The sequence below is a fragment of the Lissotriton vulgaris genome, unplaced genomic scaffold (genome assembly GCF_964263255.1).
Source record: "Lissotriton vulgaris unplaced genomic scaffold, aLisVul1.2 SCAFFOLD_405, whole genome shotgun sequence".
NCBI lineage: Eukaryota > Metazoa > Chordata > Amphibia > Caudata > Salamandridae > Lissotriton > Lissotriton vulgaris.
The window spans coordinates 1,403,218-1,475,306 of NW_028240680.1; positions in this window are offsets into that span (position 1 = coordinate 1,403,218).

Here is a 72,089-nt window from a genome sequence, read left to right on the forward strand (position 1 = left end):
AGAAACATGTTGAGCTACCAAAATTAGATCAAACTGCTTCTGGCTATTTCATCAACTATGATACCTTTACTTTGTATCCAAGTGAACCTGAAACGACACCAGCCCCTAAAACTTGTCAACAAGTGAAAGACTTCCTAATTTTTCTTAAAAAGACTTACCTGGTGTCACTTTGGATAGGCACTCGGATACTTTTCTTTTTTTTCTGGTTAGGCTCACTGTTTTCTGTTTACTTATTAATGGGTCTTATATTTGCCAAAGCTCTGCATTATCAACAGCGAACTTGCTCCTAAAACCTCATGTTTCATCACATTGTGAACAAAGAGACTTGTCATCAGTGAACATTACAGCGGTTTCCATACCCAATGTTATAGTATGGGACAAGGTTCATTATGATATATTCGGAACAACAGAACTTTAAAAATTACCACATTCAATTAACATTCCCTTGAATGATATCATTACCTCCAGAACATTTTCCGATGATTGGGATTTTGAAACTGTGAATAACATGATGTCTGATTTTCGAACAATCTAACGCATTTTCTAGCAATTAAATTTTAGAAGACACATCAGACTTTAACACAATGCTTTGTTATCAACATTATGGTCATCATTTTCTACACATATCTAGTAACCCTAGAAATGTTTTCTCATATCACCAATAGGAACATTGCCCAACACTGCCGAAAAGTAGTTCGAAAACTTTTGCACAAAAATGTTCATATTTTTCAGGGTTTCATATTTCAGATCCAACCTCATATTACTATAAGGTAGCACCTGCAGCTGCACAAAAAAATATGTTTACTAACATTTACCCAACTGTCTGAACAGAGTTTCCACTTATGGAAAAACACTATAGACCTAAAATCAGTCTGGGGTTCTAGAGAATGGCAAGTCCAGGGAAAATAAGTGCTAAGTAGAGCATGCCTCATTCCCCAGCAGATGATATTTCTAAATAAAACCATGCAACAAAGTTCCTGCCTTTGAATAGTCAAAACAAGGATTTGAACGCACCTCGAATTCCAACACCATCACAGGCCGAGAGTAATTTTACATCATTGAAGGAGGATACATTAGATGACATCTGATCAGACCACAATTGGAAGGGATGGATGGTTTGGCCCACAGACAATAATAGATGTCAGGAAAGATTCAGGGGTACCACCGAAGGGTTCAGTATCCATAGGCCAGACCAACACCATGTACAAAGAGAACATCTGGGGGGGTAACATCATACAGTGTTGGGAAGTTATACCTCAATTGGCTATGAACCTCAACACAAACATAGGTGAAACAACATTTATCCTTACTCACAGAAGATGTGGACCTATGGGATTTTTTACTAGGTCCCGGAAAGCCATGTCAAAAACGTTTCTACTATGCTGTCTATAATGAAATCTGGAAAATCTTACAACGAGAAGCTGCGGAGAGACTCCGAGAAATAGATAGGATATATTTAGAAAAGGTGTTAGCCGTAGTTGTGGTATGACTAAGTTAACATTCAGGATTTATTCACTGGGCAACATTGTATCTTCTTTTATTGATGTATTATAACAAGATTTGTCCATATTACAGCATGGACAGTCACAGTTACGTTCTATTATGTTACTGACCTGGACGCTGCAATCATTGCAATCAGGGTATGTGCCTTGGCATTTTATCAACAGTACGTCATTATTTTCTGCATACAATCTAACAGAAAAACAGATGAAAGAGGCACAGCGGGGTGCAAAGTATACAATGCTGCGTATTGAAAATGGACAGATTACCTTTTACTGTGGCAGAATCCTCATCCACAGAATGGTTGATCCATTGTCAAATAACATTACCGGTCACATCTTTCCAGTTTCAGTACTGCCTAGAACAACAACAGGCAGGCAAGTATGAAAAAATGGGTAGGGAATATATCAAGGAATCTTGGGAATTACCGTGCAGTTCTCAATGCAGGAATGGGGATCGAGACGTGTTTCTAAGCAGTAAAAACTGCGAGAGCACTCTGAGTGGATCTCTCATATGCCAGGATATTATGTTGCATGTGGCCTGCAATGGGTGTAGCAAACTTATCCTGCCACTTGAGGGGTACCCCAGCAGCTGTGATTACTCCGGTATTCAAGCTACTTTTGAATGGGAGTTACTTAAGCTGAACTATCAAGGTTGTTGTGGCATGCTTCCTGGCATCGCATATCTGGTAACCGTGAACTCCAGGGTTACTTGTTGTATGCAAGTATTGTTTCCACTGACACATGCATCAGGGAGCTGCCATTATGGCCTTCACTAAATGTTTCTCTTATACAGTTTGATACTCTATGCAGAATGATACTTTTACAGAAAATCGTGCCCTTAATCTCCTCCTGGGAGACTTTTGATCACCAGATCACAAGGTCCTCGGCCGAGATACAGGCACTCATACGTACAAACTGCCCCTTCTATTTTGCAGAAAGGGTGAATTGTATCTTTAACATGTCTGATACGACGGGTACAGTACACCTATTTAAGATCACAGGTTCCGGACTGTTAAGCACCCTTCAGATGGTCCTCGGAGTTATACCAAATTTATTTACTCTGTATTCTGAAGCATTTTTGGAGGACTTCCGCTGATCCGGTTTCTAATAGCAGGTATCCTGATTGTAATTTTTCTGCTACGCAATAGACGCCCCAGACACCAAGGAGTTGGAAAGAGAACTCCTGGAGCGTAAATACTGTGATTGCATGGTAAAATATCTGGGCACACCTCGCCTACGGGAACCTCTTGGTTCCTGTCATTTAGACCAGTCTGGTTGGACTGTGTCCTACCTGTTCTCCATTGCCTGTTCAGCATAGAAGGATGTGTATTGGATCTCTGTCTGACACTTCCATCACATGTACGTGCGGATTTGATGCTCCTACTGGACCCGATATCGGCCCATGTTCTGCAGTGTCCCCAGCGCATCCCGATGTTGTTGGCAGCATTCTTAGAGCCACCACAGAATTTTTTGCTCCAGTTGGAATTGTTACCGGCTCTTCTACTGACACTCAGGCCTTGGATGGCGCACAGGCTGCCCCAGCATCCGCTGCTGGCAGTGTGGAAGATCATCTGTGCTCAATTGATGTAATGTGCAAGGTGTTCCGGGGTTCGTCATCAGCGGAGGCAGGCAACAGCAATGTTGCAAAAATCAGCCAAGACACAAACATTTTGGCTCATCGTGTGCTGGGACAAATTCGTTTTTTTTAAAAACAGTTTCCAAATTTGAACTCCAAAACAAATTGACACTTTTTATGAACTGCATTGCTTTTGGATGCTTGTAGTTGTTCAGATTATATATACAGACACATTAGAGCTATTGCTGGAGTGACAATTGCTGTTTTAGCACCTTTTTAAGGTTTTTCCCCCAAAATTTGCGGAACCATTGTTTTACTGCATAAGTTTGCGTATCAGTACCTAGACAGGTAGTACGTTAGAATTAGATTATGTCGTCCAGTCCGATGAGGAGTGGATGAAATATTCCATATAGGTACCAAATATAGGCTTGAGTAGCATCCCAACCTTTCACCTATATTTACCTCTTTATTACATACATAATGGGCTGCTAGGACTGACCTTTTCCCTAGTTACGGTATTGCACACAGAACGTGTGTTTTTCCCTGAACACTAGCTTCATACATTATGCATTAGGATCCTTGGATCATTGGAAACTCAGCAGAACTACCATCTCCTGCATAATAACTATGTACAAGTTTCATTCCCGTCGTCATCCTAAGTCTGACAGTAGCACAGCAAGGATAGAACCCCCGGAGATACCATCAGGTATATAAACATCACATCTTGCTGAGATAGAAAGAGGAGATCAGGACTTCCATGCCGACACACTGATGCGAGACGCTCAGGTTCCTGCATGCAGACACTTCAGCTCGCAGTCGTCTGAACATCCCTTGAGGGGTGTCCAACTTGAGACCAAGGGGGGGGTCCCACAGTGTCTCACTTCAGGCATTGGGGGTTGACTTTATCCTAGAGGGAATCTTGGCTTAACACTACATAGCAAAATGGTAGAAATCTACCATCCTTCTACTTTCCTAGTGCTTCTAATGATCTATATCTGTTACTGTCTAATTATTGTTCCAGTACACCTATTTCACACTAGAATAACAACTGTTTAATAAATACTTATTGGAAAACGTCCATACTGATTAATCTGTGTATCTCCCTGAGACTGAGTGAGCATGAGTATCTGAGAGAAAGGTAGTGGTACACTGGTTCCAGGGTCCTGAGGGATCAGGGTTGTTATGTTCGATAGTTGAACAGAACTATTCTCTCCTTGGTAAGAGGAGTTTCTAGAGGCACTGTGAGCTAGCTGGTATATAGACTAACATACCCAGTGGGGGTTCTCAGAATAAGTCAGGCACCAATACTACAGTATATGTTGTGTAAACTTGCAGATCCTATATAGGGTTTATAGGAACTACTCAACAGATTCCCAAGAATTCTCCTTGCATTTAGCCCCAATCACTTACGCATTACCCCTTCCACCATGAATAGCACACATATTCCCATTGCGCCACCTTGTACAGGAAACTCTGACTCTCCCACCGTGACCCGACAAATAACACAGCACCACTACCATCTTGTGATAGATAGCAGGGGACACAGACATACATAGCAATGAATCCTTATCTACCACTCAGTCCCTATTCATATGCTTAATAAGTACTGGCTTAGATACAGCTAACTTTCCTTTCACTCTTCCCTAGGATTACTCATTGGCTACCCTGAAGTCGGCAGTCTCAATCCATAATACCAACAATATACCAAATAACCCTGTGCTTCCTCAGTTCCAGAGCATGTCTCCCCTGCCGCTCAAGCTTATACACCCCTTCAACTCAACCTCCCCTCCGCTAGTCCCATCTGACCAGCATCTCCTGAACACTACCTTCAGGGCCAGCCCTGTTCCATCTTGTCCTCAGACCTATTCCATGATTACTCATCACTACCTCTGTCCCGCTTCCAGACTTGAGGAGATCCCCTGGGAACTTCAAACACTCAAGGCTGACCTACAAAAGCTCATAAACATCACCTCATAGATGGCTAATGACTTGTCGTCTAATAAGGCATTAGGGATGTTCACTCCTACGCAAGCATCTAACCATCACTCTGAGTTGCCTACCCTTCCTTCAGCGAAGAGGAACAATCCTAAGTAGGCATCATTTTACCAAAATTGGAGAATTATTCCTTACCCATACACCCCCTCTAGACCCATTAGATTTAAAAACTATCTGACACTGACATTCTCTGCCTCCTCCTAGCGTACCACTCTACATGAATTGCCAATCTAGACATTCTTGGATTCATACAAACTATTCCACTAACCCCTCATAGAGCTCCCAGACATAACTCTAACACAATACATACTTCTAATCTTATGCAAGTTCACATCACACAGACTACTCCCACTGACTCTAAAACCTGTGTGAAATGCATGCTTCTCAACTGTAGATCAGCTGTGAAACATAACATTGCTCACCTCATCCTAACTCAGGAACTTGACCACCTAATCCTTACCGAAAATTGGCTGAATGAATCATCAGGCCCTGTCCTTGACATCCTATCCCCTCTTAGCCACAACATTATAAGACTATATAGAGTTAATATAACGGGTAGAGGCATCGCTTGTATATATATCACAATAGTCTTACAGCAAAACAGTCTTTCTCCGCAATACTCCACGCTTGTGAATATCTGTGCATAGACATTATCAGCCAACACAGAACCTAATGCAACCTGCACATCTTTTACCATCCGCCAGGAGACAAACTCTCACTTTTTGAACAAACTATGGAAACCATCTAATTTAACTTGGGTCAGCATTGTCCCCAGATCTTTCTTGGAGACTTCAACCTACATTGGACTGACCTGAATGAGCAGGCTGTGAATAGTTATAATAACTTCTTAGCGGACCTCAACCTGATTCAAATGTGTGACAGCCCCACGCACACCTTGGGCTCTACCCTGGGTCTAATCATCTCTAATCCCAACTCCATTCATCTGGAATCGATTGTCCCTTGTGATTCATCGGATCACCACTTTATCACCTTCCATGTTATGACAGTGGACCACAAAAAGATCCCTACCTAAGAAACAGACACAATGGAAACGATTGGTGCAGAATGCAACCTTGAATGAACTCATATCCAATAGCAATATATCCTTGGCTCCTCCTACTTTCATGTCCGACGTCCATGCCCTCACTGAGCATTACAACAATTCCATGTTGAAGGTTTTTGATGCAATTGTCCCCTAACAACTAAAAATAAAGTCCAGCAAAGATTCCAAACCATGGTTCAGTGGTAGCTTAAACTCAGACAGACGCAACCTGGGACTAGCTGAATGATCATGAAGAACCTCCCCATCCACTGAACACCTTAAGCTTTTCAGATTAAGAAGGAGTCTGTACAATAAACACATCAGAAGTGCACAAGCGATCTTCTTCAAGAGGTAATTGGAAAAAGCCAGAAATTGCCCCCAAAAACTGTTTAAATTAATTGAACCTCAATCTAATACCCTTCACATTCTATATCCAATGGTCTCCAGTTCATTTAAAACCTTCAACAATACCTCCATATTCAACATTCTTTTAACCCGGAAATCCTCAAATCACTTCAATGATCTCCTTCCCTCTAATTTCTTTCACAAGCTGAAAGCAAATGTAAACAGCAAAATTATGTCAGGATCCCCTGCAGAGCCGTTCAAACCAGACCAATATAGGAAAGTACTTCCGGCAATCTTATCCTCTTTAGGCCAGGTAATAAATGGGTCCCTTGCCATGGCAACCGTGCCCAGGCCATGGAAACAGGCCAAGGTGATTCTCCTGCTTGAAAAACCCTCTCTTGACCCGGCTAATCCAGAGAACTACCGCCATATTTCCTTGCTCCCTTTGGCGGCAAAGATCACGGAGACATATGTCAACTCCCTCCTGTCAGACTTTATGACCAAGAACAACACGCTGGACCCCTTCTAGAATGGCTTTGCATCCAGGTCACAGCACAGAGTCCGCTCTCCTGGCTGTGACAGAACATCTCCGGTCAGATCTGGATGCTGGTCGAACGTCCGCACTGATTCTATTGGATCTAAGTGCTGCGCTAGACACAGTGTCCCATGCAATACTGCTGCGACGCCTGGAGGAGGTGGGAATTATTGGTCTGGCCCTGGAGTGGCTTGCCTCATCCCTCCATGAGAGTTTGTTCATGGTAATAGCCCCTCCATATGCCTCAGGCGAACACCCCATCAAACAAGGGGTGCCACAGGTTTCCTCCCTTAGCCCTCTGGTATTTAATATTTACGTCCAACCCTTGGCTGCAGTAGCCAAGAGCAGAGGACTGACCAAGGTCTCCTACGCTGACGATACACAGTTGGTGATGGCGCTCTTGAACGACGCCGAGCAAGACGCCCTTAAGTTTCAGAGCGACCTAGCGGCAGTTGCCGAGTGGATTAAAACCAACTGTCTCCAGCTGAATGCCAGCAAGTCAGAGGTATTGCTGGTGGGAAAGGACCATGGTCATAGGAATGAACTCTGGTGGCCCGCTAGCCTTGGTAATGCGCCCCCAAGCAGGTGGTGAAAAATCTGGGGGTATGACTGGACTCATCCCTCAACTTCCGAGTTCAAACCAAAAAAGTGGCAGGGACCTGCTACAGACTACTACAGGGGCTTAGACCCCTATTGGGTTTCTTTGATGCACCCACACGACAGGTCATTATTCAGGCGACTGTAATGCCTAGACTGGATTATGCCTGCTCTCTATATCTGGGGTCCAATAAGGCTGAAATTATGAGACTACAAAGAGCTCAGAACGCAGCAGCAAGAACCCTTCTGGGTTTGCGCAGGTCTTGCCAGGTGTCAGACGCCATTTGTCGTCTTCCCTGGATGCCCGTGGCCAGGCGAATTGAATTGAAGGCTCTATGCATCTCTACCATCCTGGCCAACCTCCTCTTGCCATATGTTCCCTCACGACATCTCAGCTCTTGGGGTCAACACCTGGTGGTGGTCCCCCTGACACTGAGAGTCAGTGCTGGAGGCCGCTCCTTTGCTAGTAGAGCGCCCCTCCTCCGGAACGCACTCCCTGCTCACATTTGTGGCCTCAACAACTACCTAGAATTCGGGAAGGCCAATAAGACTCACCTTTTCCCTGGACCGTAGTCCTATTATCTGTTCCATCCGCATGTGTCAGTTGCTCTACTGTCAGCGCCAGGACGTCCCTTTGCTGGGGCAGCTGCTGCGCTTTATAAGTTGTGGTAACATAACATAACATAACAAAGGGTCCTTGGTCCCGCTCTGGACTAAGATTGTAATGTCTTCCTACTTCAAGGTGAGATCCCAGACTGCTTAAAGTCTGGGCAGGTTATGCCCATTTTTAAAAAACCTACAGCAGATCCAGAGGACCTTAACAACTTTTGGTCACTCACAAATATCCCAACTCTGGCAAAGCTCCTTGGGAAATGTGTACATGTCCAACAATGTAACCACATTGATGAATACCAGCTTCTTGATCAATTCCAATATGGCTTCCGTCAGGGTCACAGCACCGAAAGAGCCCTCACTCACGTAGTTGATAATGCTCTTACAATGCCTGATCGGAACGAATCCTGCTTTCTAAACCTACTTGACCTCTCGTCAGCTTTTGATACTATGAAACATGACAGTCTCCTGGACCTTCTGGAACGTAGGATGGGTTCTCCGTTCAGTGTTAAAATGGTTTGCCTTGTTTCTCCAGAACAGAACAAAGATTTCAAGTCCATCAATCCCTCTCCAATTCAAGTCCTTTCACTCTTGGGTTGCCCACTCTCATCCACACTCTACAATTTATTCATGGAGCCTCTTACTGAAATCCTCAAAGCCTAACATCCATTATCACATGTATGCGGATGACACCCAATTATACATGAAAATCTCTTCACCTGCAGATATCAACGCACGCAACATAACCCTACACAAATCCTAAAATTGGTTACCTCCAACCACCTAAAACTTAACAACATCAAAACAGAATTACTCTTAATCTCCTTTCCCAAGCAAGCCCCCATTATGGAAACATTTTTGAAAAATCTAACTGCGTCCAACTGCACACCACACATCAAAGATGAGATCTCTCTGAATCGTACTGAATAAGAACTTGAACATGCAGGATCACATCAGTGCAACTACCAAGGGCACTGAAGATATTATAGGCCACCTCAGAGCTTCCTAGCCTATATAATCAAGAAGCTCATCAAGTATTTGCAGTTTAAACAGCTAACACATAGTAGCCATGTCCATGAGCTACTGTTGTATGCACTTTTACAACAACTATTAGCCTTTAACAAATTCATATTCAACACTCTGACCACTACAGTTTGGTATATTTGTATCACATTACTATGGGGAGCATGAGTAGTGAAACAACTATTAGAAATAAAAATAATACTCCCCCTATAAATATGTCAGGAATGTCTGCCGAATAATGCATCCATTGTAAAGATCAACGCCATGTAAGCTGAAAGTCCCAGGTGTAAATTTCTGGTGGCCCCGCTCTATCTTCTATTCTTCTGGGGTCAATCCAATCAATAAGGTTAAATTGGGAAAAAGTTATTAACACCTGTTATCAATGTGAAAGACCAGAGAAATGGTAGGTTGCATTATACAGTTGCATTAATTAATTATAGTTATTGGTATACAGCAAGTTAACTACCATGCCCATATATGGTGAATGTATGACGTTACAACGCATACATTTACAATGCATGCCTTTACAACGCAGTTTTTACATAACAACACCCTTTACAACCAATACATTTACATCGCATACCACTACAACGATTTTTTTTAAAACTACACTTACAACGCATTCCATTACATCTCATCATACCTTTACAACACATACCATTACAACGCATACCATTACATTGCATTTAAGGTAAGTGTTGGATAGTGTAGGGGTACCAATTACTATTCTAACTCCAGGGGGTGCAACAGTAGGGTAAGTTTTGGATAGTGTAAGGGTAAAAATTACTATTCTAACTCCGGGGGTGTAACAGTAGGGTAAGTGTTGGATAGTGTAGGAGTAAAAATTACTATTCTAACTCCAGGGGGTGCAACAGTAGGGTAAGTGTTGGATAGTGTAGGGGTACTATGCGTTGTAATAGTATGCATTGTAATGACGTGCGATGTAATGCCTGCGTTGTAGCGACATGCAATGTAGTGTCATGTGCTGTTGTGACATGCAACGTAATTGATGCGTTGTAGTGACATGTGTTGTAAAGGATGTTGCGATGTAATGGCTGCGTTGTAAATGTAGTGCGATGTAATGGTTGCGTTGTAAAGGTTGTTTCCCTATAAAGGCATGAAAACTATTGCCTCTGCCCAGAGGACGTCATGATATTCCTGTGACCTGTAATTTCCAAGTTATTTCTGCTTTGGGATACATTATCACAGACACAATCGAGTGACAGAATGTTGATAAATATCAGTCTTATAAACAGATAGGGTTACACAAGGATCATACAATGCAAGATTAAGAACCCCTCTAGGCTTCAAGTAGCAGAGGAGGACTGTGTCAGACTGCTAAGGAGTGACAGTTAAATTCCACCCTTAGCTTGCCACTCAACACGCAGGTCTGTGTCTTGACCCTGTTCGGACGAACTTTGGAAAAGTTTCCAATGCTGCCCCAAGTCACCCAGGTCATCTCCAGAAGAGGCTAAAAACAAGTTGCGTGGTGCTGCTGACAGCTGGCATGGATTTGTTACTACTCACAGCATGTAAGTAATAGTTAACTAAAAGATTTACTTTTTTTTACGGCACAGGTAGGAAAGTAATACAGGTAGTAGGATCTAATACAGAGTACCTCCTCTCCACGATCACCAATCTGTAGCAAATACATCTTTGCTAGTGATCTCAATATCTTAGTACTGAAACTGACTTATTTAAGGCAGTTTGTTCCTATTCATACATGTATTAACATGTTGGGATCTGTAGTCAATTAATCTAATTGAACCACCATACTTGAAAACAATGATGTTTAATGTAAAGTCTAGCACTATCATAGTTGTGTCCTCATTACCTGCAGTAATAACCCTGCAACCAGAGAAGTGCAGCTTTGGCATGGGCTAAAGGAAAGAGGTAATACCCAAATGTAATAATGCACAGCTCAATATTTATGTTTGTGTTTATGTTTGATTTGCTGTTTCTGTAGCACAACCATATCGTACTGGATACCAAAGGAATGCTATACACAACAAAGGGAGGTTCCAGAGTGTTTAAAAATGTGAGGCATGGGATCAATTCCAAGGTCAGTACCTGGTGACCTACAGTGTGCTGCTGTCTTGCCAACAAATATAACATTACTTCAAAAAGCATACATTCAAAATGATGCTAAATGAATTCAATTGAATGTAATGTAAATAAATGTGAGCCAGCTTCCCTTGAGAAAAATCACCCCAGACTCTGAGAATGGTTGGAAATGCCTTTGTAATATCATGAAGTCAAAATTGGGTACAGTGAGGTCATGTACAAATGGAGAAATAGGTGTGTGACCTTACATAAGCATTTCAGGGGTATATTCGTAGGTATTCTAGGTATTCTAAAAAGGACATACTCTCTGATATTTATGAGTTCCACTGCTTGCTTTTACTAGTCCCATAGAGTCAAAAAAATTGTCACAACATATGGCAACAAAAGGGCACACATAAGCACAGTATAACAATTGGAATGTCACACACAAGCTATATAAACATCTGTGCCAGCTATGCATTGTGTAATAGCTTTTAAACAAATGCTTAGTCACCAATGTTTGGAAAAGTTTATGAATTTGACCGTTGTCATTTAGTACTCACCTTTGCATGATGAATGAATAAAAGAACTTGTAGAGCGTTTGACTCTCCCCCGTATGGGAAATCTCCATGCTACGGGCAGAGGTATACTGGCTAGGAAAGGGGATCATTTGTTAAAAGAGTACTGTTTACTGCAGTTTTCTGAATTTAAGGAAATTTGAGCACTTACGCAAGTTCCAATATCGTGGGGAAGGTAAGAAAATGTTTTGCCACTGGTGTGGAGTTTATTGAACTGCAGGATGACAAGAATGGCTTTCTCCCCAGAGCGGAAAGATCTACTCGTTAGGAAGTGATAAAGTTGTTCCGCAAGATAGGTACGACCTCTGTCATTGTTTTATGGACCAGACAGCAGATTTTTAACCAAATTCTTTTACAGATGGGGAGCCAATGGAGACGTCTCAACAACAGGGGAGAGGCTGTTTTGAAGGGCATATCGAGGGCCGTGGGGGTTCCATTTTCTGAACCACCTGCAACCTATTCATCAAGGCTTTGTTTGCTGCTACTAGAAGGGCATCACAGTACTTGAGATGATTGATTACCGAGGCTTGAATCAGGGTCTTATGTACTGAAAGAAGGAGGAGATGATACACTCTCCGTAAAAGCCTCAGGGTATAGAAGCAAGTGCATGAAGTAGTTGCTACTTGACCTCTCATACATAGAGAGTGGTCCAGTTGGACTTCCAAGTTCTTAGCCATCGTCCTGGGGGTAAGGGCAAGGTCTAGCTCTGGGGGCCACCAGTCAGAGGACCACAGGGTTTGTGAATTGCTGAATAATAAGATTTCAGTATTATCAGCATTAAGGAGGACGTTTTCCATCATCCAGACAGAAATTGTTTGCATACCTTCAGTAAAACGCTTTTTAGTCACGGCTGATCTGTTATCGAATGAAAAAAGAAGTTGGGTATCGTCCACATACGAGAAGGGAGTAAACCCATGGTCTCTAATGATTCTTGCAAGAGGGGCCATGGGCACGTTGAATAAAGTAGGGCTAAGACAAGAGCCCTGTGGCACCACCTTTTTGAGGGGTCTAACACAAGAGCAGAAGGGACCCAAGTTAACTATGTGGGCGTGATGCTCTATAAAGCTTGAGAGCCATTGTAGGGCAGGCCCCTCAACTCCAATTTCATTAAGTGTTTGAAGTAGCTAATGGAGGGGTACTGTATCAAAAGATGCGGATACTGCTTTGTTATTATCCAAGGAAAGTCTAATGAAGTCTGTGAGACCTATAAGAGGCAGCCTTATGTGCTACATAAGCCTCATATTATTATGTCCTTTAAGAAGTTTGCTCATGAGCGAGCGGAAGAAAGATAGGCTGATAATTAGTCAGTTCTGCTGAAGGTATATTGACCTTTTTACAAATTGGATACACTTGAGCTGCTTTCCCCTCACTCAAAGATGAGTTTTATGTAGTGCAGATTGAAGGGGCTAGTTCCTTGGCTAATAAGGCAAACAAACTAGCTGGCATTATGTTGATAGGAGAACCCGATTTAGCTGTTCTTACCATCGCTTCCCCTTTGAAAACCTGCAGAGCCGTAAAGCTAGCTAGACCAGCATTTTTTCCCCTTGGAGCTAAAGAGAGTGAGGTAGAAGTACCCAATGTGTCGAAGTCTCTGAGAAATGTATCATATATTTTGTTAACTTTTTCTTCAGAAAAGTTGGAGATGTTATTGCATACATGTTGAGAAAAAGGAATTGGATTAGGGCAAGCAATAGAGGTTGTAAAAGATTTAAGAATTTTGCAGCGTTCCTTAGCAGAGTTACCAGCTTGGCTTAATTTAGAGGAGATAATGGCTTTCCGAGCTATTTTGATGTTTTATGGTAGAGCTAAAGCGTTTTATAAGTTTATAAGTATGACCTGCGGAATGTGTAGGCCCCGAGTTAATCTTTTTCAAACCCAGGGAAGCCATATCTGCAAGGAAGTAAATAGAGTCAATATTTGCAGTGCTATTACGATGAATGTTAAATTCACGCAAAATAAGAAATTGTTTGGAAGAAATGACATGGGGAGCAATTCTTTCCATCAGTTTTAAAGAAAAATCTCAAGTGGCCCCGGAGGACGGTATACTAAGGCACCTTTTCAACAGTCCTGTGGTGTAATTTTTGATCTTAAAAATACAGATCTGTATGTTATCATCCGAGACAGTGTCAGTAATAGAGATTTTCAGCAATGCTTTGTAAACAATAGCAATACCTCCACCCACTTTGCTATCCGTATTTAGGCTTATAATACAATTCTTTTCCCGGAGAGCTAGAGTGATAGCTCATGTGGAGAAGGGTTTAAACCAAGTTTCCGTTAGGAAACTTAGATCAGGGGAGTCGGAATTCATTAAATCCCATATTTCAGTGCCGTGTTTAGGCAAAGATCTTACATTTATTAGAAAGGCTCTCCCATTGTGAGTGGACCTATATGAAGCCGGTAGTCAAAGGAGAAATTGCTTTGGGCTCATAGTCGTCTGAGGGGGTCTTGAAGAGTATGTTTAACTACCCACGTCTGTCTTTCTTTAAGACTTTGAAAATGACAGTATTTGCATAAGAACGGCCCTTCAGGATTAAGAGAAAGAATAGTTGTGTGACATATAATTCTATGTCAGGACGGAGGCTCCGATTATGCTTTTCTCAATTTCTTTACTGTAGACAGCAGCCAATGAAAACACAGTAAAGTAAAACAAAAAACTACATTTCCCATGAGCACATAGCAACCATAGAGTACATAGAAGGTATAAATATAGTCAGAGGTTCCAACTTCCTCTTTCTTTGCTGCTGCGCAGCCAGTTAAGTGCATTTTATTTATTTACATGCAATTTGCCTTTATTTATTGTATTGTTGTGCGCGCTTTGTTCTTTCACTGCAGTGCTTTTGCTAAATGCTTATGTGAACCTTCCGGTTCGTATGTTTCCAATAATTGCTTCGGCGCTTTCTAATTCTATTTTATTTTGCCGCTTCTCGGCGTCGGTTGCAGGGGCGTGGGCTCACCCCCCGGTGACAGGCTTGCTTGCAGCGCTTGTTCCTTATTGTGGAGGGTGTTCTGTTACACGCGTCTCCCATTGACGACAGGTTGCTTTAGCGCATGCGTAGTTCACCGGCTGTACTTGTGTTGTGGTCGGCGGTGGTACTGCGCATTTGTTCCTTGCCAGGATTCTGACAGGACGTACAGCGCTCGAGTTTTCTCTACGGAGTTCAGTTGAATTGGCTTCTGCCTTGCCCATTTCCCTGTCGTTAGGCCCCTGACGCCCTAGTGTTTCTTACAATTGCCTGGGGTTGTAAAATTTTGCAGAGGCATTGCCTAGAGTGTTTTAGACAAGCCCTCCCTCCACATTTTACTATTAATTTTGACAGGTTTTTCTGTTCTTTGGCTTGTTTTGGGGTCACACTCCCCCTGAAGTGCCTTCGGGTGCCAATATTTTCACCTCCTCTTGGGCATATCACCTCTTCTGAGGCCAGAATGGCGGATTATTATGATGATGAGGAGGCATATTACTACGCTCTGGAGGAGCCTGTAGGCTCAGAGGGTGCTGAATTTGTGGACCACACTTTATATCAGGCTATAGACCCTCTTAAGAGACATTTGGCTGAATATGCTACTCAGCAGGGTTAGATTCCTTCTTCAGGTCGGTCTAAAAAATCGCCTAAGAATCCTCACAAAGTAGACTTTGTCAAGCTGGCAAAAAATGTGACCACCAAGTCTTCAAAGAGACCCGCCACGTCTTTTCAGACACATCAAGTCTCTACTGTCACTGAAGATTCCTCTTCAACTGATTCTTCTTCAGATCCCATAGTTCCTCCTCCCAAAAAGAAGGCTCGCAAGGAGCATTATGTCGATGCATCTTCTACCCCACAAGTGTTGACCTTTGAGCCAGATGACATTATTCATCCTAACTCTTCAGCTTGGCTCCCCTCACAAGAGGTTGCTAACTATGTACAAGCACATATTCGTCGTCCCTTCGAAAAAGAGGTTCGCGCCTGGCTACGCTCTGAATGTCCCCGCCCAGACCTGGCGGACAAGTTAGCTGAGACTCCTGAAGTCGATCCTTCCATGGTCACATATATGCGCAAATATGCTAACGACCCAAAAAAGGGCCTAGACAGGTCGTGGAGGTCCTGTCAGGACAAATTAACTGACCTTTTGGGTCCCTTGACAAAAATTTTGAATTTGGCCTATTCAGCAAAAGATTCTAATTCTCCTATTGATCCTGATGAGCTGGCAGGGTGGTCTCAAAGGGCTATATGCATTTTAGGCAATGCAAATTGCGCCCTGTCCTGTGAGCGCAGTCAGACTGATTTGCATATAGCCAGGTTCTGAACTGGGATGGTGCAGTGAGATAAATAACGGTGATGGATCAAGCCCTGATCTTTGGACTGGGTAAGAGTGGTCTGCTTAATTCAGACACTCTGTTCATCACCACCCCCTTTTCTGAATCGTTTTTGGCCACAATAGGTGTGGCAGGGTATACTCAGACATGAGTCTCTTTCTCACTGCATCATCAGGATTCAAGCAAGCCGGGCCGACGACGGCTGAAATGACAGAAACCGGTCCCCGGTAGCTTGTCTCCTTTCTGGTGAAGAATTGGCTTGGTAGTTTGGTTTGCCCTGTTCCCATCATGCACTGGGATAGGAGCAGACTAATTTGCATATAGCCAGGTTCTGAACTGGGATGGTGCAGTGAGCTAAACAACGGTGATGGATCAAGCCCTGATCTTTGGACTGGGTAAGAGTGGTCTGCTTAATTCAGACACTCTATTCATCACCACCCCCTTTTCTGAATCATTTTGTCCACCATAAGCGTGGAAGGGTATACTCAGATGTGAGTCCCTTGCTCATTGCACCATCAGGATTCAAGCAAGCCGGGCCGACGACGGCTGAAATGCCAGAAACCGGTCCCCGGTAGCTTGTTTCCTTCCCAGTATAAGAATTGGCTTGGTAGTTTGGTTTGCCCTGTTCCCATCATGCACTGGGACAGGAACAGACTAATTTGCATATATCCAGGTTCTGAGCTGGGATGGTGCAGTGAGCTAAAAAACGGTGATGGATCAAGCCCTGATCTTTGGACTGGGTAAGAGTGGTCTGCTTAATTCAGACACTCTATTCATCACCACCCCCTTTTCTGAATCATTTTGTCCACCATAAGCGTGGAAGGGTATACTCAGATGTGAGTCCCTTGCTCATTGCACCATCAGGATTCAAGCAAGCCGGGCCGACGACGGCTGAAATGCCAGAAACCGGTCCCCGGTAGCTTGTTTCCTTCCCAGTATAAGAATTGGCTTGGTAGTTTGGTTTGCCCTGTTCCCATCATGCACTGGGACAGGAACAGACTAATTTGCATACAGCCAGGTTCTGAGCTGGGATGGTGCAGTGAGCTAAAAAGTGGTGATGGATCAAGCCCTGATCTTTGGACTGGGTAAGAGTGGTCTGCTTAATTCAGACACTCTATTCATCACCACCCCCTTTTCTGAATCGTTTTGTCCACCATAAGCGTGGAAGGGTATACTCAGATGTGAGTCCCTTGCTCATTGCACCATCAGGATTCAAGCAAGCCGGGCCGACGGCAGCTGAAATGCCAGAAACCGGTCCCGGTAGCTTGTTTCCTTCCCAGTATAAGAATTGGCTTGGTAGTTTGGTTTGCCTTGTTCCCATCATGCACTGGGACAGGAACAGACTAATTTGCATATAGCCAGGTTCTGAGCTGGGATGGTGCAGTGAGCTAAAAAACGGTGATGGATCAAGCCCTGATCTTTGGACTGGGTAAGAGTGGTCTGCTTAATTCAGACACTCTATTCATCACCACCCCCTTTTCTGAATCATTTTGTCCACCATAAGCGTGGAAGGGTATACTCAGATGTGAGTCCCTTGCTCATTGCACCATCAGGATTCAAGCAAGCCGGGCCGACGACGGCTGAAATGCCAGAAACCGGTCCCCGGTAGCTTGTTTCCTTCCAAGTATAAGAATTGGCTTGGTAGTTTGGTTTGCCCTGTTCCCATCATGCACTGGGACAGGAACAGACTAATTTGCATATAGCCAGGTTCTGAGCCGGGATGGTGCAGTGAGCTAAAAAACAGTGATGGATCAAGCCCTGATCTTTGGACTGGGTAAGAGTGGTCTGCTTAATTCAGACACTCTATTCATCACCACCCCCTTTTCTGAATCATTTTGTCCACCATAAGCGTGGAAGGGTATACTCAGATGTGAGGCCCTTGCTCATTGCACCATCAGGATTCAAGCAAGCCGGGCCGACGACGGCTGAAATGCCAGAAACCGGTCCCCGGTAGCTTGTTTCCTTCCCAGTATAAGAATTGGCTTGGTAGTTTGGTTTGCCCTGTTCCCATCATGCACTGGGACAGGAACAGACTAATTTGCATATAGCCAGGTTCTGAGCTGGGATGGTGCAGTGAGCTAAAAAACGGTGATGGATCAAGCCCTGATCTTTGGACTGGGTAAGAGTGGTCTGCTTAATTCAGACACTCTATTTATCACAACCCCCTTTTCTGAATCATTTTTCCACCATAAGCGTGGAAGGGTATACTCAGATGTGAGTCCCTTGCTCATTGCACCATCAGGATTCAAGCAAGCCGGGCCGACGACAGCTGAAATGCCAGAAACCGGTCCCCGGTAGCTTGTTTCCTTCCCAGTATAAGAATTGGCTTGGTAGTTTGGTTTGCCCTGTTCCCATCATGCACTGGGACAGGAACAGACTAATTTGCATATAGCCAGGTTCTGAGCTGGGATGGTGCAGTGAGCTAAAAAACGGTGATGGATCAAGCCCTGATCTTTGGACTGGGTAAGAGTGGTCTGCTTAATTCAGACACTCTATTCATCACCACCCCCTTTTCTGAATCATTTTGTCCACCATAAGCGTGGAAGGGTATACTCAGATGTGAGTCCCTTGCTCATTGCACCATCAGGATTCAAGCAAGCCGGGCCGACGACGGCTGAAATGCCAGAAAGCGGTCCCCGGTAGCTTGTTTCCTTCCCAGTATAAGAATTGGCTTGGTAGTTTGGTTTGCCCAGTTCCCATCATGCACTGGGACAGGAACAGACTAATTTGCATATAGCCAGGTTCTGAGCTGGGATGGTGCAGTGAGCTAAAAAACGGTGATGGATCAAGCCCTGATCTTTGGACTGGGTAAGAGTGGTCTGCTTAATTCAGACACGCTATTCATCACCACCCCCTTTTCTGAATCATTTTGTCCACCATAAGCGTGGAAGGGTATACTCAGATGTGAGTCCCTTGCTCATTGCACCATCAGGATTCAAGCAAGCTGGGCCGACCACGGCTGAAATGCCAGAAACCGGTCCCCGGTAGATTGTTTCCTTCCCAGTATAAGAATTGGCTTGGTAGTTTGGTTTGCCCTGTTCCCATCATGCACTGGGACAGGAACAGACTAACTTGCATATAGCCAGGTTCTGAGCTGGGATGGTGCAGTGAGCTAAAAAACGGTGATGGATCAAGCCCTGATCTTTGGACTGGGTAGGAGTGGTCTGCTTAATTCAGACACTCTATTCATCACCACCCCCTTTTCTGAATCATTTTGTCCTCCATAAGCGTGGAAGGGTATACTCAGATGTGAGTCCCTTGCTCATTGCACCATCAGGATTCATGCAAGCCGGGCCGACGACGGCTGAAATGCCAAAAACCGGTCCCCGGTAGCTTGTTTCCTTCCCAGTATAAGAATTGGCTTGGTAGTTTGGTTTGCCCTGTTCCCATCATGCACTGGGACAGGATCAGACTAATTTGCATATAGCCAGGTTCTGAGCTGGGATGGTGCAGTGAGCTAAAAAACGGTGATGGATCAAGCCCTGATCTTTGGACTGGGTAAGAGTGGTCTGCTTAATTCAGACACTCTATTCATCACCACCCCCTTTTCTGAATCATTTTGTCCACCATAAGTGTGGAAGGGTATACTCAGATGTGAGTCCCTTGCTCATTGCACCATCAGGATTCAAGCAAGCCGGGCCGACGGTGGCTGAAATGCCAGAAACCGGTCCCCGGTAGCTTGTTTCCTTCCCAGTATAAGAATTGGCTTGGTAGTTTGGTTTGCCCTGTTCCCATCATGCACTGGGACAGGAACAGACTAATTTGCATATAGCCAGGTTCTGAGCTGGGATGGTGCAGTGAGCTAAAAAACGGTTATGGATCAAGCCTTGATCTTTGGACTGGGTAAGAGTGGTCTGCTTAATTCAGACACTCTATTCATCACCACCCCCTGCTCTAACCATTGAGCCACACTTCTCCACCATTGAGCCACACTTCTCCACCCATTGAGCCACACTTCTCCACATGAATATAGTATAGCTTGAATTGTGTAACACAGAAAGGAATCTTTTTTATTTACTACTTGTATTACCCAGTCCTTTCTGTTTTTTTGGGAAACTTTCTCTTTTTGGAGATTACCTCAATTCTAGCCTCCAGGAATGAAGCAGAAAACTCAATAGATACCAGAGAGATAATTTTCAGCGAATGCAGTGATTCTTGGTCCATCTTGGCATCAGCTACACTTTTCCATCCCTGGGACACCTTAAGCCTATCTGCTCCCCTGGAGGTTTTTGGACTTGGCCCTTTTTGCATGGTCAACCCAGAACCTATTGCCATCCGCCTGTATTTTTCTGACCTGTTAGTGATTTTATGACTCTGAGCACTTCATCACTGCTGATTAGTGCTACAGTGCATGTGCTCTCTATTATAAACGTGGTAAGATTGGTCTACACCTGTTAGGCATATTTAATTTACTTATCAGTCCCTTGTACAGTAGTGTCCCATATACCCAGAGCCAGTAAATGAAATGCTACCAGTGGGCTTGCAGCGCTGCTTGCACCACCCACCAAAGTAGCCATTCAAACCTGTCTCAGACCTCTGTCACTGAAGGGCCTGCCCGCGTTGTTTTTACTGCTGCTGTGACGTGGCAGATGAAGTGGTTGCCATGCCTCTAACTCACCTTTTACTATGCATCAGTCACACTTAAGGTAGGCCCTAGCTAGCCCAGTGTACAGGGTGCGTTGTAGGTAAAAGATAGGACATGTGCCTTAACTGTGTGGCATGTCCGGGTAGTGACTAAAACCTATTTGGTTTCTCACTGCTGTGAGGCTGCCCATTCATAGGGATGCATTGGGGATTACCTGATATGTGCTTCAGTGGTAATTCCAGATCTGAGACAAGTAGCGTGATCACGTTTGGTATGTTTGGAATAGTAGTGCTAAATCCTGCTTATAGGTGTTTTAGAAATGCCACTTTTAGAAGTGGGCATTTCTGTGTGCTATGTGTCTTTGTGACTGCTTGATGTGTATTGACTGTCTGGTTCTGACTGACAGGAGAGAAGGGACGTACATCCACTCCAGCCAGTTCCTGGGAGGGGGTGGGGGGATGTGTGTCCTGCCCTGCCGGGGTGACTTAGCGCTAGGCTGAATTGACCTTGGCTGAATTTAGAGTAGCGGGAGGGCATTCCCCTGGTACCTGAATAGGCCTGTTCTGCATTTGGAATGGTGGGACGAGTTGCACCTGAATAGGGCTGTGCCTGCCTTCCACAATGATGGCTACGCCCCCTGTGGAGTGTCTGGGGTCAAGGCTTACACTAACAATGGAGGTTGTTGTGTGCTGTCAATGATATTTTTAAAGTGCCACAAGAACTGGTTTGGACTGGGCTCATAGCCCTGGACCAGGGGAGAACAAAGACATATGGACTATAAATATTGGGGCTGTGACCCCATGTCTGTTGAACTGGAACTGAACTGAAACACTGCTTGGACTGCAGTGTGCCAGGAGGAACCGACCTGCCACCTGCTGGGTGGCTGAAAGGACTTCCACTCTGCTGAGTGACCCTGTGTTCTGGCCGGCTTGTGCCCAGCTCTGCCCTGCGTGATTTTGGACTCAGCGCGTAGTGAGCGCTGGATTTTCACCCTGCAAGTTCTCTGTTTCTTGTCTCCATGGTGGAGAAAGACTGAGCGCATTGTCTTTATTGCCCCCCTAATCAAGCGCGTGCTGAGCGCTCTACTTATGATGCCCTGAAGTGACTGGGGGGGCATTGTGCCCGGAGCACCGCGTTTGAGCGCTACCGGTGAGGAGGGTGACGACGTGGCCATGAGCGATGTATGACTCCAGAGAGAGCCAAGGATTCCCGCTCGCATCCTACAGTGAGGAGAGTCCAGCAAGGAAAATTGTGCTCACCTCTCCCAGCCATCTTGAAAGTTGCTGCTTGAGCAACAGTCGTCTCGTTGCAGACCCTACTACCTTGTTCGGCTCCCACTTGAGGCAGAACTGCATTGGAAGCTGCCGAGGGAGCCAGGAAGAGAAGAGCTCCTTCCCGTGGTGGGAGGGGCCAGAGTCCGCCTGCAGTAGTCTTGTGACGTCGGAAGCCCATTGAGAGCTCCAGATCGAGAGTGCCCGGGCGCAGGGAGGAGTCTGGCGACTCGCCCGGAGTGTGGGTCAGTCTGCATTACGGCACGACCTGCGAGAGGCTGCGTGAAGAACTGAGTCAGCGGCACTGTATGTGCTAGCTATAGCAGCTCCCCCTTGTGGTAGCGCCCAGCTGCATTGACGGACCAGGCAACACAGGCCATACTGAGGGGACCCTATGAGGTAAACCCTTTCCGACATGCACCTACTGGGTGGCATTGATGTGGTTTTGGGCGCTCTGGGTAAAACTTGACGGAGGCCCCCGATTCCTGGAAGAGGATGGAACCTCCTCGACAGTACCGCACTCCTTAATAGAGACACAAGAGGGAGGTGTCCTATTGACAATAAGGAGGTGGTAGTGAATGGTATTCCTTCTGAGTAAATGGTGACAACTGCATTATTAAAGCCTGATGCTCACGTGATTGGGGTTACATTGTCTGGGCTGTGCCCTATGTGTTCAGTCATGGTGATCTGCCTATGCCTAAAGTGGGCATGAAATGCTTAGGATACGTGCACTGTGGCTGATTGGGTTTATGCATAATGTTTTATGCTTAGCACAGATACTACCAGTAGTTTCTGGTCGCCCTAAATGTGATATGTTATGACAGTTGCCCGATTGGCCTAGTGATTTATGTAATCCCTGTGAAGTCTTGACAAGCGCCTGGTGGCACAGTGTAATATATGTGAATGTGTTCGAATGTGTTTTTACAGATAATTCAAAGGCTATTTTAATATAACCTTGTGTGGAGTTTCTTTTGTGGTGTGCCTTGTGTGTCGCTGCTGTGTGAGTGTGTTGCGCAAACGCTTTACACATTGCCTCTGGAATAGGCCTGACTGCTCTGCCACTCTACCAAAATGGTGAGCAGGGGTTATTTTCAGCGTGTAACTCCTTTGCCCTGACTAGAGTCGTGGGTTTTGCCTGGCTTAGGTGCCTACCCTAGTCAACCAGAAACCCCATTTCTAGCAGAGGTCAACTGGGGTAACAGTCACACCATCATGTATTCCCTAAGGTCTCAGATAGCCATGGTATGTACGGTTTAGATGAAAATGTGCTTCTTTAGCATAGTTTGTATGTTAGCAGTGTAAACAAATGCTGGGACCCATGCAATTCACACCAGCTACATTCAGTTCGTAGGTATCTAAAGTGTTCAGAAAAGCCCTGGATTTGGGTGTGTTAGACCTGACATCATTGGCTTGAGTCTCTCCTCCATTTTTTCTGTTTTGCCTCTACTGTTTTTCGATGTTTTGCTGGTATATGCTTTGGGCGCTGTGCCACGGCTGATCCGTGCCACAGCGCAAGTGCTCCCTATGTTAAATTGATGTATCTATTGTATCCATGTTTGGCTTATTTGGTTTACTGTCAGTCCCTAGTCTAGTGCACCAGGAGTGCCGGGGCTTGTAAATACAAATGCCGCTCGTGGGCTTGCAGCACGTGTTGTGCCACCCACAGGAGCGGCCTCGTAAAAGAATGTCTATGGGTCGGTCATTGCGAGACCCACGTGCAGCCTAGTGCTGTCACGCAGGCTGCGCAAGTATACCTACTTGCCAGCCCCTCAAACCTTCCCTTGACTTCATGTTAGTCACCCCTATGGTAGGCCTACGGGCCGGGTGCATTGTAAGTATAAGGTAGGACACGCCTGACCAAGTTGGCATGTCCTAATAGTGAATTACCGCCATCTTCGTTCTTCACTATTGCGAGGTAGCCTGCTCTCAATTAGTTAGAATGGGCCGCCGGGATTATTAATGCTATGATCCGAGCTGGCTCGGGGAGCATGGTGCAATGTCGAGTTTGGTATCCCTGAGCTCGGGGTTTAATTACGCATCCGTTGGTGTGGATGGTTTTTGGACTCTGGGTTCGAAAATAGCACTTTTAGAAAGTGTCTATTTTCTTGTCTAACCATTTCTGGTTTCTGCTGGTCTTGCGTGTGTGTGACAGGAGCTGGGTGGCTCCACAGGTCTGGATGAGTCAGTGTGGGCTGAGTGGGACATTTGCGTTGAGAGTAGGGGGAGAGTAGTTGCTGATAGCCTGCCCTGCCGGATACAATGCTGGCTCCACCTCCTGCCAAGCGGCTGATGGCTCTGTGCCTGCCATGGACGATCCTAGCCCCACCTCCTGCCAGGAGGCCGATAGCTCTGCTCCTGCCAGTGTCAATGCTGGCTCCACCTCCTGCTGGGCGTCTGAGGACCCAGCCCTGCTCAGTGAATAGGCCAGGTGCTTCTGCCTGGCTCCACCCACAACAGACCCAGGATGTTGGGAAATCCCCCTGCATGGACAAAGGGATCAAAGCCGAAAAGGGGTATAAGAGAAGGACCCCTGAACCAAGAATTTAGATCACTTCTGACAAGGAACCCTGTAACCAAGGACAAGAGGCCTGCTGATCTGAGGACTTGCCTACCCCTTCTGCCAGTGTGCTGTTTGCTGGGGGGAATCCTGCAGTGCTTCTTTATTTTTGCCAAGGAACCAGGAGAGAGGAACTGTGTGTGTACTCTCACGCTTGATAAGAAAATCTCCAAGGACTGGAAGAGTGCCAGTCTCCTGCCGAAGTCACAGGGCTAAAGGACTTCATCTGCTTAAAGTGCTATTTGCTGGAATCGTGAATCCAGCACCTCTGAAAGAACCAGCAATCTCGATGCCGACGGACGTCGCCGAATCCAGCTCGACGCAGTGGGTAACGGCCCCAGTGTCCCGCTTCCTCGACGACTGGCCGCCGGGCCCGACCGAAACCAGCAGCAACGCCAGTGAGTGGGAGTACGGCTCTAGCTCCAGAGGACCTCATGTCTGCACCGCTGCTGATCGCATCAACTGTGTGCCCTCTCGACGCCGTGAGCGCTGCTCACTCTGTGCAACCGCATCATCGACGACGCCTGCTGAGGCCTGATCGACACCGAAGACGCGACGCCGGATTGCTCGACGCCGCTGATCATCGTGTGCTTCATTTTCCTAAAGGTACTGTGTTGTTGGGGGTCCGTGTGACTCCGGGCTCGACGTAGCGCTCCTCGCGGTCGACGCCGAACCTTTGGATTAACTTTGCCTCGACGTCGTGTAGCCCCCGTGTGGGTTACCCTGTTGCTAAGAACTGTATTGCCAAGAAGAAGATTGCTTGATACTACAGACTTTTGTGCTAAAGAAGAAACTACCTTTGAACTATCATTTTTCCCTTCCCAGAGTCTTTATTACGATTGTGTACAGTTTTGTCGTTATTTGGTCTTGTGCTAAGCCTTATATAAAAATACTTCTTTTTATAATACTACTGTGTCGTGTCCATTTGTAGTGTATTCACTTTATTACTGTATGTGGTCATATTTGCTTAACACACAGCCTCTGAGATAAGCCTGTCTGCTCTGCCAAGCTACCAAGGGGGTGAGCAGGGGTTATCGAAGGGTGTGATCCCCTTGCCCTGACTAGAAAAGGTGTGTCCCTATTTGTCAGAAGTGTATACCTCTGCCAACTAGAGACAGCCGGTTCTAACAGGGTGCAGGCTGAACCTGGTTCCATAGACTCCAGTATTTCTCCATGAAAAGTGAGAGGTACAAGTTTTGCATTTGTGGGGCATTCTTTCCAGTCTGCCACAACCTTCATAGAAGAGATAATAAATTAGGATTTTTAGGCATATTTGATGTGTTTACATGTTATTACTCCCTATCTGCTTCACAATGGAGTAGAAAGGCTTAGGGTGTCCTGAAGATGGGAATGTGCAGCTGAACCCTTATCAAACTAGGATATTTCAGAAATTAGATGAAGTGGAATCCAGATATTACCACCACATCTTGTACACATATATGAGGACCCTGCAATTATCACGCTACACTATAACCATTACTCTGCACATCCTGGGAACTCTTTTTACTTAATATTGAATGAAATATTTTTCTATGGGTTTCTTGACTGTTTGCCACTTATAATTTGGCATAATGTTTCACAAAGGAATCTGGCTTTCTTTATTCTTCTCCACAAAACTGCGATCTATGATAAGAATGATCACTTGGTGCTGTTTCCTTCTACGCCATTTGACACTGCATGAGATACAATAAATATGAACTACTTTTCATTAGAGAAGATTTGTGATTTCATCAATTCCCACGTGTCAGCTGTGTTAGAAATGGGATTCCTGGTTGACTGTGGTATGCACTCAGGCCAGGCAGGAACCACCACTCTAGTCAGGGTAAGCTAAGTATACACTAAAAGATAACTTGTACTTACCTCTAGTAGTTTAGCACAGATTAGTTAGTCTTATCTAAAGATAAAATGTGTAAAGTATTTGTGCAACACACTCCCACAGTAATGCAATAAATACACCACAAAAAGACTCCACACAGGTTTAGTAAAAGAGATTATTATATTCTGAACAAAACAAGACCAAAAGCATCAAAAATCCTACGTATAGAAGTTGAGATATTGAATTTCAATCGACTATATGCAATACCACGCTTAGAAGGAAGTAACACTAAAAGGATTACAATAGGTCGCGCTGGACCAAGCAAAACTTCGGCTGACCATGTGGAAGTGCAGGCTGGCTACAGGACCGCACAGGGCCAAGTGAATAAAGTACATTTTCTGGTCGCAACAGCAAAATGCATAGATGTCAAGACTCGCAGGTTTAGGATGCGTTTATCTTCTACACGTGGTAAAGATGATGCATCTGTTCCGAAGACGGGTGCTGGAGTCGAGAGACATCCAGCGATTCTGCCATACAGTCAAAGGGATGTGTGAATCTCACCTAGCAGCAGCAGCCGCGATATGCTGTACAATGCATCGATCTCAGGAGTCGTAGTGCTTTTTCTAATGCAATGTGCCAATTCTACCATCGCACCCAGGTAGAGTTACCAGTTCTGCTACGCACAGAAAGGAGATGCTTTCAAATCTGTGTTGCGTGTATCAGGACCACGGCCAGTAAGCCAGGCACAGGAGCAGTGGTCGAGGCTTTGATATTCCTGAGTCTCAAGCAACAGGAGGCAAGCCAACAAGCCCTTACAACATGCTTGAAGAGAAGGTCTCCTAAAGCAAAGTCAGAGAGCAGCAGGGCAACCGGTCAGAAGTCCAATTGAGTCATTTTAGCAGCACATCAGTTCTTCTGGAAGAGCTTCAGTTACAAGTCCATTAGTGCCTGATTTTAGGGGGTCAGAGAGCCAGTACTTATTCCCAAAAGTATTTTTGATGTTATTGTGACCTCAAAGCAGTTCCCTGAAGTACACAAGTATCCCTTTCAACCCAATCCTGTCTGCCAGCCTATCTGTGGAGGGTAAATCAGTGCCTTGTGTCAGGACAGAATAATACCTATTGAAGTGTACGTATCAGCCCCTACCTTACCTCCTGCCCAGGAAGACCCATCGTAATTCAAATGACTGCAGAAGCCCTTAAGTTTGCAGTGCTTGTGGCTGTTCAAGAGGGAATGCACAAAGTGTAGCTGTCACCCACCCCAGACATGTATTGGAGAGAGGCTGTCATACACATAGAGCAGTAAATGAAGAAAAATGTCCACTTTCTAAAAGTAGCATTTCTAGACTAGTAATGTTAAAGGCCAATTCACCGGTAAGGAGAGTTTATCATCATCATTCCAAAGATATAAAACATGAAAAAGCCACTCATATATGATCAGGAAATACAGCTAAAAAGTGTATTAAGGAATTCCGAATACTGACCTATGAGAGGAGAAGGCCTCACAGTAGTGAAAAACAAAATAGGCTGTTTGTCACTATCAGGCATTCAAAACATAAAAGTACATGTCCCATCTTTCACTTGTACCCTGCCCTCAGGGCTACATAGGGCCTACTTTAAGGGTGTTGTATATGTATAACAGGGGAGTTTAAGGCTCTGCAAGTAGTTTTAAATGGCAAGTTGAGGTGGCAGTAAACTGCACACACCGGCACTGCAGTAGCAGGCCTAAAACAGGTCTGAAAGATTACTTCCATGGGTGGAACAATCAGTGCTGTAGCCCACTAGTAGCATATTAGCCTACAGGCCCTGGACATATGGTATACCATTTTACAAGAGACTTACAAGTAAATTAAATATGACAAATCATGACTACACCAATTATACACATGTTTTATGGGAGAAGCACATGCACTTTAGCATTGGTCAGCATCGGTAAAGTGCTCAGAGTTCTAAAGCCAACAATAGGAGATGAGAAGAAGACGAATGAAAAGGCAGAAGGTTGGGGTGACCCTTCAGAAAGGACAATTTTCCCACAGACTGTGTTTGCATTGCTCATATATTCTAAGTAGGAACCCATCACTTACAGTATCACTGAATTTCTATCCGTAACAAGAATGTGTACTTTAATGTTGGTCTATAGCCTGCTGCTCTCAATGCATTCTAGGTCAGCACTACCTCAAGTGCAATTACCTGTTGTTAAAATAACTAGAAAAAGAATTGCAGAGTTACATTTTTTTCCAAGACTGGTTTGCACAGGGGCTTATCTCCAATAGTGAGTAGCATAACTGGATGTCAAACATTCATGTGTTTAATCTTCAACAATATCTTAATCCCTATGAACTGCTAATACAGTGTTGAATATGTACAGTTGAATGTACACAATCTATTTTTTAAGTATCTCAGCAGATGCTTTGAGATTTTTGTTATCCTGGAACTGGTACACCAGCTTAGGGTATGTACCCCTAGGCTGGACAGAGGTGTCAGGGATGAGGCTGCCTTCTCCCCACCCCCTTCCTTGGGGCTCAGCACCCTCCCAACGGGAGGGCTACCCTCAGAAGACAAACCGGTAGGGGTACTTCCAGCAGTCACCCCTACCTCCAGGTCAGGGGGGACACCCTGAACCTGGTCCTCCAACCCAGGATCTGTATCCTGAGGCTGGACCTATGCCTGGCAATTCAGGACTTCCGGGGGAGTACAACAACCCCCCCCAAAAAAAAAAACACTCATCATGAGTTGTGCAAGTCTGCCTATTGCAGGGCTCCAGCCTCCTGTCCACCTGACAAGAGTATGAAGACCCCCCCAGGCCAGAAGAGTGGCCTCACCAGGGTCAGTTCTGTGGTGCTCTGACCTCTGAGCTGTCAACCCCTGACCCACTGGTCCTTCCATGGGGAGTGGGGCCCCCCTCACCCTTTTCTCTTGACTCATGCAGCCTCCCAACTGGAGTAGTGTTGCCAGACACCAAAGCTGGAAGGATGCTGGTTACTGCAGTCTCCTCTAAGGATCACTCCCAAAAGCTTCTTCAGACCCTCTGAAATCCACCAAAAGGTCTTCCTCCAGTGCCAGCTCTCTGTAGTCAGAGAACTTACACTCCCCCGGATGTTGGCACAGCTCTGGAAAACAGGGACTTAAAATATGCTCTCTAACAACGGAATCACACAGCCCCCGCACAAGTGTTGACCAAGCTACTCTCTGCCTCCCCATCCAGTGCCTCACACAAGTAACTCACATCACCCTCCTGAGACGGGCAAGACAGTGTCTGGCTGTTTCTGTCACTCACCCACACTCTTCTGGATTGTCTCCATAATCACATACCAAGGTTTCCACCATGAGGGCACCACTCTCCCTGCAACTCTCATCTAGAGTCAGTAGAGTATCCCTTCCACCACTAAGAATATGAACCCCTGTGCCAGTTCCCCAATCCACCTCAGGGACAATGCGCACCACTGGAGCTACCTCATAAACCTAAACCCCCTGGTGTATGTTAACCCCCTCCTTCAAGTCAGGCGCCACATCTCTGGGTGTGTGTACTTCTCCCTCACACTAGACACTGTATTTTTGCTGCCACCATCTGAGCTGGACTCCACCCTTATTGCTTCCAACTCCATTTCCACTTGCTTTATCTGGAGCCTAATAACCTCTAACTCATGATCCCTGGCCCTCTGCCTGTCCAACAGCTCTTCTGGGGACAAACCTCTATGAGTACCTGTGAGAAGTTGGCCTGATATGTAGTGTTTCCAATTCTGGAACCACTTGGTATCAGTCCAAACAAACCCCAAAGATGTCAGGTTGTAAGTCAACCTTGTTAGACAAGCTATCCTAGTGGTAGCATGGACTAAGCAGCCTTAAAGGCTTAACTTAAGAGGTCGTGTTAAGCGAGCTGTTTTACAACATACAATCCTGTAATCAAATGAAAGGACACCACACAAGTATATATTATAAAAATATATGTATTTATTTCTAAATTACTCCCCAGTACTCTTTATGAGGAAAGAGGCACAAGCGTTAAATCAAAAGCACAGTATAACATACAAAGTTGCACAATTATGGATGAGGGCGGGTGGCCACTCAAACCATATACTAAAAAAGTGGTATAAGAGATACCAATCGAACAGTGGTTAGGCCTAGGGCCTAGAGATTCGCTGGGAGCAGTCAGGACTTGCAATGCTGAAGTCGGGAGTAGCCCACAGGAGACGGGTGCAGCACGGAAAGTGCGGCTTGCACCAATGCAATGTCAATGGTGCGTAAAAGTTACACAAAGTGAGTTAAAAGATACTTCCGCTGAACCTAGAGGAACAAAACTTTAGACACAGACCCTAGAGGTGTGTACCAGTGTGGGAACACCGGCGATGCAATGTTACCTCACCCACAGGCCGTGGGTGCACAGGGTCGAAGTGGCGTCGGGTTTTGACACGCAGGCTCCTGGTGCTTGAAGCTGTTGCAGCTGCAGGCGATGTGAAGCAGAAGTGTCCGGTGCAATCCAAGGGTGGATCGAAGTAGAAAAGTACCTGAAAGCAGAGGGGACAGAGTCTGGGTCACTCAGCAGTGACCAGGGTGGAACCAGGACGGAACCAGGCAATGTCGGGCGCAATCAGGTGGTTGTCGATAGGCTTCTCTCCGCTGTCACGTGGGCTCTGGGGCATCTGCGATGTCCAGGAGCAGGTCACGATCTGTCTCACGTAGGCTCTCGCCGTCAGCACCGTCGGCTTCAAGATTGCAGCAAACAGCACTTGGCAAAAGCAATCCACGCGGAACCGGGAGATTGCTTATCACTCAAACCAGGAGGGTCAGAGTGGGGGCTCCTTTTTACAGGAGCTGGTGCAGATCTGGAGCAACCAGAAAAGCGAGTCGTATTTCAGATTTCGTCGGCACAGGGGCCACAAGCCAGCGGGCAAGTGACCGGGCCAACGCGTCGAGCCAACACAAGCAGAAGGGCCCCACGCAGCACTCGTCGAGTGTGGAGGGGGTAGCTTTGGTGCAAGTGGAGCTCGGGGTTGGGGCTTCTCAAACCCCGGTGTACAGCTTCGAGGGTCACTCGTGGGCTGCACGGTCAGCGTCTCGTGGCCTTTTCAAGATGGCGTGCCCCACGCTTCCGGTCGCCTCCACTGGTCTCAGCTCTGCAGGGACTGTGGATCGGGCAGGGAGAAGGCAGGCAAGCTTGATCTCGTCGATCTCTGTTGCTCGAGTTCCGGCGGGAACTGCAACAAAGCAAGGGTCGAGGGCTGGATGGTGCCTGTTTGCACAGGGTGGTCACTCCTTGACCACAAGGGAGATTCTTCAGTCTTCTGCGTTGAGTAGAAAGTCGAAGGGTCCAGAATTCGTTTCTCATGTTTCTTCAGGATGATCTGAGTTGCATTGGCACTGCTCCCACTCTTATTCGAATCTGGTGGGCTGGACATCCTGCTAGGTCCCCTCCTATGGGTGGGACCCAGGAAGGGGGTGGTTACACCCCTTTCCTTTGATCCAGGCCGCGCTGGGACAGGGGCTGTGAGGCCCCAGAACCGGTTTGGCCGGATTATGCAAGGGGCAGCCTTGTGCTCCCCAGGCAGTGTCTGGTTTCTTTGAAACCTCCCTACTACAATCCACTATCTCCTGTCTGGGGTGGTTTAACACCGCCCTGCGACAGGAAACCCTTTGTCCAGGCCACCATTTGCTGAGTTTCGGTCAGCAGCAGGAGGCCAGACCCGTGTCTGTGGCAGGGGCATCCATTTTGTGGATCTGAGGCTCATTTTAAATCAACCGCGTTTCAGCAAAAGTAACATGTCGTCCCCTCTAGAGGGGTGGAATGCTACCCCCGTCGCCAGGGCTGGCGAGGGGGTAGTATTCCAAATCGTATGACACCTTACACGACATGTTTTGATAAAGCCAAACCAAAGTTGACATATAACCGCGAGGATTATAATGCACTTAATAGTATATGGTTTGGCATTATCCCGGAACAGCTAAAGGAATTGGTCCCGACAGCTGCAGACAGGCTCAGCTCATGCTAGAGCACCATCTCACATTAAACCACGCACTCTGCCTTCAGGATTGTTAAGGCCTGCCATAGGAGTGGCTCACAGGTTTATATGTGTCCAGATAGGTTTAGATATAGGCATACTATATCTAAGCAAGGGGTGATTACACCACCTTGCCCCAGCTGAGTGATCAGCCAGTTGTGTCAATTTTAGATAGCCAGCCAGGGGTGGCAAAAGATATGCTGCAGCCCCTGGTAGGCCTTGGATGCACCTATGCCCTGGGCACCTATAGTGCTCTGTACAGGGGCTGATAAGGTGACCCAAGCCAATCTAGTTATGCACCTAGGGTACATGGAATCCATTTTACAGAGAGAGCAGATAGCCTGGGGCCCTGATTAGCAGGGAACCAGGCCAACTAAGTCGAAAAACCAGCTAAACACAAGGCAAAAAAATCTGGGGTAACCATAGTCAGGTAGCCACCTTCCTACACAACCCCCCCCCCCCCCAAACGAAAGGAGATAAGGCTATCCTTGTCCAGGTAAGCCTTTATTGCCTGAGTGGCCATATAAGGAAGTACCTGCACTAGCATGGGTACCCCCTGTCTCATGGTCCACTAAGCAGTCCCTCACCCTAGGGGTATTAGAGGGTCTCCACCATAGGGAATCACTACCTTGGGTGTGTTTATGCAAAGTTAAAGGCTGGTTTGGATATGGAGTATTGAAGTGAGGCTCCACTAATTTTGGGCTCAACTTCCTCCAATTATCTTCCACCATGTGTGCCTTTCTTTCTTCAACTGAGTTGCACTGAGCTCTCAGGGTCAACCTCTGGCTACCTAAAGCTGGAGGCTGGGTCCCTCTGTTTGGCTTGCTGGAGGGACAGTTCAGGTTTGGGCCCTTTGGGTCCCAGGTTTGGCTGTGCCCAACAGAATCCATCTGTGGGAGGTCCCTAACTACTTTTAAGGGGGCTCCCTCGGGAGTTTTTAAAGTTTTCACCTTACTAGGGCTACTAGTTTTGGTGCCCCTAATCTGTTGATGGGGGTGCTTTATTTGACAGGGGGCCCTCTGGGTCTCACTGTCCTTCTTGTCCTCTGCAGCCCTGGGCTGACTAAGGCAAGGTAGAGAGGGGCAGGTTACCTGCTCCAGACTGGATCCCACCTGAGAAGGGTCCACTGCCATCAGAGGCTCTGTCAGGCCAGGCCTAACAACCTCTGGGGCAGTTCCTTCATCAGGGGTAAGATCAGTTCCCTGAGGAGGCCGATCCTGTCCTACTGTCTGGTGAGGGGGAGATTTCTCTTCCTCCTCCATGCTCTCAGTTTGGGTGGAGTGATCCATCATTTCAGGCTTCACAACACACATATCTGTTTGAGTTTGGGCTGTGGCCATCACAGCCCCACCAACCTTTTCAGGAGGAGACTCAGTTTGGGTTTCTGCTGTTATCATAACAGCTTTGCTATTCTGTTTTGGAAGAGCTTCTGTTAAAGATGGGGCAGAGAGTTGCTCAGCCCTACCAACCTTTTCAGGAAGGACATCTTGGATTGGGGCGGTAGCTAGTACAGCCCCACTAACCTTTCCATTGGAGTTTACCATTCTGGAATGGATTTCTTGTTCAACCTCAGCCCAGGCTGAGATTTCTAAATCATTACCCAGTAGGCAGTCTACAGGCAAGTTTGGTGGCACTGCCACTCTCTTTGGGCCAGCGACACCTCCCCAGCTGAGACTTACTACTGCCATGGGATGATTTGTTTGGATACCATCAATGTTTGTTACCTGGTATGTGGCACCTGGTAAAAGTTGCTTAGAGGGGACTACACAGTCAGCCACCATGGTGATGCTAGCCCCTGTGTCTCTAAAAGCTTCAACTTTCAAACCATTGATGATGGGTTCTTGTCTATATTTGCTCAAGGTATTTGGGCAAACAGAGAAGTTGGCAAACCCCATGCCAGTCTCATAAACAAGATCATTTGGGGATGGGGACCTGGATAGGCCCGGGTCCCCTTGGGCTCCAAAAGTAAACCCACCCAGATTCCTGGGTGTGCTCCCACTTCCTGGGGGATTACTGCTGACAGTAACAGGAGGTGTTGGAGCTGGCTTTGGAGGTATGTTTTCTTTATTGCCATTCTTGGGACAACAGCTGTCTGTTTTGTAATGCCCAACCTGTTTACAGGCATGACAATAAGGCTTTTTCTCAGTTGATGAAGTGTCTTGGGACCCACCCCCCTTCTTGGAGTTTTGGGGCCCTGGGGAAGTGTTTTCTTTACTTTTATCCCCACCCTTATCTTGAGGCTTGGTAGACTCCTTCTTCTGGTTATTGTCCTGATTCTTAGGCCTAATCCTGGTTCTGACCCACTTATCTGCCCTCTTTCCCAATTCTTGGGGAGAGGTCAAATCTGAGTCCACCAGGTGCTGGTGTAAGAGCTGGTTCTGACAATTACTTAGGATCTGCTCCCTCATAATCAAATTATACAATCCTGTGAAGTCATGTACTTTGCTGCCATTTAGCCAACCCTCCAGAGCCTTAGTTGCACAATCAACAAAATCAGTCCAGTCCTGAGTCTGTGTCTTCTGGGTATCTCTGAACTTTAACCTGTACTGTTCAGTGGTTAAGCCAAACCCATCTATTAGAACACTCTTCAGGACTTTGTAATTGCTGGCATCCTCATGTCTGACAGTGAGGAGCCTATCTCTCCCTTTCTCTGAAAAGGAGTACCATAAGATTGCTGCCCACTGTTCCTCAGGAACCTGCTGTACCATGCAGGCTCTCTCAAGAGCAGTCATCCATTTGTGGATGTCATCCCCTTCCTTGTAGGGGGGCACAATCTTTGTCAGGTTTCTACTATCATAGGACCTGGGTTTCTCTTTAGGAACTTTGCTGCCACCAGTGGCATCTAAGCCACACAATTTTCTTTCTCTTGCTAAAGCAAGTTTAGCTTGAGCCAAGGCTACCTCTTCCCTTTCTATTTGGAGTTGGACAGCCCTCATTCTGGCCCTATGCTCTTTTCTCTGGGAGGGAGTCATCCCTCTTTGAGATTCTCTTGAGGCACTAGAAAGATGAGAGTCCCCTGATTGAGATCTCACCCTCCTGTTACCTGGGAGAATTTGGTTATGAGATCTGGAGTGGTGCTGGCCCTCTCCATTCTCATGTAGGTCTAGGTTGGCCTGGTTAAGCCTGGCAACCTGTACCTGGTTTCCCCTCTGATCCTGATCTTCAGGCTCCTCTAAATCTGAGCCTTCCTCTTCCTCTTCCTCCTCTTCTTCTTCATCTGGAAGATCCTCATTCTCAGGGGAGTTTATCCCTTCACCTGATTCTAAGGGAGCCTGACTCACCTTATCTAAGTCATCCTTTTCTAGGATAGCTATTAGGGAAGGAATGGTAGGGCCTCTGCCCTTTTTTAGCCCCCTGGCTGTGCACAAGGCACTCAGGTCTTTGTGGCTAAGGTTGTCATATCTGGATGTTGTCCCTATAGGATCAACTATTACAGGAGCAGAGCCTGAGGCTCTACCTATTTCAGACATGACTGCTAGTGAGGTGTAAGTGATGCACTTACCTACACTGAGTGTTTTCCTACTGTACCTTGCTAGTGAGTTGTAGTCAGGGTGTGCTAATCCCTTTTAATCAACAACTACTAAGTTCAGTAGAACTTAATATGCTAAGCTTTTGATTTATATGTACCTAAGGTACTTGATGTGATCTTTCAATTTGATGTAAAGATTGCAATGGTAAAACAAACAGCAAGCTCAAATCCGCACCGCTGCACACCAATGTGAGAAGTTGGCCTGATATGTAGTGTTTCCAATTCTGGAACCACTTGGTATCAGTCCAAACAAACCCCAAAGTTGTCAGGTTGTAAGTCAACCTTGTTAGACAAGCTATCCTAGTGGTAGCATGGACTAAGCAGCCTTAAAGGCTTAACTTAAGAGGTCGTGTTAAGCGAGCTGTTTTACCACATACAATCCTGTAATCAAATGAAAGGACACCACACAAGTATATATTATAAAAATATATGTATTTATTTCTAAATTACTCCCCAGTACTCTTTATGAGGAAAGGGGCACAAGCGTTAAATCAAAAGCACAGTATAACATACAAAGTTGCACAATTATGGATGAGGGCGGGTGGCCACTCAAACCATATACTAAAAAAGTGGTATAAGAGATACCAATCGAACAGTGGTTAGGCCTAGGGCCTAGAGATTCGCTGGGAGCAGTCAGGACTAGAAATGCTGAAGTCGGGAGTAGCCCACAGGAGACGGGTGCAGCACGGAAAGTGCGGCTTGCACCAATGCAATGTCAATGGTGCGTAAAAGTTACACAAAGTGAGTTAAAAGATACTTCCGCTGAACCTAGAGGAACAAAACTTTAGACACAGACCCTAGAGGTGTGTACCAGTTTGGGAACACCGGCCTTGCAATGTTACCTCACCCACAGGCCGTGGGTGCACAGGGTCGAAGTGGCGTCGGGTTTTGACACGCTGGCTCTTGGTGCTTGAAGCTGTTGCAGCTGCAGGCGATGTGAAGCAGAAGTGTCCGGTGCGATCCAAGGGTGGATCGAAGTAGAAAAGTACCTGAAAGCAGAGGGGACAGAGTCTGGGTCACTCAGCAGTGACCAGGGTGGAACCAGGACGGAACCAGGCAATGTCGGGCGCAATCAGGTGGTTGTCGATAGGCTTCTCTCCACTGTCACGTGGGCTCTGGGGCATCTGCGACATCCAGGAGCAGGTCACGATCTGTCCCACGTAGGCTCTCGCCGTCAGCACCGTCGGCTTCAAGATTGCAGCAAACAGCACTTGGCAAAAGCAATCCACGCGGAACCGGGAGATTGCTTATCACTCAAACCAGGAGGGTCAGAGTGGGGGCTCCTTTTTACAGGAGCTGGTGCAGATCTAGAGCAACCAGAAAAGCGAGTCGTATTTCAGATTTCGTCGGCACAGGGGCCACAAGCCAGCGGGCAAGTGACCGGGCCAACGCGTCGAGCCAACACAAGCAGAAGGGCCCCACGCAGCACTCGTCGAGTGTGGAGGGGGTAGCTTTGGTGCAAGTGGAGCTCGGGGTTAAGGGTTCTCAAACCCCGGTGTACAGCTTCGAGGGTCACTCGTGGGCTGCACGGTCAGCGTCTCGTGGCCTTTTCAAGATGGCGTGCCCCACGCTTCCGGTCGCCTCCACTGGTCTCAGCTCTGCAGGGACTGTGGATCGGGCAGGGAGAAGGCAGGCAAGCTTGATCTCGTCGATCTCTGTCGCTCGAGTTCCGGCGGGAACTGCAACAAAGCAAGGGTCGAGGGCTGGATGGTGCCTGTTTGCACAGGGTGGTCACTCCTTGACCACAAGGGAGATTCTTCAGTCTTCTGCATTGAGTAGAAAGTCGAAGGGTCCAGAATTCGTTTCTTATGTTTCATCAGGATGATCTGAGTTGCATTGGCACTGCTCCCACTCTTATTCGAATCTGGTGGGCTGGACATCCTGCTAGGTCCCCTCCTATGGGTGGGACCCAGGAAGGGGGTGGTTACACCCCTTTCCTTTGATCCAGGCCGTGCTGGGACAGGGGCTGGGAGGCCCCAGAACCGGTTTGGCCGGATTATGCAAGGGGCAGCCTTGTGCTCCCCAGGCAGTGTCTGGTTTCTTTGAAACCTCCCTACTACAATCCACTATTTCCTTTCTGGGGTGGTTTAACACCGCCCTGCGACAGGAAACCCCTTGTCCAATGCCACCATTTGCTGAGTTTCGGTCAGCAGCAGGAGGCCAGACCCGTGTCTGTGGCAGGGGCATCCATTTTGTGGATCTGAGGCTCATTTTAAATCAACCGCGTTTCAGCAAAAGTAACATGTCGTCCCCTCTAGAGGGGTGGAATGCTACCCCCGTCGCCAGGACTGGCGAGGGGGTAGTATTCCAAATCGTATGACACCTTACACGACATGTTTTGATAAAGCCAAACCAAAGTTGACATATAACCGCGAGGATTATAATGCACTTAATAGTATATGGTTTGGCATTATCCCGGAACAGCTAAAGGAATTGGTCCCGACAGCTGCAGACAGGCTCAGCTCATGCTAGAGCACCATCTCACATTAAACCACGCACTCTGCCTTCAGGATTGTTAAGGCCTGCCATAGGAGTGGCTCACAGGTTTATATGTGTCCAGATAGGTTTAGATATAGGCATACTATATCTAAGCAAGGGGTGATTACACCACCTTGCCCCAGCTGAGTGATCAGCCAGTTGTGTCAATTTTAGATAGCCAGCCAGGGGTGGCAAAAGATATGCTGCAGCCCCTGGTAGGCCTTGGATGCACCTATGCCCTGGGCACCTATAGTGCTCTGTACAGGGGCTGATAAGGTGACCCAAGCCAATCTAGTTATGCACCTAGGGTACATGGAATCCATTTTACAGAGAGAACAGATAGCCTGGGGCCCTGATTAGCAGGGAACCAGGCCAACTAAGTCGAAAAACCAGCTAAACACAAGGCAAAAAAATCTGGGGTAACCATAGTCAGGTAGCCACCTTCCTACAGTACCCCTTTTGCCTGCTCTAGAGGACATCTTGCCCCAAGGTTGTGACAAGATGGTTACGAGTTAGCAATAGCCCCCAAGAGCAAAAAAGCAAAAGAAAAAAAAAAGTATGTGGTTGCGTAGGGGTCTGCACTAAACTAGTGATGTACATAAATCATTGTGGTTCAAGTACAAATACAACTTCAATCCCATCGCTGCCACCAGTGTTAAAAATGGGGGTCCATAGTTGGTAGAGGTAGGTACTTTTGTCCAAATAGGGACCCTTGCTTCTAGTCAGGCTAAGGGGGATACTCTCTTTAGATAACCTCTGCTCACCCCCTGGGTAGCTTGGCACGAGCAGACAGATTTATCCCAAAGGCAATGTGTAAACTGTTTGTACTCAAAACACACAGTAATACAGTGAAAACACCACAAATGGACAAAACACCAGTTTAGGAGAAATACAATGTCTTTACCTAAACTCAACAAGACCAAAACAACAAAAATCCATCATACAAGTATTAAGAAAATGACTTTTAAAGGCTTCAAACAACTTGGTCCATAGAAAACTATGAATGCGTGATTTCTCACAAAGCACCTGTAGTTGTGACAAAATTCACAAGGCCAAAATGATGCAGAGATGGGAAGCATCGAGGAGGTGAAGTGACAGTTCTGCTGCATGCAGGAGAAGCGATGCATGTGCCGGTCTGGAGGGGGAAGTGTATGCGTCAACTCCAAGATGATTCTGGTCCACGGATGGTGCATTGGGAAAAGTGGCCGCATTGGTACAATGCGTGGAAATCCGGGATGCATCAGCGGTAGATGCGACGGCAGCGAGCGGCCCTGCCTTGGTTTCTTTAGCCGCGATCCCTCAATGTGTCAGTACTTGCAGCTGCGACAGGCGCTGCATCGGTTTTGGCAGTCGCGCCTTGATGCGTGGCAATTCTTCTCGCACTGCGGTGCAGCATTGGGATAACTGCCACATGAAGAGCGATGCTAGGAAATCTCCTCCCACTAATCTAAATTCACCCAGGGTCTATTCAGCCCTGTTCTGAGTCATCCAGGAAGGGTCAGGCACACCTCAACCCCCCAGTGGCTGCCTAGAGTGAATGCACATCCCCAGCCCTTGTCACTCCAAAGCCAGGCGGCCAATACACAAACAGGCAGAAGCACACAGAATGGTTAAACAAGAAAAGGCCTACTTTCTAAAAGTGGTATTTTCAGACACATAATTAAAAAAAACATCTTTACTAAAAGATGTGTTATTGAATTCTGAGTTCAGAGAGCCTAAACTTTACTTCTCTATCTTGTCACAATGGGAAGTTATGCTTGTAAGATGTTACAAATCATTCCCCATTCTATCCTATGGGCAATAGTGAAAAACGAAATTGGTAGTATTTCACTATCAAGACATGTCACACACACCAGTACATGTCCTACCTTTCACGTAGACTGCACACTGCCCATGGGGGTACCTTGAGCTTACCATAGGGGTGCCTTAAATGCAAGAAAAGTGAAAGTTAGGTCCTGGCAAGTGGGTGCACTTGCCAATTCGACAAGGCAGTTACAACTGTGCACAGACACTGCAGTGGCAGGTCTGAGATACCTTTTCAGGGCTACTCATGTGGGTGGCACAATCAGTGCTGCAGGCCTACTAGTAGCATTTGATTTACAGACCCTGGCACTCTTGGTGCACTTTACTAGGGGATTACTGGTTAAATCAAATATGCCAATCATGGAAACACAAATCCCTAAATGCAATTTACAGAGAGAGAATATGCTCTATAGCACTGAATAGCAGTGGTAAAGTGTTCAGAGTCCTAAAGCCAACAACAACAGCTCAGGAAAAAATAGGAGGAAGAAGCAAAAAGTTTGGGGATAACCCTGCAAAAAGGGACGAGTCCAACAATACTTATTTATCTATAGTACACATCGAGCCCATTTCCACATGGCATAGGATTGAATATGTTAGGGTAGAGCATATGCATGGTAAAGAGTAGACAAAGTACACAGAGTAAGAAAAGCAGAATATTTGCTGAGCAAAAGTAAACACTTAGGGGCTGATTCACAAAGGTAAACTTTTTTAATAACTCAGAGTTAATAGTAAGTATGTGACTGCAGGGATAAGGCAGTGGGGACGAGGGAACTCCGCAAGTTAAAAGATAGGCCTGGCCTATCTTTTTATTTATTCCTACTTTGTGAATAGCCAAAAAGCTAGTGAACTTACACAAAAGTGTACGTTTACCTTTGTTGATCAGTCCCAATATGTTGCATTACTCCTATTCTTGCTCATTTGTGCAGCGTCTAAGTTTCATAACTGGGCATCGTCTTAAACACAGATCTGACCTCCATTTGCTTGATCAGTTGCAATGATAGAAGTAGTAAATATTCACTAGACCTGATCCATCCTCTTAATTGTGAAGTTCACCTTCCCAACTGTGGAGTCTTTACAGTCGTAAGCTTAAGTATGTTTCCCTTTGTGAATCAACCCCATTGAGCCTGAAACTAGTACAGCACAGAATAGACATAGAGCATTGTTAAGAAGTCATTCATTTGTGTTTTCGCATTGAATTAAAAATAATATAAAAGAGAACCTCAACTAGTAGAGGACTCATAAAGTACAGTGCACATTAGAACAGAGGATACATTAAGCAGAGTGCAAGTACAATGTGGAGAAGTAAAACAAACACAGACTACACTGATTCAATTAGTACAATAGATGAGATGAAATGAGGAAATGACGCCAGTTTGTTGAGAGCAGGTGTGATAAAAAATGGATGGGTTGAAGAGGAAAAGAGCTATGGAATGGGGAGTTGTGTTATCAGCAGTGGCTAGATAGGATGAAGGGACAGTGAGTGAGATAAACATGGGAAATAATTTGAGTTGAAAGAGGGACTGGATTATATAACTAGGAGGGAGGGAATGAGATACAGGGGGGGTGAAAATGTGGAAGGAAAAGAAAGAAAAATGCAAAAGCAATGGGAGGGAGAGCAGCTGAGAAAATGTGAGCAGGAGTGTTAGAACGTCGGTACCTTACACACAATCCTCCGGGATTTTTCATTTGTGGTATTTAGTTTTACCATGAGTAAGACTCGTCACCTCTGTTCATTCACAGTGAATTAATAGTAAATTGACTGAGAGTGCAGACCACCAATGTCTACATGTTAAGATTAGGCTGCTGCTGGAAGAGGCATGTGAACACACGCATGTGCAGGGTTCGCTTGTGAAACTACAGTCATACCAGTATGTGTGCACAGGGAGCAGTTGAAGAATGGACCTTTCATAGATTTGTGCTTACTCAAGGTCTGTGGTGCTTAAACTGTATTAGACATGATGGGGGGAATCTGCACTAAACTACAGTTTTGCCCCACTTTGGCCTATAGAGTACAACAAGTTATCAATCTCGGAGTAAAAATGAATCACAAGTGTAGATACACAGTCCCTAGTATCATATCTACACCTGTATGCACTTTAAGAATAGTCATATTTCCCTGGCTTGGCTGATAATTAGATTCCAGGCCTTTGTTACCTCTACTGGGCCAAGTTAATTACTCAGCTATCTACTAGTAGAATCAAATGGCTCTCCACACATTAGACCCATTAACAGTGCTTGATTTAGTTCCTTTAAAAGGAAGGGTTGGAAAGGAGATGTGCCCATGTTAATTAGTTTATCACACTGCACCTGGGCTGAGACAGTCCAGGCCCACAAAAACAAAGGAGGAGTACAAGAACTCTGGAGCCAAACATAGGAGGGGCTCACCCTTTACGTTTTGGTTGGCAGCTGTGTCAGCTAGCAGTGGGGATGAGGTGTCTAATGGAAGGTATTTCCACAGACAGCTTGAAGTCATCATATTGGAATGTGCCAGAATGCTGATTAGTAGATTTGGGACAGGGGTGAAGGGTGATGATGTGACACCATAGGATTGGCCAGGGGTGCCTGGAGTCTAGAGCTTTTCATCCTCACATTTAAAATAACCCTGCAGAAAAGAGGGTCAGATGAAAAGACACTGGACCAGAGAAGAGCTATGGTGAAAGAATGCCCAGATGAAAGGAGAAACCGCCTATGGCACTGCAAGGATGGACTGAAAAACTTTATCTCCAGCAGACTTCAGGATGTGGGTGGTTTTCTTCGGGCCAGAGGCCCTTATGCTCCCTGAGGAACAGTTGGGGGAGCACACCTGCTGGGGTACCTTGGGTTGTTCTGCTGGGACTTCTGTAGACTGGCCCTTAACTCCACTGACACACAGGTACCCTGAAAGTAGCAAGGAGGATGTGGGACCTGGAGAATGTGCCAGAGAAGGTGTTTCGCTTGTTGGCTGCTGAGAAGCTTTGCAGTTTGCCCCAAAAACAAGAGAAGAGCACCAGGAGCTAGGCAGGTGACAAGTATAGTTCAAGGAGCCAGAAATAAGTGTCCTTTAAAAGCTAGGAGGACCAATGGCAAATTATCATGATGATTAGGGCTTTCAACCAGGAGCAAAATGAGTTCAAGAAAAAACAAATGTGTCCTATAGGGCCTGAAATACAGTCTGATCCCCATAGTCTGAGGGACAGTGCAGAGAAGAAAGCACATGTCGCTTTACCGTATCTTGATAAGTAATCCCCTGGGGAGGGCCCAGACCTTGGGTTTGGCACAACTTTAGAACTTACATTTTGATCATGTGGGGTTGTGCATGGAGCCTTGTGAGGAATTGGTTAGTTGGTTGACGGGGGGTGTTAGCTCTGGTCAAGTAGCAGCCACAATTCCTGTCAGGGTGAACCACAAAAGTTCATAAATAGACCTTTGCTTAACCCTGGGTAGTTTGCCACAAAAAGCAGTCAGACTTAACTTTAGGCAATGTGCAACGTATTTATACAGCACTCAAACAATAGTGAAGTGAAAACACAAGACTGAGTATATTTTAATAACTTATTTGACACTAAAATGACAAATATCTAATTAGTAGTATCATAGTTATGTATTAGTTTTTGTTTCTGTTGTGAAAACAAGCACCTAAAATTTCAAAGGGCCAAACGCAGACATCTAGTCACAAGAGTGGATTGGGCCCAGTTGGTTCTTACTTTTAAACTTAGATGAAATTCTGAAAAGTTAAAGTTCAGGTGAGCAAAGCTGCAGGCGGTGTCCGAGGAGAGGGCATCATCATCAGGGAACCACTAGACAATGTTGTGGTAATGATTTCTAAGTTCATACATAGTCACTTTTTTGTAAGGTTTAACTCTCTAGCGGGATGAGACAGGAAGCTGTTTCCACCGAGAGTTCCGGGAGGCTGGGAACCCCTTTGGTGAAAGTTCACTAAATACTTTAAGTCCCAAGTTTTGGATTATGGCTATCTGAGCACCTTTACAGCCACCACCAATTATCCACAACTAGAGGAGCACCACTTGGAGGCTTAGGACTCACTCAAGTTGGGCCCAGGTCTGGGATCAAGATGGTGGGAGGCTGTTATGACTCTGTTGCTCTGAACAGGAGGCCAGCAAACTACCCCTTGGACTTATTCTTGTAGTCCTGGGTTTATGTTAAGAAGCAGGGCTCAAGCAGCGGGGCAGGCCCGTGGGGTTAAAGGCTCTAGGCAGCACAATAGTGCTTCCAGGTGTAGCAAAGCAGTCTTGTGTAGTAAACAACAAGCTACAGCAGAAGGTAGTCCTCTGAGATTCCACAAAGTGAACTGAATAGTGGGTTTGAGAGTCTTAATTTTAACCTTTTGCTTTCTTTGAAGCAGAAGAAGTTTTAAGAGAATCCCCTTTGAAGTCCTTGAAGTTTCCTGCCTTCCGTGCAAGAGAGGATGTGCCCAGCTCCGGCCCTCTATCCTGACAGCAGGTGCCCCATTCAGGCACACCTAATCCCTCTATTGTGTGAGTGTCTGAGTGTAATTTACAAAGTGTAGCTGTCAACTATACCCAGTTATGTGACGCAAGACAGGCTGCAGGCACCCGATGGAAAGGGCAGGAAAATGGCAACTTTATAAAAGTGCTGTTTCAAAATTGTAATTTAAAATCCAACTTTACAATTAAAGAGGATTTTTAATTACAGTTTCAAGATACCAGACATGAATGGCTTATGAGTTCCCAAATCAGAACTTAGCAATTATTAAATGTAACCCAATGTTATTCTATCGGACAGGTAGGCCTCATAGTAGTGAAAAACGACTTTAGGGGTTTTTCACTACCAGGACATGTAAAATGTAACAATGCACCCTGACCTTTGGACTATCTAGGCCTACATTAGGGATGACTTATAGTTTGGCAAGCAGGTTATATTGGCAAGTTAAATTAGCAGTTTAGAACTGCATTTGGGCTGCCGTGGCGGGCCTGGAACATGTATTTTTTTTTTGTCCTCATTTTCCACCAAGGTTTCAAAGATGACAGGTACCAATGGACTAAAATGCTGTCTCAGTATATTACTGTTAGGGCTTACACAATCTTCCTGTACCAACACCCATTCAGCATATGAAAGGCCATTCAGGTCCCATACATTGAATCCGATTTTAACGTGGAAAGTGCTGCCGCCATAGCTAGGGAACAAACCCTGAGCCAAGGACGTACTTAAGTTGCAGACCACAGCAGCCTAATCATTGAACCGGGGGAAAAAAAAACCCGGATAATTAATTCCATTTAAGCATGTGCCAAAAAGCTCTTTTATTATGGTTCCCAGATCTGACCAAGTCAAGTTTGGATACTTGTAGAACCGACGCTCCCCAATCTGAAAGTGTAGGTGGATGGTGATCTTTCCACTTTTTGCAGATTTCTCTTCTAGCCAATGTAATTGAGTAAAAGAGAAGATTTTTCGCCGGACTCCGCACTTCATCTATTACACCCATAATTGCTAGAGGGAGATCGATCGAGATTTGCAGGCCCAGGGATGATGTAAGTACTTTACTAATTGTGTCCCAGAAAGCACTAATAAAGGGGCATTCAAAGAACATATGGGCATCATTGGCATTTACTAAGCCGCATCTGGCACATGCAACCAAGGAACCTTGGACAAATTTTGACAACCTATATGGAGAATAGTATGCTCTGTGAAGTGTGAATAAATGATTCATGCGCAACCATGCGGGCTTCACAATATCCCACAGAACCTTGAATGAGATGGACCATAAATCTACCAGATTGCCACAGGCTAAGGAAGGGCCCCACAGCAACTCGGGTAGCTGAAATTCCCCTTCAGACTCCTCTAGTATCAAAGTATACCACAGCGATACTTCTTTCTTGCCTGGTGGTTTGTCCAAAAGTAAAGTTTCCAGTTGGTTGCCACCCCCAACTGGAGCTCCACTTCGACCTAAAGCCTGCATGGAATAGGACTGTGCCCAACTGGCTATCTGGATGTACTTAAATTTAGAGAGATTAGATCCTATTTTATCTTTTAAAATTTCCCAAGGTAATAAATTACCCCCCACAAAGATGCCTCCCCATGTCTCAAGCCCACCATCTCGCAAGGGGGCAGCTAGACTGTCTTCCAGCCAACCAGGATTCCCAGGCTATCCCCATAATGGAGCTCTACTAGAAAAATATCCAAGCTTTGTTAGATTTCTCACCTTACACCATACTCTTGCCATTCCTTGTAGAACCTTCAATTTGATTTTTTTTTTAAACTTTGGGTCTCTAAACTTAAATAGAAAACCTGACTGTGCTGCTGCTTCCCCCTAAGCATGGCTAAAAACGTGTAGCCAACCCCTTGACCTGTCGGCATCTTTAACAACATTCGGGCATGGCACAGTTGGAACGCCCACTCATATATTTGCAGATCAGGGGCTGCCAACCCACCCTTTTTCCTCCAGTGCCTAAGCTTTTTCCAGGCAATCCTTGGGATATGTTTTGCCCAAATGAAAGATGTTATGCCTCCCTGTAATTTAGAAATACCTACAGAATCGTGGAACATGTTTTAAAGGGCTACGTAAGTGTGTGGTACAAAAGGTGCTGCAGGCCCACTAGTAGCATTTAATTTACATGCCCTAGGTATATGATATACCACTCGGCAAGGGACATATAAGTATACTAAATATGCCACTCGGGTGTAAGCCTTTTTTACCATGTTTAGAGGAGAGAGCATCAGCACTTTAGCACTGGTTAGCAGTGGTAAAGTGCACAGCGTCCTAAGTTCAACAAAAACAATTTCAGCAAAAACAGTGAAGGATAAAGGCAAAAGCTTTGGGGGTGACCCTGCAGAGAGGGCCCGGTCCAACTGGCCCCCTCCCGGAACTGCTCCGGGCCACGGGTATGTCATCTCCAGGGCCTGCTGCAAGACAATACTTTTCCAGGGTCAGAGCTGAAATGTTGCCTAAAGATTTACCTGCCAACTGTGCAAGTGTCCCGTAGGGCAGGACGTGCCAGCAATCTACCTCCTTGCCACAAAGGTTGGCTCCCTCTTCAGCAGGAGCACTGAAAAGTGTTGCTGGCTTCTGAGCTGCACCCAAGGAAGGGTGCCGAGTCTAGTTTAGTGCCCTGTTTTCAAAGTACTGCTGCATTGGTGAATTATAATACATGACTGATTTATTAATGTGGTAACAGCCTGACAAAGCCAGCAGCCATACCCTATTGATAATGACAGCCCCTTTTATTGTGATATTGCATCTATCAATATCACACTGTATAACACAATACTGTGTTTATATAATTCATAAACTACTAGGGATTTACTGTGATATGGGAGTATATAGATATCTCCATCTACTGTATAGTTCATATTTTGTGAGTATGTGGGTGTAATAAAAGTGTTTTTTTTTTAAAATAAGCATTGTCTGGCTAACAATATGAATGTTAACTAGCGAGTTGGGGTAAATAGCCCAACCCACCACCCTGAGCAGGCATTGGATTGCTCTGCTTCGCTACCCTGAGAGAGTCAAGTGCAGCAATGGGCTACTGTAAAGAGACAATTGTTGACCTATGACTTATGAAGGACTGTCAGCATTCGCAACTAGTAAACGCAATTTATTACAAGGAGTATGCTAGAGAAGGGGACATCAACATGCTTAAAAAGCAGAGGAATAGTGGGACAGTGGGACCGAAAGAAAGGATTAATGGAGTAAGACTGTGGAGGATGATTACGGATAAGGGAAGAAGCTGCATTAATGGAAAGACACAGAAAATGGATTTCAGACGAAAGGAGAGATAGCGATGAGCATGGATTAGGAAATTTTGTTCAGGTGTAGAGGGAGAAGGGCAGAGAAGGGTTGGAAGGGTACCTACAAAGAGGAGTTTTCAAGTGAAGTCAGAAAATAGAATGCATGGCTGAGTACAAGACTGTGGAGCGAGGACAAATGGGACTGGTGATGTAACAAGTGAAGGGAATATCTGACTCACCTCAGAAAAAGTATTAGGACAGAAAGGGAAGCTGTAGGAGACACTGGATGGGATATAGCTGTTATAGACAGCTGTAAGAAATTGGTTCATTAGTTGAAAGGGGTAGAAGTCCTGCTCAAACAATAAACACCAACCTTGTTAGGGTGACCCACAAAAAGTCACCAAATTTACCTTTGTCTACGCTCGGCTAACCGCAACCACATACTCACTCTTCAAGTCAATCATAACTGGTGTGATATAGCTGTTATAGACAGCTGTAAGAAATTGGTTCATTAGTTGAAAGGGGTAGAAGTCCTGCTCAAACAATAAACACCAACCTTGTCAGGGTGACCCACAAAAAGTCACCAAATTTACCTTTGGTCTACGCTCGGCTAACCGCAACCACATACTCACTCTTCAAGTCAATCATACACAGTCATACTAAGAAGAAAAGAATGACATACCTTCTATTAAACACAATATTGAAAGTGCAGCTCCTTAAACCACGCATCTTGCTCACCACTTCCAGGAAGCTGGATAATGTTTATCAATGCACACCCGCTCTAAAATCTGATCTAAACTGCTCTTGAGGTACCTGTGAGTACAAAGCGTGCTACTCACAGTGACAACATTCGTACATGTCTACACACGTGTCAATACGTACATCCCCGGCGCATATACAAATGTATGTGGTTCAGGGCTAAAGGCAGAAGCCAATAAAGTGTCCTCTAAACCAGCCTACCAAGCCTCTATCCTAGTGGAAAATCCTCCAGTATGCCAGTTTCCCTGTCCAACACAATCCCTATTCAGAAATATTTTTTCAGTGGAAGCTCCTTATTGGGGGTTTCATGGCACAGCCCTGTCACATGAGAGGCCCCACATTCTGCCTCTTGCATCTACGGGCACTGCACAATATTTAATTTAGCAATGTTCATGAAAACAAAACTTTAGTGTTTTCCTGAACACTGTCAATGCCCAAGTCAGCCCTCTCAACCTCGATTCCATTCCTTAAACACAAGAGGAGAAGGTGGAGGCTGCAGAACGAACCAGCTATAATGCGCTGTTAAAACAGAGCACTGTAGTTGGGTGTCTTGATTTCACATGTTTGAGGGGCATTATTCAAATAGGATCCCTTCACGCAGGCCCAATCTATTTTACTTTTCAGACATACTGTGCATGCTTCACACAGTACAGTATATCTGTTAAAATGTGGATGTCAGAGCACACGTCAGTGCATTCCTGGGGCCAGTGAGAAGGCACAAATAGAAGGAAGTGGAGGTTCCCCAGCACTGACCCAGTTTCTTATAGGTTTGTGCTTCCAGTCCTATCAAGATGCTTGGAGAGGGATTGAGGTGGGTCTTCCCCGTTTCAAACCAGGCCTTGCTGCTTTTTCAGGCTCCTCATTGGGCTTTATGGATTGTTGGCTCCATTATTCAGCACTGCTGCTGCCATGAAGCCTCCAAGTTGCCAGCAAAGGTGGCAAGGTTAGTAAAAAACACATGTGGTTTGTCTTGGCATGTGTGTTTGAGAGTGTCAATGAGAGTGAAAGTGAGTGCCAGAGATTGAGGGAAGGCGTGTGTTAGAAGGAGTGAGTGATTGGTGATTGTCAAAAGTAGGGGAAGTGAATCAAGGGTAAAGCTATCAATGGTACCGCAGGTGGGTACACCAGGGCCCAGACTTCCTGAGTGTGTAAGGATGACTGTGTGTAGCTCTTGTTTGGATGTGAGAGTGAGAACCAGTGAATATGGGTGTGTATGTGGGTGAGTAACAGTGAGTGAGAGTAAGTATGAGTAAGAACCAGTTAATGAGAGGATGTTAGAGTGAGCGAGTGAGAAGAGAGTGAGTTTGAGATGGAGTGAGAACGAGTGAAAGTCTGTTGTGTAAATGTGTGTTAGTTTGCATGTTTTATGACTGTAAGTGTGCCAGGCCCCATGGCATACTCAATAGAATTCTGGGCTTATGGTGGCACCCAAAGTAGCACGTTGCCTCTAGCAAGTAATTCTTGGCATAACATATGGGGAACTTTCAAGGCAAACTGTGAACATATGGGGTGCATTGCTGACAGCTATTATGCCTCACCACTTTTAAAGATCCCTAGCCCTTACTGATTATGGTGGTTATGAATGCTGTGATGCTGAACACAGAACTTCCAAAAGAAGGGAGCAGTTATGTGTTGAGATGAAGGTCTTTCAAGAGGTGAGTGGGCATCATTTTGCAGGCTCATGACCAGTGGCATCATTCTAAATGATTGGCCTCCCTGCAGAATATGGTGACAGGCCCCTGAGACTTCACATAGGCCTTTATAATAATAATAAACTTTATTCGGATTTTTTAAAGATCCATAAAAGCAGTACAGGTAAAAATAAATCTGCAGTGCGATATGATTACAGATTACTTAAAAACAGCAAAAAGGAGTTTCGGTAATTTATACAGTACTATTATATTTAAAGGTTTTTCCTGTGTCCGTATATACATTTCAGAAAGTTAAGAACATGGTAACATGTGGCTTCAGTATCCAAAAGCTGCAAGCTCAACATGGCTACTCGGCATTGTCTAAGACCCCAAGATTTTAAAAGAGTTAGTAACCAAAGTTTGCGGTGTTCCTGATAAAATTTGCAGAACAGAACAGTATGAAGGGTGGTTTGTCTTGATTTCCCATCGCATGGACACGGAAGTGGATTTAGGTCCCAAACGTTTGGCGTTGGAAAGGCTACCAGTTTGTGAAATATGTTCAGTCTGAATCTTATCAGGAGAAATCGGTCAAAGGTACCAATGTCGAGGTTTAAATAGGGCTGCATTAAAAGAGTAGATTGAACCATTATTGCGTGCTGCACCGACTGCTTCCCAGCTTCTATTTGTAGTCTCAGATTACCCAGATGTTCCAGAGCTCGTCTTTTTAAGTTATTTTTTGAGAGTTCTCCAATTTTTTCGGGGTTTGAATAATATTTTTCTATTCCAAGGTCAAAGAGGAAGGTCCGGATATAGGCCAGCCATTTAATTTTTAAAACGTAGTCCAGAGACATTGCATCCGTCAGTATTGTTTTTGTAATGTCGTTTTTATCTGACGCCCAGATACGTCGCCAAAGGAGGAGTGGTTGAATTTTCGCAAGATCTTCGATATATGGTGCCCCCAATTCTAAGTGGCAGGCGTAAGTCGAAGAACTTTTGGGGGCGGATAAGAGGAATCTGAAAAACTTGTTTTCTGCAATTTGCAGAGAGGTGACATCCGTATGGCCCCATAGTCCTGCTCCATATAAAGCTGTAGATTGACATTTGGCTTTGTATATGGTCATCAATTCCCTGGGCGGACGTTTTCCTAATTTTTGTGTAAACGACACCAATGCGGCTAATGCTCTTTTAAAACAATGTTTTCTGGCTTCTACTGCTGGTTTCCAGGAGAGTTTATTATCTATCATGACTCCCAGATAGCAGTATTCATTTGTAGAATCTATTTTTTGGCTGTCAAGGTAGATAGAATTTTGCTGTTTCCTCCCAACCCCAGCCTTCATTACGAAAGTCTTTTTTACGTTTATATGAAGGTCAAGGGTTCTCATGAACTGCGAATATCTATTAAGGGACCTTTGGAGTTCACGGGGGGTTTGTGCAAGGAGGACGGCGTCGTCCGCGTAGAGCAGAGCGGGGATCGGGCGATGTTTGGCCAGTGGAAGATCACGGGCACCCTTCAGGAGCTCGACCTCCAAGTTGTTGGTGTAGAGGGAGAAAAGGAAGGGTGCCAGGACACATCCTTGTCTGACCCCACGCTCTACTCTAAAGGACGCCGTCAGTTCCCCTTTTGTGCCGTAGCGGACTCTTGCGGATGGGTTGGAATAGAGTTCCCTTAAAAAATTCAGGAGTGATGGATCTACCCCCATCTGTGCTAAAAGGGACCACAATTTTGTATGGGAGACACAGTCGAAAGCCGCGGACAAGTCTACGTAGGTCATGTAAAGTTTTGCTTTCTTTGCATGCACATATTTTCCAAAGATTATCGATAGATTTAGGGCTTGTTCCACAGTACCTAGTCCTTTTCTAAATCCAAATTGAAGGTCGGATAGGATGCCTCTCTCTTCCGCCCAGTCCTGAAGTCTTTCTAAAATCACTCTTCCTGCTATTTTCCCCAGTGAGTCCAGCAAAGAAATTGGGCGATAGCAGGCAGGGTCCATGCGGTTACCTTTTTTAAATATCGGCACCATGATGGACCTTGTCCATGACTCCAGAATTCCTATTTTTGCCGTTGCGGTGCAGACCCTTGTTAAAATCGGTGCCCAAAGTTCTGTTTGGTGTTTAAAAAAGTCTGCCGGGACTCCGTCCGGCCCTGGAGCTTTTCCTTTTTTGGTTGAGTTCAATGCCACAAGAATCTCAGAGATTTCGAAATTTATGTCTATAGGGTATGGTAGGAATGTTTTTTCCTCCTCTTCCGTCTCTTGATCAGAGGTTGGTTTTTGGAAGATGCTGGTAAAGTGTGATACCCATGTTGCAGCGTCTATAGCAGCTTCGATTTTTGGGCACGTATCGTCTGCCAAGAAAGGAGTTCTTATAATTCTCCAGAAGGCTTGAGGGTTTTTTTCTTGGGCACTGGTGTGGAGTTCATGCCACAGCGCTTGCTTGAGTTCCTCTTTCTTATTTTTCCTTGTCTTGTGATATTCACTTCTGAGGGTGGCTATTGTACGGGGGTCCCTTTCATTTTTGTTTAAGGCTAGCTTCAATTTTGTATGAGCCTTGGTACACTCTTGGTTGAACCAGCCTTTGGGCCGGGATGGACCGGATTTTTGTTTTGCTGTGAGTAAAACCTTTAGTTTGTCCATAATTTGGGCAAAGTTATTTAGAAGCTCCACGTCCTTAGTTGATATGTCCAAACAAGTTTTGATTTGGGGATAGACTGATTTTATTAGCTCTTTGGTGAGTTCCACTGGATTTATCCTTCCCCATTTTATTGAATACCCGTTTACTTTATCCATATTGATGTTTTCCTGGGTCAATGCATTGGCTATTGTTACTGGAGAACATTGTTGATAGTTTAGTGAGACTTCCAAGGTTAATATTGCATGGTCACTTTGAGGATTCGGTTTGACTTCAAAATTTTTTATTCTTAGTTGTAAGGATGTTGATATTATTATGAAGTCTACCGTGGTTTTATAGCCTCTTCCTATATAAGTAGGTGCTAGTGAATTATCCCCATGGTCCAAAGTGTTTACTATCTGAAGGTCCAGGTCGGATAGGAGATCATTCATTTGTCTGCCCATTTTGTTATGCGAGAAATGGGTGAGTGAGAGGCCGTCTTCTGTCACCATGCCAGGACATTTTCTTTTTGGTTGGGTACAGGCGTGAAGGTTGAAATCGCCTGCCCATATTATTGCTGCCGGGCCTCTTTCTCCTTGTTTCATTCTAAAAGTAGTTAATTTTTCGTGGAGGTGGGCCAGGACTTCCTCAAAGTCCAGTTCATCCAGGTTGTTATAAAAATTAATGATAACCATTGACTCTTTTTTCTGGAGGAAAAGACCAAGGATCTGCAAATTAGAGGCCAGTTCTATAACCTTTATTTTAGCGTTTTGGATAGTGTTGGCTACATAGATGCACAGACCTCCCTTTGGTCTACCTATGTGTCCCGACTGCGCGAGAGAGGAGTACGTTTTGTACCCCTGCAGGTGATGTTCTTGTAATGACCATGTCTCCTGTATGCATATTATTTGGTGATTATGCATGTGGTGCATAATTGTCCCGTCCTCTATTTTTGTCCTTAGTCCAGCGATGTTCCAAGAGATCAGGCTCAGGATTGTTGGACTATCCCTTGAGCTTTTTACTCTTTTTGGTTCGTTAAGGATCTCTGGGGCTGGAGGGATCTCTGGTTCTAGAGGGACTAATGGGGAGACCGTGGGTTCCGATAGGTCTGTGTGGATTTGGGAGTGTTCTTGTGGTTGTGGTAGTCAGTCAGCGCACTCCAAGGCGCTATACCTGTTTGCTAAGTGAAGGCCGTTCCAGCTATCCCAACGTGTGGGGTCACTGTACTTTCTCCAGTGATCCTGTCCACTCCATTCGTCCCTATCTCTGCCTTGATGATTAAGGCCTAGTGGGTTGAATGGGGGAAACCGTCCTTGCCGCGGCTGCTGCCATAGGTGAGTGTTGTGTTGCGTGGATTGCTGGGGTTGCCACCACTGTTGGGTGGTATGATGTGGGTATTGAGGAGGATGAGCAGGTGGTTGGGTAGCAGGGTGTATAGGTTGAGGAAATTGGGAGGGTGGTTGCCACTGGAAAACTGATTGTTGTGGAACTTGTGGGAATCGTGGCATGTGTGGGGGCTGCTGGTATTGATACATATTGTATTCAGAGGAATTTATAGGCCCAGTGTTTAATGGGAATGCGGGGCAGGGGAAATTTTGCCTTGAGGATGGGGGTAGGAAATAGGACAAGGGAAGGGGATTTATTTGGGTGGCGGGTCCTCTGTTGGGTGAGTTACAGATATAATTTGATGCCCCTATCTCCCTAAATTTGATGCTGATGACGTCCCCCGCTATTGCCTTCGTGCTTCTGCCAACCCAATCTCCTCTGCGTGCGGAGAAGATGTCACCCCTGATGTGAGCGGGTAAGGGTTTATGGAGTTGGAGCCACTGGGCACATTTGTTCCTCAGCTCTGGGAAAGTTTCTCTTACACCCTCCTTCAGTGGGGGAACAGCTGTTAACACCACCACGAAGGGAGAAGCTTCCGGGGGTAAATTGATTATTTTGGGCCGAGACTGCTTGGTCTTCAGTTCTAGTGGTTTTTCTGGGGAGAGGGTCTCTGCTGGGATGGTGGTGTTTCCATTATTGCCTTTTGCTTGTCGGTTGTTTGTTTTAGTTTGACCTGCTGGACCTATTTGTGTAGCAGGGGGGGGATCTACCGCAACCGGGGTGTCTAGGGGGGTATCTAGATTACTCCCTTTTTTGGCTAGGGGTTGTGTTACTGCCGCTTTTCTGGTTGGTGAAGTGTTAGGCTTGTTTGTTGTACCTGTTATTTGTTTGATACTAGATGGTTTTTTTGGGAGTGTTTCCTTTGCCCCGTGCGTTGGAGCGGGACCATTACCGCTTGTCTTACAACTGCATTTCGTGTTGATTAGTGACGTAAGTCTGTCCAACTTTGATATTAGGGGTTTGATCTGTGCTGTAATTTTGGCTTCGAGGTCTGATTTAAGGTCCATAACCATATTTTCCACCCAACAGGGGATACCTGCCGAGGAGTTTGGGGTGGGCGTGATCAGATTGTGATTCTTAGTTTTTGTTTTAGATTTTTCCTTGATAATTGGCATAGCCTTAAGGAGGGTGGAGGTGTTTTTCCTTGTTTTTGTTGGTTCTAAGATCGTTACTGGATCGGGTAATGAGGGATTACTAATGACACTCTGGTCTAATTTTTCAGTTGGTGATTGGCAGACTTCTAAGTCTGGGGTTGCTTCAAGGTCGACATATGATTGATCAGAGTCTGTTTGGGTTACGGATAAATCTACAGAATTTGGAACAGTCATCGTAGGAACGATGGTTAGTGGCAATGGTAAAGAGCAGTTATTAGCAACCTGGTGAGCAGGGGAATTTGCGGTGGCAAGTGAACCGAGTGAGGATCGTTTGGCCTGCATGAGGTCCAGGGAGACTCTTTTCTCCAGTAGGATGATACTCTTATCGATGGTGTTGTTTACCCTGGATATGAAAAGGTCTATAGGACCGGTCACTTGTGTCACCAGTGTAGCTTTCTTAGACGTGCTTCTAGTTTTGGGACGCATCGTGGTCGTCAGTGATGTACGTCGGAAATCGTGGGGGCCTGCGGGAACGAAGTAAAATACAGGGTGACAGGGCCGGGGCCGTCCTCTGCCGTCCTCGAATGGCCTCAAACGGCCCTGTCTTTGCCCAGTCTTCGCCCGGGCTGCGTCCCGCGCTGCGGGAGTGAGATGTTAGTTTGAAGGGGGCGGAGAGGGCAGGGGGCGGGCCAGCAGGGAGAGCGGACCGGAAGCTCTCCGTCGGTCTTGCAGGGACTTCTGGGAAATGAAGTCCCCGCACGCTCGCAGCCCCGCTGGTTCCTCGCGCCCCTTACCGCCTTGCCGCCGGCGTCCTACGTTGGTCCTTGAAGATGCTGCCTCTACCAGCGCCCACCAGCGAAGCGGCACCCGCGGAGCGGGTGCGGCGAGAGGTGGGCTGGGAGGCCGGTGCGCTGCTGGGCTGATAGGCTACAGCGTGAGTGATGCCTTCCGCTTCAGAAGTAAGTAAGTAGGTGTCCCACAGGGTAGAGGAAGAGGAGCACTTTTAACTGGCTTTGATGGGCGGGGGGCGGGCCAGCAGGGAGAGCGGACCGGAAGCTCTCCGTCGGTCTTGCAGGGACTTCTGGGAAATGAAGTCCCCGCACGCTCGCAGCCCCGCTGGTTCCTCGCGCCCCTTACCGCCTTGCCGCCGGCGTCCTACGTTGGTCCTTGAAGATGCTGCCTCTACCAGCGCCCACCAGCGAAGCGGCACCCGCGGAGCGGGTGCGGCGAGAGGTGGGCTGGGAGGCCGGTGCGCTGCTGGGCTGATAGGCTACAGCGTGAGTGATGCCTTCCGCTTCAGAAGTAAGTAAGTAGGTGTCCCACAGGGTAGAGGAAGAGGAGCACTTTTAACTGGCTTTGATGGGCGGGGGGCGGGCCAGCAGGGAGAGCGGACCGGAAGCTCTCCGTCGGTCTTGCAGGGACTTCTGGGAAATGAAGTCCCCGCACGCTCGCAGCCCCGCTGGTTCCTCGCGCCCCTTACCGCCTTGCCGCCGGTGTCCTACGTTGGTCCTTGAAGATGCTGCCTCTACCAGCGCCCACCAGCGAAGCGGCACCCGCGGAGCGGGTGCGGCGAGAGGTGGGCTGGGAGGCCGGTGCGCTGCTGGGCTGATAGGCTACAGCGTGAGTGATGCCTTCCGCTTCAGAAGTAAGTAAGTAGGTGTAAGTAGGCCTTTATGTGAATGGGCTCCCCTGAAGGTGGGTATTCTATGTGTGGGAGGGGCTGAATAGACCGGTGTGTGCCCCTGAAACATAATAGGGGGCCTATTTACCAATTTGTCACACAGTGCAGCGCAGCAAGTCATGTGTTTAATGTAGGATTATTTTTGTTCCGGCAGGGACTCCTTCCTGGACAAAAACAATCCCGCAAGGCATATTTCTCTTTCTATATGTGCTGCAGAAAGCAGCACACTAGAAAGTGGAAGTAACTAGGAGAAATAAAGATATTTCTCCTCGTTACGCGTCTCATGGGAAATCATATCTTTTTGGCACATTCCCAGGTAACTACCAGTGGTAAGTCCGGAAATGCATCAAAAACTGTGGGAGTTGCATGAGAACACCCACACAACGCCCATGGAGTGCCTTCCCAGGGCAGAGTAAAGCAATGCATTGATTTACGCTGCATTGCCTAACTCCAAATTTATGGAGCCACTCAGGGCCACACAAAGTGTCATGTGCGTGCATGTGTGTATGAGAGTGATTCAGTAACCATGTGGCTTGTATTTTGCTGTATGGCTGGCTTCCATTAGCCCTACAACATCCCCGAAGGATCTCTTCCTCAGAACTATTGTCTGTTTCCACTGGAACTAACTAGTACATTTATAACAATGATTCTATCGAAGTTCTTATGTTAGCAAGGAAAGAAATCCATCAGTGTCACTACAAAATGGAACCTCTCCAATGATCGCTCGCCATGTGTCACTCAGATGTTAGACGTTGTTCCTGGCTGTCAGGGCTTGTTTCACTTCTTAATCACAATTTCCATGGGTCAGGCAGGACATATCTGCCACCTGCCTCGAAATGCACAGAGAAAGAAAGGAACGTTGTTGCCGTGTAACGCCAAGCCAATGGAGTAAAGAAAGAAAGTCTTGAAACTGGCTTAATTCAGTAAATATTGGGTGCAACTGGTAAGGGATGGGAGCGCTTGAAATGAAAGAGGGAAATGTATTTTTACTACTGATGTAGTGACGCAAAACCTCCCCCTGTATTTCGTCTGAGCCTCAAGTACCAGACACACGCGGCCTTGGTGGAAGGTGCCTCAGTGCTGAAGCTAATGGGAGATGCTAATTAATAACAGTCATTAAATTAAGTCACTCTTTTCTATGATGGGGCTGTTAAAAATCATTATAAGAATAACATAACAATCACCCTGATGGCTCATTGATCCAACACTGCCTGACATCGGATGCGCTCTTTAGCTTGTAGGGTGATGTCTGTGCTAGGCCAAGCCACTCAGGCCAGTAAATTCAGAACCTGTAATCTGCAGTATAATTAAAGTATAAGTGCAGTATGAAGCGCTATATGAAAACGTGTTACTGTTATTATTGTAAATGTGCAAGTTGTTGAGGCATCGTGGAAAGAGATACAGACTCCACTCTCAGAAGCAGGATTTCAGCATATTAGCATTTGAACTACTTTCAAATTAGTGAGAGGACTGGGAACATTAGCATATCATCAGCATGTTGTGGAAGCATTGACTCAAATCGCAGATGCCCGGCTGAATGTGAGACAGAATGCAGCCCAAGTCCGTCTATCAAATGTGATGTTTATTTTACGTCAACTTCTGCCCAAAATGACACTTCTGTGATTGAAAGTGAAGACTGCTGATGTACTGCTCATATTGTATTGTACTGTATTGTAATTGCATTTGTCTAGCGTGTACTACCCTGACGAGGCGCCAAAGTGCTTTTTCTGCGGGTAGCACGCTACTCTGGAACCCATAATGGATTAGTGTTGAATTAGTATGGTGACATATGAAACTAATTTGATTAGTGGATAGATTAGTCAGTTATTTTGATTCATAAGGATAGCGGAGGGATAGAAGAGGGAAAAAGATCTGCGTTTATATAACGCATGTTACCCCTGATGGGATGTTGAAGCACTTTTCTGGCGAGTAGCACGCTACTCCGGAACCCATAAAGGATTATTGGTGAATTAGTATAGTGAAATATGAAAGTAATTTGAGTGGTGGATATTAGTCAGTTATTTGGATTGAGGAGGATAGCGTTGGGATAGAAGAGGGAAAAAAGGTTTGCATTTATATAGCGCTTGTTTCCCCATATACGGTGTTGAGGCGCTTTTTTCAGCGAGTAGCTCTTTACTCTGGAACCCATAAAGGATTAGTGGTGAATTAGTATAGTGATATATGAAATTTGAGAAGTGGACATGTTAGTCTGTTATTTTGATTCAAAAGGATATTGGATGGATAGAGGAGTGAAGGATTTAGACTTTTTTTGGGAGGTCATAGCAGTTGTGGGAGGCTTGGGATGAGTAAAAAGGGATGTGGAGGGGAAGAGTCAGAGGGAAGAGTTTAGAAAGGCTTGTTTTGGGGGATCAGTATAGTAAGGTGTCAGATGGTGCAAAGAGGGGTAGAGTAGGGGAGAGTCTAGAAAGGGCTATTTTGGGGAACATAGTTGTGGTATGGGGTTTGAGATGAATGAGAGAGTGGATGTAGAGGATATATTGATAGAGGTATCGGATGAGAAATACGGTAGTGCATTAGGAAAGAGTAGTAGAAAGAGGTTTGAGATGAGTCAGAGAGTTGGGGTAGAAGATATATTGAGAGAGGTATAGGGTGATAAATAGGTAGTGCATTGGATATGCTGAATTAGAAGAAAGTAATACATATATAGATTCATAAGTACATGGAAAGTTTATAGATGCCTAAAGGAAGTAAGTATATGTAGAATAAAGATATTGATAGAGATATAGGGTGAGAAATAGGGTAGTGCATTGAATATGCTTTTTTTAGGGGGGAGAAAAGTAATAAATATATAGTTCCAAGTACATGGAAGATATATAGATGCATAAAGGAAGTAAGCATAAGTGGATTAAAGATGCATTCTATAAACTCTGGTTTTCGAATGTTGTACTTAAAAATGTATTTATTTGTTAAATTTTTTAAAACATAATTATTCTACATGTTTATGCATCACAATACACATATATTGGTACATATCTATAGTAAAAATAAATGTTTTTGGACAGAGGGATATGCTGTATATTTCTGTTTGCGTATGGCACTAATGTGGGGACGAGCCAATTCTTGAGTAGTTTCTGAAGATAAGGTGGTTACCAGTGGATCTTATGTTTTGGAGTAAAGAGTTCCATATTTTGACTGCTTAAACAGAGAAGTATGTGCCACCCATGGTTTTTTTTTCTTGTATCTTGGGATTTTGAGGTGAGGTGCCACTCTTGAGTGGAGGTACCTATTATGAATGTGTTTTGTGATTTTATTCCTGATGAAGAGCGGTCCCATTCCATGTATCTCTTTGTGGGTGATACAAAGCAGCTTGAACATAGATCTTCTGGTAACTGATAACCAATGCAGGGCTTTCAAGGCAGGGGAGATGTGGTCTTGCAGTTTGATATGCAAGAGTATTATGGCAGCTGAGTTATAAATCCATTGTAGCCTTTTCATAGTTGGTAAACGTGATCCGTGGTAGAGGCTATTGGCATAATCGAGTTTGGACAGAACAAGGGAGATGGTAGCTTGGACTGTATGTAGAACTCCCAAAAGGGCGAAGATTTTTTGCAGAGTTTTTATACTAACAAAGCTTGATCTTGCTAATTTGTCCACTTGGGCATTCATCGATAGCTTGAAGTCCATGGTCATTTTGAGGTTTTTTACTTACTTCGATACTTTAGGCGGTGCTCCCAGTTCATCAGGCCAGGCGGCAAGCGGGTCAAAATGTTTCCAATCACCACACATGAGTATTTCCGTTTTGAAAGCATTCAATTTGAGATGCCTCCAAGTCATCCATTGATCCATGTCTCTGAGACAACTGAAAATTGGCAAGTTTCCAATGTCTTTGGGGCATTCCAATTGAAGGAGTATTTTCGTGACATCTGCATAGTTATAGCACATTAGTTGAAATTGATTAATCAGTACCGGTAATGACTTCATGTAGATTTTAAAAAGCAGGAGCAAGATGATAGAGCCTTGAGGGACCCCAGCTTTTGTGGAGTATGGTTTGGACGAGAAAGGTGGGGTATGGATGACATTAGCTCTGTTTCGAAGGTAGAACGTGATCCAGTCTAAAGCAGTCCCCTCTTTGTTGGCTTCGTAGATTCTTTGTATCAGAGTGTTATGGTTAACCGTGTCAAAGGCAGCTGAGAGGTCCAAACGTAGTGCAGCAACCCCATGGTGGTCAACTGTGTTCTTCAGGTCATCCCATATGGCAAGTAGGGCAGATTCTGTGCCTCTTCCCGGACGGAATCCTGTTTGGAAGTCTGAAAGATGAATTGTGACATCTGGGCGAATGCTGCATTTTCTATCAGTTTGCTCCGAAAAGGTCCATTTGTAATGGGTCTGTAGTTGTCAGGGTACAGAGGGTCCAAGTCTTCACTATAGGGCGCATGTTTGACTTTTTGAGTTCCTGTGGAAATATTCTGGCAGATAAGGAATCGTCGATGATTCTTCCTACTGGAGTGGCAGCAGAGGTTAGTAGAAGAATTGTCTTAAAAGTTTGTGGTCAAAAGGGTTGCCAGCAGGCCTGCTTGCTTTGACCAGGCACAATCCCTATAAAACACAGATTAAGCAGCTCACAGCAGATTACTGCTGCCTCAGAACACCCCCTGATTACTCTCTGATGTAGAAAATCACTGTTTGCGGGGGGAAGAAAGAGGGGTTGTGGATTGCCTAACATACAGGTCTGAGCACAGAGCAAGGGAGAAATTAGGAGGGAACATAGAGAGTCACAGGAAATGAGAGGGCACAAAAACTGCAGATATTGGACTACAAATTCCACAATTCAACAGGTTAAATGATAACAGTCACGGGCAAGTAAATCCCCAAATTTAAACACAAAACAGGTGAGGAAATATGCAATCACTGGCAGGGGGAAAGCTACCTTTTTTAAACTGTAACAACATTAGCATGTCATCATCATGTTGTGGAAGCATTGACTCAAAAGACTGAGAAGCATCTCAGATTGCCCGGCTGAATGTGAGACAGAATGCAGCCCTAAGTCCATCTATCAAATGTAATGTTTATTTTACGTCAGCGTCTGCAAAAAATTACACTTCTGTGATTCAAAGTGAAGACTGCTGATGTACTGCTCATATTACCTAGGAATGGAGCACCCCTCTGATAGAGCACATCTGAAAAGGTTATGGGTGCTCCAATAGTGCATGTGATTTCCTGTATTTTCTCTCTCCCACCCATATCTCTCGTCTTGTCTTGAGCAAGTTACAAAAGGGCTTGGTACGCAGTTGTTCCTTCAGTTGAATTCATTGACTTCTCTCCTCATAAATACATTTATTATCCTTTCTTTTTAGCATTAACTTTTCATACTGTGAGAGCAAAATAGGTTGTATTATCACATTTTCGACTGTAAGATTAGAGTTTTTGGACTCTTTTGCTTTACTAAATCACAAATATTAGCTTTTGCTCAGATTCAGTAAGTAGCACATAGGGAAACATAATAAACTCCCAGAATATTCACGGTTTTCTGTATGCTCTTGCATATGGTTTTCCACATATAAAATAGATGTCTGTTAAAGATCCAAAAATCTAGATGATTCTTAAATGCTGACATCTATGAAGAGAGATAAATGGCCGTCAAACACATGGTGATGTCCAATTACAAATCCGATCGGTCTTTCTTTCGCAATGCTCTTTTGTTGCTGCTTTAAGGTTTATTAATGCTGAATTATTTTCTAATTGTAGCTGTATTAGCAAAACCAGTAGTAGCGGATGATCAACTTTGAATTTTAAATAATAGAAGTACAATTTTCAATAGATCAAGATTGATTTCTGTGTACCTGCATTGCCAAAAGTCAACTTAAAAGTGTCCAAAATTACTTTGTCAAGATGGCTGCCCCATCGCATATAGGCTCAACATGGTGGCCATCTAGAAAGTATAAAAATATTTGTTTACACAGATATCTGCACTGAAAGTCGCGAGTCTGTTAGATATGTGAAAGAGTGCCAAGTAGATTTCAAATAATGTGTCCTGTGGCTGATAAATACATTTATTTTAGAGTTCAATTTGATAGGTGTCAGTGGGAAACTAGTAGAAGCACTCACAAAACACAACTTGATTTGCTCTAGATCTGCTCAAAACATTAAGAAAACATCAGTTTAGGATGGTGTACCAAGAAGTGTTGTCACGCTAATTTGAGGTACCAATTGGTGACTAGCCGCTACAAGAAAGAAATCTGGTTTAAGGCATCCTCAGGTTTGATATTCTTCACAGAAGGACTGTTGAAGTACATCTGACCTGTTTTAGGTAAAAGATGGCAAGCAACTACTCAAAGTCTTTTTCTTCATAATGACTGTTATTCAGAAAACGGTATAAGAACCGTCATGGCAGTCCTGTAGCTTATCTTCCTGCTAAAGTCTTCAGCTTTGCTTTTTACAATCTTCATCATTTTCATTCCATCACATCCTTGTCGCCCGAAATCACTTATTGAGCACACAGGGGCCTTTCAAACAGAAGACTCGAACTGCCCTGGCTTAATTAAATGGATCTTTAAAAAGCACAAATTTAAAGTATTCCCTGTGGACGCTGCTGCTAAGCCATACCCACCTGCTTCACTCACAGCTCATCCATAAACATAACTTTTTCCCACTGAAAAAGGAATTGTCACGGATTATAGAGGACATCCTAAGGCTCCAAACTGAAATCCTAAAGGGTGGAGGGGGCAACGTTATCCAAATGGGGCTATACTTGACTACTGACCATTCATTCGCTGTCAGTTGATATATTTTCGCATCTAATTTCTCACTGTCTGCAATAAAACTCCAGTCAAACTTCACAAGATATGTTTACTGCTAAGAGAGACACCAGGGGACTTCTGTAGGTCCTTTAGATCTGTGGTGCATTCAGGTAACACAAAAATGAAGATAACTCGGTGGAAACAATTCCATCTACAAAACGAGAATATGATTGAATATCAGTTTAATTTAAAATGGGTGCACTTTGTGGTTAGAGAATATAAATTTTTCATGATACCATTTAAACCGTTCATACGAATAGATATATTGATATTGTCAAACTACATCATTATTTAAACTCATATGACCCCAACTGCTATTGTTTCAAACTTTAACTAATACAACTGATAAAGTCCCAGCTCATCCATCATGTTGACAGCTCGGTAGCTCTCAGGGACTGACTTTGTGAGTACTGCGACAGCAGCAGACACATTTTTGGAGCTGAGGTTGGAAGCACTGTCGGATATGGAAGGCGTACTCGAGAGGAAAGATAATCGAGTGAAAGAAGAGAGAATAGTAGCAGCTTATTGAAGATGACAAGGCTGTATATGTTTAATAATATTATGTTATATAATGTTCTACCTTGCGTCATAGCTTTTTAAGAGATTACAAGTAAAATGAGTAAATATGAACATATTCCAAATGTTGATAATCTCAAATAATTCAATAAATATCTCTGATTTAAAAAAAAAAAGTTGTTGTGATTGCAACTACATTTTAAAACAATGAGAGAGAAATTATTTGGAAACCTCTGGACATAGTTATTAAAACATATAATATGGATGCGTTTAAACCAAACAACGCAAAGCTGACAGCATGTGCTCAAGGTGCCAGTGATACATTTTTCTTTTTCAAAGAAACATTTAATAAAATGGTGGTAATCAAAAATTGAATGGCAATTTTTTTATTTCTCAAAAGTCTTCACTGAAAAAGGTGAGCAAAGAAAATGCAGAAGTATTAGAAAATAAGATAACAATACAGAAATACAGAATGCATTCATGGTTATGTAGGGCATGAATTAAAGTAACAACCGGCATGTTCAGTTCAGTACAGTCCATAATCTTTATTCGATTTACCAAGTAAAGCCAGTTTGGCTACTTCACCCTTATTCTCCCTTTTGGTCTGCAGATCTCCTCCCATCAGATGTCCTTTGTCTCTATTCAGGTCACTACACACCTCATCAGAGCAATTTGGCTCAGCCTGCCAAATCTGGCCAATCAGGAAAAGCTGCTGGAATGCTGGATTTTGGCACATCAGAAAACAAGTTCTAAAACTTATTTTCTGTAATAGTTACAATAAATTCAACCATGGCAAGTTGTTAGATTTATTATATAATTTTAAGTCTTTGAATTATATTTTTAGCTCACTTCTATCACTAGTTATACTTTATTAAAGTAATCCCATGTTAGCCCATGGAGCCATTGTATTACAATGGGGAAAAACCAAATTGGCATTTCTTCCCTCAGGGCATGAAAATATATTTTAAAATGTCCTGCTTATAGTCACTCTACTCTGCGGGCACCAAGGGTAGGCCTTAGGGGTGACTTATATGTAAAAATAAGGTTGTTTAAGACTTTGGAAGTACCTTTAATTCTAAAGTTGAATTTGCATATATTTTTTTTAAAAAGAAGCCTGCAAAGCATTGTTTCCTTTAAAATGACAGCAGGGAACAGAGCAGTGCACACTTTAGTGCATTAAATCTAATGGGCCTCTAAACCTACATGCCCAACCCTATACTAGGCACTTACATGTATATTGTCAGTAACAATTGTAATTATACCTAATTACCATGTGCTTTTAATCAGAGTACAAACCCTGAGTCTGGTTTGCAGACTCCAGTGTGCAGTCTGAATCAGAAAACTAGCATATAGTAGTCAAAATGGGGCAAAACGTGGGGGGACGCTACAAAAATCCCTGTTATTTTACGCTTGCAAACTATAAAATGGCATCCATGTGAACTTGATGAAAAAGGAGGGAAGTGCAACAACTATCTCTAACTGGGCATTTAAAATCTAGCCCCAAATTTCCTTGAGCCTGAAGCGAATATGACATGGTACTATTGACTTTCAGTTTGTTGTAGTATTTCTGTTCCACGTATAGTTTATCAATTTGAATACACTCAGTGACCTGGAGAGTGTAACACAGTTAAAGGACTGGAATGTGGTAGGAAATGCTCATCTTTTGTATGTTCCCCCCAAATTTTAACCCTATCTGTTTTTGTTGGCTGTAGAACTCTGTGTACTTTACCCTGCTAACAAGTAGTAAAGTGCCTGTGCTCCCCCTTTAAATATGGCCAAATTGGCATATTTAACTTACCTATAAGTCCTTAGTATATGGAACAAGGTGTATCCAGGGACTGGAAATTAAATGCTACTAGTGATCGGTAGCAAATATTGTCCCATCGACTAAAGTAGCAAAAAATCAGGCCTAGCACTGTAGCCTGACTGAATCAGTTTTTTAAATTGCATTTCAACCTGTCACACGCTTTTGAAAGATCTTATACTTCTTTGTAAATGGTAATCCATTAATGCCCCCTCCAAGTAGGCCTTATAGCCCATATGGCAGATTGCATTGTATTTAAAAGGAGGGCACTTAGAAAGTTAATGTTAAACATGTCATTATAGTGACTAGCACCTAAATGTTATTTTCTCTGTAGCAAGGAAACCTGTTCCACAAAGAAGCACTGGGATGGACTATTCCATTTAATAATGCTATCTGTGGTTAAGGAACACGTAGAAATATCATTCATAGACTCTTGTAATATGTATTAAAACACCATTTCGCTGTTGAAGTCCAATGTTTTATAAATATTGAGGAAAAGTTACTTTCAGAATGTTACCTTTCCCTGCCTAAAGCTTCTTAAGGCTAATTTGTATTAGCATCCAGCTGAGCCCTCTGAGTTTGCAAGACCTGAATGAGGTGTAAAAACCGTTCCCAGAGCAGAGACTAAGGCCTGAGCATGGATAGGTGTTTTCTGTTTCTCATACAGGATCCCTATTTGGGCAGTGCCCAGGAATTTAATTTACTTCAAAGGGGCCTCCCCTGTCAGACAGATGTCAGATGACACCTGGGCATGCCCCTTCTGTTGTGCCCCCCAAGTCAGACAGTCACCAATCCCAGTGGAGAGAGAGCTGCCCTTACAACTGGTTTCAAATTACCAGAGAGGAGGAGCTGCTCAATTCCTAGGCTACCCCTCTGGAGTAGGGATACAGGCTCTGGTTTCACCGACTTGGAATTAGGCAGCGAGTGGTACTGTGGGATTGTTTGCAGAAGTCACACAGGAAATTCTGCAAATGTGGGGGTAGGGTAAATCCTGGTTACCTTTACCCCATTTGTTAGGAAGGAGCCTGCAGCCACCCCTAAACCCCCACCTGGTACCAGGCATTAATGCTGCAACCCCAGTACCTACCTTAGAACACCACTAGACCTGAGGACATTCAGAAGAGGACTGAACCTGATGTGTGGGACCTTGGAGGATAACTGCACGACTGGCCAGCTCCCTCTTTTACCCAGGAGAAAAAGAATGGACTCCAAGGTTCATAATGTTGACTTCATGTTCAAGCAACACGAACACACCAAGGTACAAAAGGCCTTTCCTGAATATTCCCAGCTGACCAGATCCAATTAGATCGAAACTGTACTCTGCTAGTGGGCTCTGCTGAAGTGAATCCTGATCCCCAAATGCTGTTCCTGAGGTCCTGGAATGCTTGACTGGTCCTGATTATACTTCTCTTGGAACCCCTGAAAGCCTGTGGTGTAGAACCTTTTTGGTTCTAGGATAAACTAGCAATGCTGACCCATCCAAGGTTTGTTGTCTCTTCTGAGAAACGGGGTTAGTGGTTGAGGGGTGTGAAACCCTTCTCAAGCAACAACCACAATATTTGTCAGGTTGATTTATATTAACCTGTGCTTACCCCTCTCTTAACTTTGCAGAAAAGCAATCAGGCATAACTTAGAGGAAATATGCAAACCATTTATGCAGACCACAAAATGAAATAAGGTGAAAATACAGCAAATAAAAATCATACACCAATTTAGAAAAATAGAGTAAAATCCAATATATAAAATGAGATCAAAACAACAAAAATGTCCAAATAAAAGTAGCGTCAAAAAGTGCAAATGTGCTAGCTGGGGGTAACTGGTCATGCTAGACAAGAACAAATTTCAAGGCCCACTGCAATAGAGCGCAGGCCAGACACAGGACCAAGTTTGGTCTGCTGAGGATTAAACCTTATGTCCTTGGCGTGTTATGGGTGACATTGCTTTGCAAGACTTTGTGTTGCCTGATGCCTGTTCTGATGGGGCTGTGTGACGGGGTTTTGCATCACCCGGCATTTGTTCTAATGAAAATGTCCGCTATGCAGCGATTGGAATTGGAATTGGAAGTGGATTTGTGCGCTGCTGGGCTGATAGGCTACAGCGTGAGTGATGCCTTCCGCTTCAGAAGTAAGTAAGTAGGTGTAAGTAGGCCTTTATGTGAATGGGCTCCCCTGAAGGTGGGTATTCTATGTGTGGGAGGGGCTGAATAGACCGGTGTGTGCCCCTGAAACATAATAGGGGGCCTATTTACCAATTTGTCACACAGTGCAGCGCAGCAAGTCATGTGTTTAATGTAGGATTATTTTTGTTCCGGCAGGGACTCCTTCCTGGACAAAAACAATCCCGCAAGGCATATTTCTCTTTCTATATGTGCTGCAGAAAGCAGCACACTAGAAAGTGGAAGTAACTAGGAGAAATAAAGATATTTCTCCTCGTTACGCGTCTCATGGGAAATCATATCTTTTTGGCACATTCCCAGGTAACTACCAGTGGTAAGTCCGGAAATGCATCAAAAACTGTGGGAGTTGCATGAGAACACCCACACAACGCCCATGGAGTGCCTTCCCAGGGCAGAGTAAAGCAATGCATTGATTTACGCTGCATTGCCTAACTCCAAATTTATGGAGCCACTCAGGGCCACACAAAGTGTCATGTGCGTGCATGTGTGTATGAGAGTGATTCAGTAACCATGTGGCTTGTATTTTGCTGTATGGCTGGCTTCCATTAGCCCTACAACATCCCCGAAGGATCTCTTCCTCAGAACTATTGTCTGTTTCCACTGGAACTAACTAGTACATTTATAACAATGATTCTATCGAAGTTCTTATGTTAGCAAGGAAAGAAATCCATCAGTGTCACTACAAAATGGAACCTCTCCAATGATCGCTCGCCATGTGTCACTCAGATGTTAGACGTTGTTCCTGGCTGTCAGGGCTTGTTTCACTTCTTAATCACAATTTCCATGGGTCAGGCAGGACATATCTGCCACCTGCCTCGAAATGCACAGAGAAAGAAAGGAACGTTGTTGCCGTGTAACGCCAAGCCAATGGAGTAAAGAAAGAAAGTCTTGAAACTGGCTTAATTCAGTAAATATTGGGTGCAACTGGTAAGGGATGGGAGCGCTTGAAATGAAAGAGGGAAATGTATTTTTACTACTGATGTAGTGACGCAAAACCTCCCCCTGTATTTCGTCTGAGCCTCAAGTACCAGACACACGCGGCCTTGGTGGAAGGTGCCTCAGTGCTGAAGCTAATGGGAGATGCTAATTAATAACAGTCATTAAATTAAGTCACTCTTTTCTATGATGGGGCTGTTAAAAATCATTATAAGAATAACATAACAATCACCCTGATGGCTCATTGATCCAACACTGCCTGACATCGGATGCGCTCTTTAGCTTGTAGGGTGATGTCTGTGCTAGGCCAAGCCACTCAGGCCAGTAAATTCAGAACCTGTAATCTGCAGTATAATTAAAGTATAAGTGCAGTATGAAGCGCTATATGAAAACGTGTTACTGTTATTATTGTAAATGTGCAAGTTGTTGAGGCATCGTGGAAAGAGATACAGACTCCACTCTCAGAAGCAGGATTTCAGCATATTAGCATTTGAACTACTTTCAAATTAGTGAGAGGACTGGGAACATTAGCATATCATCAGCATGTTGTGGAAGCATTGACTCAAATCGCAGATGCCCGGCTGAATGTGAGACAGAATGCAGCCCAAGTCCGTCTATCAAATGTGATGTTTATTTTACGTCAACTTCTGCCCAAAATGACACTTCTGTGATTGAAAGTGAAGACTGCTGATGTACTGCTCATATTGTATTGTACTGTATTGTAATTGCATTTGTCTAGCGTGTACCACCCTGACGAGGCGCCAAAGTGCTTTTTCTGCGGGTAGCACGCTACTCTGGAACCCATAATGGATTAGTGTTGAATTAGTATGGTGACATATGAAACTAATTTGATTAGTGGATAGATTAGTCAGTTATTTTGATTCATAAGGATAGCGGAGGGATAGAAGAGGGAAAAAGATCTGCGTTTATATAACGCATGTTACCCCTGATGGGATGTTGAAGCACTTTTCTGGCGAGTAGCACGCTACTCCGGAACCCATAAAGGATTATTGGTGAATTAGTATAGTGAAATATGAAAGTAATTTGAGTGGTGGATATTAGTCAGTTATTTGGATTGAGGAGGATAGCGTTGGGATAGAAGAGGGAAAAAAGGTTTGCATTTATATAGCGCTTGTTTCCCCATATAAGGTGTTGAGGCGCTTTTTTCAGCGAGTAGCTCTTTACTCTGGAACCCATAAAGGATTAGTGGTGAATTAGTATAGTGATATATGAAATTTGAGAAGTGGACATGTTAGTCTGTTATTTTGATTCAAAAGGATATTGGATGGATAGAGGAGTGAAGGATTTAGACTTTGTTTGGGAGGTCATAGCAGTTGTGGGAGGCTTGGGATGAGTAAAAAGGGACGTGGAGGGGAAGAGTCAGAGGGAAGAGTTTAGAAAGGCTTGTTTTGGGGGATCAGTATAGTAAGGTGTCAGATGGTGCAAAGAGGGGTAGAGTAGGGGAGAGTCTAGAAAGGGCTATTTTGGGGAACATAGTTGTGGTATGGGGTTTGAGATGAATGAGAGAGTGGATGTAGAGGATATATTGATAGAGGTATCGGATGAGAAATACGGTAGTGCATTAGGAAAGAGTAGTAGAAAGAGGTTTGAGATGAGTCAGAGAGTTGGGGTAGAAGATATATTGAGAGAGGTATAGGGTGATAAATAGGTAGTGCATTGGATATGCTGAATTAGAAGAAAGTAATACATATATAGATTCATAAGTACATGGAAAGTTTATAGATGCCTAAAGGAAGTAAGTATATGTAGAATAAAGATATTGATAGAGATATAGGGTGAGAAATAGGGTAGTGCATTGAATATGCTTTTTTTAGGGGGGAGAAAAGTAATAAATATATAGTTCCAAGTACATGGAAGATATATAGATGCATAAAGGAAGTAAGCATAAGTGGATTAAAGATGCATTCTATAAACTCTGGTTTTCGAATGTTGTACTTAAAAATGTATTTATTTGTTAAATTTTTTAAAACATAATTATTCTACATGTTTATGCATCACAATACACATATATTGGTACATATCTATAGTAAAAATAAATGTTTTTGGACAGAGGGATATGCTGTATATTTCTGTTTGCGTATGGCACTAATGTGGGGACGAGCCAATTCTTGAGTAGTTTCTGAAGATAAGGTGGTTACCAGTGGATCTTATGTTTTGGAGTAAAGAGTTCCATATTTTGACTGCTTAAACAGAGAAGTATGTGCCACCCATGGTTTTTTTTTTCTTGTATCTTGGGATTTTGAGGTGAGGTGCCACTCTTGAGTGGAGGTACCTATTATGAATGTGTTTTGTGATTTTATTCCTGATGAAGAGCGGTCCCATTCCATGTATCTCTTTGTGGGTGATACAAAGCAGCTTGAACATAGATCTTCTGGTAACTGATAACCAATGCAGGGCTTTCAAGGCAGGGGAGATGTGGTCTTGCAGTTTGATATGCAAGAGTATTATGGCAGCTGAGTTATAAATCCATTGTAGCCTTTTCATAGTTGGTAAACGTGATCCGTGGTAGAGGCTATTGGCATAATCGAGTTTGGACAGAACAAGGGAGATGGTAGCTTGGACTGTATGTAGAACTCCCAAAAGGGCGAAGATTTTTTGCAGAGTTTTTATACTAACAAAGCTTGATCTTGCTAATTTGTCCACTTGGGCATTCATCGATAGCTTGAAGTCCATGGTCATTTTGAGGTTTTTTACTTACTTCGATACTTTAGGCGGTGCTCCCAGTTCATCAGGCCAGGCGGCAAGCGGGTCAAAATGTTTCCAATCACCACACATGAGTATTTCCGTTTTGAAAGCATTCAATTTGAGATGCCTCCAAGTCATCCATTGATCCATGTCTCTGAGACAACTGAAAATTGGCAAGT